This window comes from Palaemon carinicauda, chromosome 2, assembly GCF_036898095.1.
Source record: "Palaemon carinicauda isolate YSFRI2023 chromosome 2, ASM3689809v2, whole genome shotgun sequence".
Lineage (NCBI taxonomy): Eukaryota > Metazoa > Arthropoda > Malacostraca > Decapoda > Palaemonidae > Palaemon > Palaemon carinicauda.
In genome coordinates, this window is record NC_090726.1 from 42563455 (window position 1) to 42615954 (window position 52500).

The 52500-nt window shown below is 37.4% G+C and overlaps 1 protein-coding gene and 1 long non-coding RNA gene across 5 annotated transcripts; one reads left to right on the forward strand and one right to left on the reverse strand.

The window, feature by feature from the left end:
• Positions 1-12191: 12191 nt before the first annotated feature.
• LOC137624267 (uncharacterized) lies at positions 12192-13187 on the forward strand. Its single transcript, XR_011040704.1, has 2 exons — positions 12192-12838; positions 13035-13187. It is a non-coding gene; the product is annotated as an uncharacterized lncRNA (long non-coding RNA).
• Positions 13188-18433: 5246 nt separating this feature from the next.
• LOC137624249 (ceramide-1-phosphate transfer protein-like) lies at positions 18434-49337 on the reverse strand. Of its 4 annotated transcripts, none has more exons than XM_068354766.1 (6): positions 49244-49337; positions 43104-43378; positions 42204-42261; positions 28023-28176; positions 25430-25605; positions 18434-19438 (listed from the first exon to the last, which is right to left on the reverse strand). In XM_068354766.1, exons 2-6 carry the CDS (start codon positions 43352-43354, stop codon positions 19307-19309), a joined length of 771 nt encoding a protein of 256 aa, XP_068210867.1. In that variant the 5' UTR covers positions 43355-43378; positions 49244-49337; the 3' UTR covers positions 18434-19306. The 4 variants fall into 4 exon arrangements, with proteins under 4 accessions (XP_068210867.1, XP_068210886.1, XP_068210877.1 ...); XM_068354785.1 differs by lacking the exon at positions 49244-49337 and adding an exon at positions 49053-49168; XM_068354776.1 differs by lacking the exon at positions 49244-49337 and adding an exon at positions 48987-49135.
• Between the last annotated feature and the right edge of the window lie 3163 nt (positions 49338-52500).

The following is a 52500-nucleotide window of genomic DNA, read 5'->3' on the forward strand; positions in this document are numbered from 1 at the left end:
CTGTGAGTTGGGACCTCGTGTTTGTATATCCGATTGTCAGTGAGTTGGGACCTTGTGTTTGTATCTGAATGTTTGTTATTTTCGTACCATCTGTACTATGCAGAACAACATTCTCAATTGTGTTACACTGAGAACGCTTATTGGCTAGGAAGGTAGAATCATAAACAATGTTGACTGCAGAAAATGTTAAATTTTAATAAATATTGATCATTTTATGTCACAAACTATTCTTTTCAGATTAATTCCAAATTTTGAGTGAAGACTGGGTGCCTCGTTAGCTTTAGAATACTGTATCATTAGCTTTAGGATACCGTATTGTTAGCTTTAGGATACCGTATCATTAGATTTAGGATACCGTATCGTTAGTTTTAGGATACTGTATCATTCTAGGATACCGTATCATTAGATTTATAATACCGTATCATTAGATTTAGGATACCGTATCGTTAGCTTTAGGATACCGTATAGCTTTAGAATACCGTATCGTTAGCTTTAGGATACCGTATCATTAGATTTAGGATACCGTATCGTTAGCTTTAGGATACCGTATAGCTTTAGAATACCGTATCGTTAGCTTTAGGATACCGTATCATTAGATTTAGGATACCGTATCGTTAGCTTTAGGATACCGTATCGTTAGCTTGAAGAATACCGTATCGTTAGCTTTAGGATACCGTATCATTAGATTTACGATACTGTATCATTAGATTTAGGATACCGTATCGTTAGCTTTAGGATACCGTATCGTTAGATTTAGGATACCGTATCATTAGCTTTAGAATACCGTATCGTTAGCTTTAGTATACCGTATCGTTAGATTTAGGACACGGTATAGTTAGCTTTAGGACACGGTATCGTTAGCTTTAGAATACCGTATCGTTAGCGATAGTAAACCGTATCGTTAGCTTTAGAATACCGTATGGTTAGCTTTAGAATACCATATGGTTAGCTTTAGGATACAGTATCGTTAGCTATAGAATACCATATCGTTAGCTTTAGGATACCGTATCGTTAGCTTTAGGACACAGTATTGTTAGCTTTAGAATACCGTATCGTTAGCAATAGTATACCGTATCGTTAGCTTTAGAATACCCTATCGTTAGCTTTAGGACACAGTATCGTTAGCTTTAGAATACCGTATGGTTAGCGATAGAATACCGTATCGTTAGCTTTAGAATACCGTATCGTTAGCTTTAGAATACCGTATCATTAGCTTTAGAATACCGTATCGTTAGCGATAGAATACCGTATCGTTAGCTTTAGAATACTGTATCATTAGCTTTAGAATACCGTATCGTTAGCGATAGAATACCGTATCGATAGCTTTAGAATACTGTATCGTTAGCTTTAGGATACGTATCGTTAGCTTTAGGACACAGTATCGTTAGCTTTAGAATACCGTATCGTTAGCTTTAGAATACCATATCGTTAGCAATAGTATACCGTATCGTTAGCTTTAGAATACCGTATCGTTAGCTTTAGGACACAGTATCGTTAGCTTTAGAATACCGTATGGTTAGTGATAGAATACCGTATCGTTAGCTTTACAATACCGTATCGTTAGCTTTACAATACCGTATCATTAGCGATAGAATACCGTATCGTTAGCTTTAGAATACCGTATCGTTAGCTTTAGTATACCGCATTGTTAGCTTTAGAATACCGCATCGTTAGCTGTAGGATACCGTATCGTTAGCTTTAGAATACCGTATCGTTAGCTTTAGGTTACGTATCGTTAGCTTTAGAATACAGTATCGTTAGCTTTAGAATACCGTATCGTTAGCTTTACCGTATCGTTAGGTTTAGGATACCGTCCTTTACAGGTTAGATTTAATCAGTAAATAGAAACTTTTGAAATTGATGAATTTCTTTGCTTAGTACCACGGTTAATTGTCACAATTAAAAATAGTGGTTGTTTTAGTATTTTGATTTACCAAAATATGTTGGAAATTTTATTTGCTATGGAAAGGTCTTTAATTATAGCCTGTTTAAATTTTTGGTTCCTGCTGTTGCATTTTCTTGCTTTTCTCTTTCCACCCAACTTTCAGTTTCATCCAAACATGATCAAAATCTCAATATTTTGTAACAGAAAACTATCTTTTCTTCCTATGTTCCGATGTTCCCACTTGATAAAATTTTCAATCATTCTTTTACCTTTCCGGTTTTCCTCGTTCACCTTGATATTTCACGTGTTCGTGAATCATTTTAAAACGTCAAATTGCCCTGTCGTAATTTTAAAATATCTATTACTGGGTGATAGGAGGATAGATGTGAGAGAGGCAAGAGAGCGTGCTAGAAATAGGAATGAATGGCGAGCGATTGTGACGCAGTTCCGGTAGGCCCTGCTGCTTCCTCCGATGCCTTAGATGACCGCAGAGGTAGCAGCAGTAGGGGATTCAGCATTATGAAGCTTCATCTGTGGTGGATAATGTGGTTGGGTGGGCTGTGGCACCCTAGCAGTACCAGCTGAACTCGGTTGAGTCCCTTGTTAGGTTGGGAGGAACGTAGAGAGTAGAGGTCCCCTTTTTGTTTTTGTTTCATTTGTTGATGTCGGCTACCCCCCAAAATTGGGGGAAGTGCCTTGGTATATGTATGTATGATGTATTACTTTTTCACCTCTTACATTAGTAGTCGATTGTAAATTTTGCCTGGATTTTTCTAAGTGCATTTATGATTTGTCTTTGTGAATTGACATGTTTTTAGTTTTCATATATTGTGATTAGATGACATATAAATCTCAACTGCATAGCACTTGAAGATATAGCAGCTTGGTATTTTAATCTCTTAATCTGTACCAGATTGCTTTCTAAAGATATGAATGTATCTATTTGTATATTGAAATAGTCTGTAGATTTATTGTACCATTTGTACATACATAACAACTATTTACTCATAGGATAATTGGATTTCTAGTATTTCTCTATATATGATGTATATAATGTACAATTGGACACAGGAATTGCTGGTACACCTAGCTCTGAGGAAAGGCACCCTTACTTGCAGCGAGTATACCAAATAAATGGTGGGCAGGGCAATAGACAAGGACTCGCCGAGCAGTAAGGATCTAACAGAGTACACTTCTTCGGAGCGAGGTGTACCAACAATCCCTGTATCCAGCTGTACGTGTTTCTTTTCTCTTGTACCTCTCGGAATCTGGAACCATTCCAGACTCCAAGAACTCTGTCGAAGCCAAAGAGGCCTTTTGTACATAAAGTCTTTAGAACTAGATAGTTGATTGCCATCCGTATCGTTGGTATGAATATACTCATGGAATGTAGGATTTCTTTTAACACATAGGCAGTATCCATCCAGAACTCGTCAGAGTAATTAAGAGTATGAATACGCTCGTATATAGCGAGTGAGGCCGTTTTTCTTAATTTTGAATTCTGCAGGTGATGTAGATGGTATCAATACTACAGGCAACGTCATGCGACGTGACTTTACTCTCTGCTACGTATGTTCCATTTGCTGGACATAACAGTTGTTGCTAATATACTGTATATGTATGTACAGTATACAAGGGAACTCCAAATTCAAACTATTGTTCTTTAGTCTTGGGTAGTGCCATAGCCTCTGTACCATGGTCTTCCATTGTCTTGGGTTAGAGTTCTCTTACTTTAGGGTACACTCGGGTTCACTATTCTCTTATTTCTCTTCCTCTTGTTTTGTTGAAGTTTTTTATAGTTTATAAAGGAAATATTTATTCTAATGTTATTTCCGTTCTTAAGATATTTTATTTATCCTTGTTTCCGTTCCTCAGTGGGCTATTTTCCTTGTTAGGGCCCCTGGGCTTATAGCATTCTGCTTTTCCAATTAGGGTTGTAACATAGAAAGTAGTAATGATAATAATTTGCATGTGTATATAAAGTATATGCACATACGTACATATTTACTTATTTATGAATATATGTATCCTCTTTCTTTAGGCCCATATTTTTACAAACTTTATTGCTGCCAATCAGAAATCTGCTTGAGAAACAGTTTGTTTCTTATCACTTCTTTGATTTTTAAGCATCTCAGGTTATGGCTCCACTTCTCACGGATTTCTTGTCCATACTGTATTCACTTTTTTTTTAAATGCGGTTTTCAAGTTCATTTTGTCCTGTGAAGCCTTCATCATATTTCTGTCTAAATATCTAAAAAAAAAAAAAATCAGAAATAATTTGGTTTGAACATTTTCTTAATTTGTTTTTGTTGCATTTCAGTCTTCGTACCTTGAATAGATTTACAAAACACTTAAAATTGTATGCCCTAAACCAGTTTATATGTTTTTCAATCATATTTCTGTAGAAGTATATGATCATGCTCAGTTTGTGGCTAGTTTCTCACACATAATTATGTAAACATAATAATAGTAATAATGAAACATATTTAGATAATTATGATACTTTATTAGTGACCAAAGTGGCAGACCAAAGGAGCAATCTAGTTGAATCGTTGGAACTTCAAAAGTTCAAACTTGCAATGCTTTGCTGTTGAACAGGCTGACATAAGTCTCTTTTTATAGTTTATAATTGAAATATCTAATTCAATGTTGTTACTGTTCATAAAATATTTTAGTTTAATTGTTCGTTACTTCTCTTGTAGTTTATTCATTACCTTAGCTCAATGGGCTATATTTCTGTTGGAGCCCTTGGAGCATCCTGCTTTTTCAACTAGGGTTGTAGTTTAGTAAGTAATAATAATAATAATAATAATAATAATAATAATAATAATAATAATGACGCGTGTAATATTCATATATTAGTATAGTATTATGAAATAAAAAGAGTGTATATACGTCTCGTCCATTGTTTACGCTTGTAAGATAATCAAGACCAGAATCATCGAGGCTACCGTTTATGTTTTTTAAATCGGCTGATTAAGGCAAGCTTCCTAACGATTTTTCTTTCCCTTACTTGAACTATAATTGGCCACCATTTGAGAGGTGGCCAGTCACACTGTTGGCAAAGCATGTTAAAGATTTTTGGTGCATAAAGTCACCGCCGTTTTTGGTGCATATAGTAATACAGGAGTTGTAGCAATGAGTAAAGTCACCTTGCATGATTCTGCCTTTAGTGGAACCGTTGCCTTAAACGTGGGCATAATTGTAACCAATGGTTTCAAGATCTCATTTTTATGTAAATGCTAATATAAACTGATCTTATTGATCATACTAGTATAGTACACAGATGTATTTATATGAAGAAATAAAAACATTAAATTGGGTTTTCTTTTATATACTTTTTCTCTTACTTATCAAAATAAATGTTACTATATGTGAATCAATTACTGTATATTTCTTCAATGTATAAATATGAAAAAAAATGAATTGGAAAATATGGGGAAACTCTCGGCTCAGGCCACCCTCCGATAAATCAGAAAAAAAGGTATAAAACAAAGTTATATCATGAAGGGTTGATCTATGCAAGTCTAAAGGCCCGTCCACACGGAGGGCAAATGCAGGGCGGGCACTCTGATTTGCCCGTAATTCTTTGAAACTGTTACCAGATCAAACAGTCCAAGGCAGTCAGCAGGCACATGCAAGTGAATGTATGACATGGACCTGACACTGGGCAGAGTGCAGTCATAGTTGTGTTTGACAATATTCAGGTGCCTATTCAGTGCTTTAACAACGGCACTTTGATTGTTTGCCCGTCGTGTCCTTGTCTATGACGTCATCCATGCTCATGATCGTCCCCCATACAACAAAATTGGTAACAGTGTCTGCTGCCCATGCATTTGCCTCTCGTTTAGAAGGGCCTTGAAACATCATTGGGGCTGCAAACCCTGGCATGAACAAATAGGCCAAAGAAATGACAGCTACTAACAAAACACATCTCCAGAAGAATGGCCAAAAACTGCCTTTTAAGAAAGATACTAATTTCGCTCAAAGTTTAATGCAATGTTAAAGGTCTAGTTAGACATTATTTAAAAGTACTTATCAGTATTTTTCAACTTTGCATTACTAGATCTGTCTCGGAAAATAACTTAAGTCTTTGTAAATTAAATGTTTTCCAATCTGCCACCATCCTTTATCAAGAAATTTAACTACTTAAACATGCTATTTTGTATACGAAATTTTTTAAGGAATCATACTATAAGTTTCATTTATTTTAGATTTCCAGCCAGATTAATCTACCAAGGGATAATCCCAGTGCGAGCTGGAGACAGGCGTTGAAGCATGGTAACAAGGTAAGCGAGTGGCTTAGTACTGCCTTCTTGCCTAGCAGTAACTCGTAATTTTTTCCTTTTGGTAACAGTTACAGGTAATTTTTCCTTTGGTAACACTTACAAGTACTTTAAAGGGCGTTTGAATTGGTATCTAGGAAATATACAAATTTAAACTTTGCCTTTCATATCTATGAAAATACAAACGCTTGTCTTCTATGTACAAGATTCGTTCCTCGTTGGGAGGGTGACTGGCACTGTCCAAAAATTGAGGAACAAGTTAAGTTTTGAACCTCTGCTATGCTCCAATAGTCTGAGTCTACTACTGAAGACTGAAAGGACAGTAAAACACCCAACTAGAAATGTCGAGTCCTGATTGTGAAAATGAGTATGAGAGATGATCCCTGTAATTACAATTATGGCCTGGGGATAACTCGATAACCTAACATGGTGAAAGGGTTTGCGTATCGTCATTAACAGCAAAGCTGTACTAGTTAGAACCACTCATACTAGATTGGTTTGCTGTGAGCGATCACAGAATAAAGTCCCGTCATCACAAATCCGAAATGGCCAGCATGGTGATGAAAATGGCCAAACCCCATACATGAATAAGAACATGTCTGAGGCCTTTGTCCTGCTGTCGACTAGAAATGGCTAAATTTGTTGTTGTTAGGATGCAGAGCTTGGTGCCAGAAATTGATTCATAAAGTTGAACTATACCCAACAAAGTTCAGGGGGATCCTATCTTTCTCATTAGAGGCCTGAAAATAAAGGTTGATAAGCAATGTAGCCATCATCCGTGTAGGCAAGAACTGTGCTATGCATCTGTCCCCTCTCCCTTGTAAAAGATATGATGGAGACAACAGATTATGGCTCATTTTTTCTTTGTCTACGCATACACAATAGTCTGGCCTATTCTTTTCACATTCTCCTGTCCTCATCCACCTGACAACACAGATTACTAAACAATTCTTCTTTGATCAAGGGGTTAAGTACCGCACTGTAATTGTTCAGTGGCTACTTCCCTCTTGGTAAGGGTAGAGTAAGCAGCTCTTCTAGGAGAAGGAGACTCCAAAATCAAACCATTGTTCTTTAGTCTTGGATAGTGCTATAGTCCCTGTACCATGGTCTTCCGCTGACTTGGTGTGAGTTCTCTTGCTTGAAGGTTCAAAACTACATGGGAATGCTAAACAATTATTTGAACAATGACCGAGTTGAGGGGAGCGCAAGTCCAAGGACCTATAGCCATCTAACTGTAAAAATAAAAAAAGCATGTTTACCAGAACATCTTTACTCATTACCTTTAGCTGAAGTGCTACCTGAACTTTGTTTAGTGTAACTCCAAATCCTATGAGCAAAGGAGTGAGCAGAATTTGAACTCTTTTCTTTTGCAAAAATCTGATTATTTTGCTTAAAAAAAAAATGGATTTAGGAGAGGTACCAAGCTCACTTTCTATTTGAATGTTGTGTAATAGTTGAAGCGAGTGTTGTTGTAACCTGAGTGTGGCAGCAGGGAGAGAATATAGGGAGAAAGTTCCCATTGTTCCATGGTGAATTCCTCAAAGGTAATAGGGTGGAGATGCCGTGAAACTGAATGCTATTACCAATTGCACAAGAATTAGGAAGAGGTAATTGTTGAAAGGCAGAACAAAAGAAACCGTGACAGATTGTCTACTCTTTCTGTAGAGTAAATATAGCCTAGAGAACAAGACTAGAAAAAAATTTCTCATTTCTACCAGAATAAATGGAAAGAAGGTAGTCCACCCTCGCTTTTTGTGGGTTTATTCTTTGCAATTTCGCGACACAGAACCGTATAACATATTAAATGAAAAATCACATTCTCAGGTTGGCGAGAAGTACTCTCGCGGCGGAACGATTTCAAACAGCCTGCGCTCCTTTGCGCCACTTACCTTTCCGCACAGCACAACATCCCATCTCACGCTGACTCGGCCTTTCTTGCATTGTTTCTACGCGTGTACATCTCCCGCTTCGGTCCTTTCTGAGCAGAATCTCTTTTTCATGTAAAAAAGTGATGTATTTGTATACTCTACAGTGGTACATACTCCTGTAGAGTGTTTATATTTACTGGGTAATGTACTGTAGATGTGTTATTCTCTACAGTACTGCGCAAGAGATGACGCATCGGGAGTTGCGTCATGATTGAAGACTGCTGCGTACGATTAAGTATGAAAATGGTTTGTGGTCGTTGTACAAAATATGTACACTTAGTTAATCTTAAATGCAGTATCATTGCATATATATTGTACAGTAATGTATAGTATTGTTTATCAACTATACTGTACGTAAACTACATGTACATGTACTGTACTCTACAATATGTAAATGTAGGCTACGTGTGCTGTGAATTGTCAAACAGTGCGAGTCCTCCAAATGAAAACAGCAAACACTTATAGTTAAGCAGTACTATACTTATATTACAATAATATACACTGCTGTATCAGCGAGTGTTATATTAGATAGGAACAACGGTGTTTAGTTGTTAGAAGCGTCTCGATGACTACTGTAGTGTTACTGTATATACTGTACTATACTGCAGCCTTACCATGTCCAGGACTAGCGTACATATGTACAGTACACTTACAGAAATTACCTCAATTAATTACAAAATACTTGTATTGTGATGGAAACCAAGTAAAAACAATATTAGCCAGTACTTAATTTATTTTTTCTTTTTTTCTGGCTTACTTAATCGACTTGGGAGTTAACCCATATAAATGACTGAAGTTTGTACCTGCGTAGGAATAAACGAAGGAAATCCAGGTTTGTTTTTTCCGTAGAAACAAACATTTTTTTCGGTTTTGTTAATGTTGTATTCAATCTCTTGACTTATGGGCAATAAATCATGAGAGCCATAAGTAACTGTGTTAAATAGTTTCCTAATCTCTCACATGACAACACCCCTACAGGACTTTTTACATTAACAACAGCCACAACCCTAATATGGATTTAATCATCCAATTTGTTATTGGTTTCATCATTCAATATACACTGTCTATTACTTGATTGTTCTTAAGCCTCCGGAAATCGCTCATTTGCGACGTCGTCATAACTCAAAAATAGCTATTTTTCCGGAGAGCCATTTTAATCAATTAAAACACTCTCATATTAATGTATGTTATTAGGATTCTTAGCGCCTCTTGCGATCAATTTTTTAGCTACAATTATGACACTTTTTACCAAAAAAATCAGCATTTGAAGATGAATACAGTATGTCTATATGGATAACTCAAAAAAAATTTTTTTTGAGTTATGACGTTGCAAGCGAGCAAAATCTCATCCTTCTCAAAGAGCAACTGATGATGGTGCTATACTATTTGGCATGTATGTAGGACAGGTCTGCTGGTATTCGTAAATAATCTTGACTTCTCAAGCATAAGGGTCAACTCTACAGTATTCTAGAAACATTTTTCCACCTATGACCAGACTGTGGAATGATCCTCTTATCTGGCAATTGAATTGGTGGAACTTTTGAAATTCAAACTTGTTGCAAATGCCTTTGTTGAACAGTTTGGACATGTCTATTTTCATAGTTCATATATAATAACGATGTTATTGATGAGTTTTAAAATATATTTTACATTTTTTCATTCATTACTTCTCATATTTTAATCATTTACTTACTCACTGGGCTACCTCCCTTGTTTAAGTCTTTGAGCTATGTATAGCATCCTGCTTAGCCAACTATACCAGCCGCCCGTTGAGATACTACCACTAGAGACTTATGGGGTCCTTTGACTGGCCAGACAGTACTACATTGGATACTTCTCTCTGGTTACGGTTCTTTCCCTTTGCTTACACAGACACCGAATAGTCTGGCCTATTCTTTACACATTCTCCTCTGTCCTCATACACTTGACAACACTGAGATTACCAAACAATTCTTCTTCACCCAAGGGGTTAACTATTGCAATGTAATTGTTCAGTGGCTACTTTCCTCTTGGTAAGGGTAGAAGAGACACTTTAGCTATGGTAAGCAGCTCTAATAGGAGGACACTCCAAAATCAAACCATTGTTCTCTTATCTTGGGTTGTGCCATAGCCTCTGTACCATGGTCTTCCACTATCTTTGGTTAGAGTTCTCTTGGTTGAGGGTACACTCGGGCACACTTTTCTATCTATTTTCTCTTCCTCTTGTTTTGCTAAAGTTTTTATAGTTTATATAGGAAATATTTCTTAAAATATTTTATTTTTCCCTGTTTCCTTTCCTCACTGGGCTATTTTCCCTGTTGGGGCCCCTGGGCTTATAGCATCCTGCTTTTCCAACTAGGGTTGTAGCTTAGCATTTAATAATAATAATAATAATAATAGAGACTGACCTATATACATATGATTAGCACCCAAGCTAGGTTTAGAGAAGGCCAGGCAATCCTTAGCTCACAAGGATGGTGAGGTTAAAAAACTATTACACAAAACAAACGATTTTGAGCGGGATTCAACCTCCAGTCTGGCAAGCATCAGGCAGAGATGTTACCAATAAGCCATAATAATAATTATTACTCACACTACAAATTACACAAAAAAAGATAACACAAACACAAATACACACAACATTTTATATTTGCAGTCTACACATTACAAAAATTACTTAAAAATAGCAGTTTCAGTAAACATCTACTAATACAGCTTTCAAACTTAAAGCCTTTATGTGAACTTAGATTAAAATTGAGCTTAATAATGGAATTCCTATAAATTCACCACCATGCATACAAAACCTCGCCTTGGAAGAAGCATCGAGCCACTTGCACAAATTCAATTTCCCTTTGTAGGAACACCTTTCTGCAAAACTATGATAGTTATCAATATACTTCAAAACATTAAAATTTTCTTTTCTCCTTAGATTATTTATACATGAATTTCCTGACGAGGACCTTAAAATTATAAATTATATAAAAGAAAAAAAAAGGCCTACACGAAATGCAGTTTTCTTCCTAACATAGTATGGCATCCTGAACTTTCAAAAGCTCGAATTATACCCTGTTTCAAACGTGCAAATTTGGGGAGGTTCGTTACGCCACCACAAGGCACCAATTTTCTTTGTTTATAGCTAGAGTAGGTATGTGTGTAACTAACCTCATATATAGCCTCTTCAATTAGGAACAGCATGGCATTAGAAAGTGTGATAACTTGTAAATATATACTTTCCCATAAAGAAACTATTATAAATTTAACATTTCCCTCACTATTATACTTCAGGAATAACCAACAGCATTATCCTCTGTCCAGAGTAAGTACAGTATCAAAGACAAACAAGTGTCTAAAAAAAACATGCTGGTAAAAAATAGTAATCCACCAAAATAGCAATGAGAATATTCATAAGTGTAGGTTATGAAAAAGCTTTCATTAAAATGTTAACGATGGAAAATACCAAATCGTTCTTTTCAGAGCTCTTATGTAACAAAATTAAAATACTTATTAAAAGTATGTCATATTTTCAGAGCTGTATATGCAACAATTCTTTCCGTTGGACCCCCTTAACCAATTCGATAAATCCACTCTCCCTACCAACAAAAAATACCTATGAAATTAACAAGTACAGTTAGAGCAACATATTTACATTGGATTTAAATATACTAAAAAGATAAATTTTTTAATTTCCATAACCAGTATTATCAAAAAGAAAATAAATGAAAAGGGGCCTATACCTAAAGCCCTGTCCACACAATCGAGCATACTCAACATGCAACCAGTGATACCAGACAATATTAGGTAGTGAGAATGAGGGCTGATGACGTCAGAAGCCGGAAAACCACAGGCAGGGATCTGGCAACAAACAGTGAGGCCAGATCCCTGTCTGTGGTTTTCCCGCTTCTGACGTCATCAACTCTCATTCTCACTACCTATTGAAGCCTGGTATCACTGTTTGCCCGTCAAGCATGCTTGATTGTGTGGACAGGGCTTAAGACCTTCAAGAATCCAGTACAAAAATTTGTTTGAAAATTCTCCACAAAATAATGACTTTCTCACCATAACAGACCTAGCATTCAATGCATCAGGAACATATTTTTCACAACCTGTAAGTCTGTGAATAATTAACATTTTCTTTCTTGCAGTGGCATCATTCCCCTATCATGAAATAAAAACGAAGTTACCAAAGATAATCATGTTTTCAACCATAACTTTGACACTGGTAAATTTGAATCCAACACAAGTGAGAGGTTGATGATTCTCCTTCCAGACTAATCTTTTGAGTTCTTTTGATACAGAGAGAAATGAGACTTGTGTAAATTAGAACGAACAGTTTATATTTAACACGACCAGATGTAACAGAGCATAGCTGAAGAACAGGGTCCATTGGGAACTCGAGAAGAAAGCTCATTTCATATATACCGAAGGTCCTCAACTTAAAAAACATTTGGATACAAACAGAAATCCAACTGAAATACATTTCAAGTATCGCATTAAAAGTTCATAATGAAATACATTACTGTAATTAAAAAAATTTATAACTTGATACAGTAAACAAGACGACATTTGCAATATGAAACGAGACTTTGACGACTTTTTCAGCTGAAAATCGTACGCGTGCGAGTTAGGTGAAGCCTACCCTAAGCTGAAATGTAACAAAATTAGACTTAAAAACAGCTTCTTGAAACTTTTTAAGTTTGTAACTTTGAGGACTTTCTGTATCCCCAAAATGAGAAAATACAAAGTAAAAACAAAAGATGAGGGTTTAAAAGGTTAAAGTTGACTGGTTTCAGTTCCGGTTCCATCAGAATAGATGCTCACCAGAACGTCAGCCGGGCAAGCCCAACCCCCCACTGTGGTGCCCTACCACAGCAGCTTAAACTCACGGTCCTGGGCGGGGATCGATCTCTTGCCATGCGAAATGCTAGGCAAACACGTTACCACTGTACTAGCCAGGAGGTTTAACGTAGCATTTACATTAATCCCACGTTGAAAATCTTAGAACTCGACGATCCCTCTACACAAATTAATCCAAATACTTTAGAATTAAATAAAATTTAATGATTACAATTACATTAATAACACGAGATCCGCATGGCTACATAATATAAAATTAAAAATCATTACCAAAGCAATTTTATTGTTAAAATGCGCTATTTAATTATAGTAATACCTTCGGACTTTCTTCATAATACATGTTAGACTAAAAATGTCTTAATTAGTTGACCATATTACTCTTAATAAACAATTACATTGTACAATATATTTGATTCCTTTAAATAAGGGAATTTTTCACATTTACATTGTAATTTGAGCTAATTTGAATTCTAGTATATTTAAGGTAAAAAGATAGTCTATGTGACTAATTAAATATTTGAATACTATACTGTTTAACTGAGACAATTGAAATTCAATCTGATTAAATTAACATTTATTTGATAATCATGGAAGTTGTTAATATAACTTTTGATGCCAAACACTTAGAAAGGAACTTTTTATTCGTGTTGGTCCAGTGAATACTTAACAGCGAATGTACAGTACACGACTCGTGCTAAAATAACAACTTATCAATCATCACCTCCATTGTCGATTTACTGTACTTCAATGTTTGGTTACTTCTAGCGTACAGGAGGTCCCCAACGTACAAACGTTCAACTTACAAAAGTTCGACTACCAAACATTCAGATGCACAAATCTAACTGAAAGTGACAGATAAGATAATGAAATACTGTTATAAACCATTATTATATCATTTAACCCTTTTACCTCCAGGCTATTTGGAACTTTCCAACCCTTAACCCCCAGGGGTTAATTTTTTCCAAGCACATTTTGTAGCATATTTTTTTTTTAAATTGCTCTAACAGCCTTAATTTTTGTCATAGAGAGGTCAGGTTGGTCTCATTCTCTTGGAAAATGCCTGAAGTTTCTCAAAAAATTATCAAAAATATGCAAAAAAAAAAATTTAAATAGCATTTTTTTGCAAGGACGTACCGGTACGTCCATGGGGGTAAAGGGATGAGTTTTGTGAAACGTACCAGTACATCCTTTGGGGATAAAAGGGTTAATACAGTAAGAAAAACGACATTTGTGATAAACTGACATCTATTTCATATGAAACACAACTATTTGTTGACTTTTTTTAGCTGGAAATCATAAGCATTAAAGGTTTTTAAAGGTTTAAAGGTCGCTCATGAATGGCAGAGGCAAGGGACAGTGACATTGCCCTAGCAATCAGGACAATGCCCTAGAGATTGATCATATATTATATGATCAGCGCCCAAGCCTCCTCTCCACCCAAGATGGGACCAGGGAGGGCCAGGCAGTGGCTGCTGATGACTCAGCAGATAGACCTATAGGCTCCCCCAAACCCCCCAACCTTAGCTCACAAGGATGGTAAGGTTGCAGACACTAATGGCACTAACGAGTCTGAGCGGGACTCGAACCCCCGACTGAATCTAACAAAATTCGACTTGCAGCCAGTTTCTTGGACCCAGTTATGTTTGTAAGTTGAGAACCTTCTGTGTATAATTATTTGACATTTACTGCAGCTAATACTCCAACCTACAACTGCTATTCTGGTTAAGATACATTGTTCTCTGTAATAAAAATATATTGCATAGCTATTATCTCTGCTGATACAAAAGTAGTTTTACTGTAATACATGGACATGTTATTGTGACGGCAGCTTACTGCCACAAGGATTAAATGTTTCGACCTGAATGTTAGTTTATGACAGGATAATGCGATATATGCACTAACAGGACTTGTAATGAAATATGACAGGTAGTTTTTTTTTACGGTTTCAGTAATTTGCTCCAGATTCCTAGGTTAAATTGTTCACATTATACAGGAAAACGCCAGATTCCTACGGTAAATCGTTCACATTATACACGATACCAAGGGTAAACCATTCATATTATACAGGAAAAGACCAGATTCCTAGGGTGAATCGTTCACATTATACACGATTCCAAGGGTAAACCATTCATATTATACAGGAAAATGCCAGATTCCTATGGTAATTGTTCACATTATACTGTACAGTAAAACTCCAGATTTCTAGGGTAAATCATTCACATTATACAGGAAAACTCCAGATTCCTAAGGCATATCCATCATATTATACAGGAAAACTCCTCTATTACCTTACAAACACCATTGCCTCTATCTTTCAAAATTAATATTTTAAATATAACAAAGCAATTCTGACAAAGCGTGCATTTCCTATGTTGCCTGGTGCATGAAAATTAAAGATTATGCTCACTATAATGGGTTATCATCCCACGATCACTTACATTGCGATGCCGTGTCCACACAGTTGAGCAGTGCCTGCAGACACGAAGGCTTTCCCTGTGATAAGACACACTCGGCAGGCATAACCAGAAATTGCCTGTGTTCGCAGTTAACGGTGACATAAACAATGCCCCTTGTTTGGACTTGGGATGTGGAACAACGACACTGCCCCACACAAAAGCTGTCTTACGGCTCGCCAGTTTTCGGGCGAGTGAACCTAACGACAGTAGTCTAAAAGTTAAGAACATTTTGTCTTATTACCTCACATAGTGTTTTGCTGCTGATGAAGGACGATGTTTGTATATCAAATATGGGCAGCTCTGATATTTTATTGAACTCTAGAATACATTACCCAACATTGTTATTCAACAAACACGAATGCTTATGGAATGTTAGAAGTGATGCTTATTGGAATGGAGACTGACTGACATACTACAGCACCAAAAGAAACTGCTGATACGATTAGAAATAAGGTCAAAGTATCGTCAAGTATTTATAAAAATAAAATGAACAATTTCGGACACTAACACCGCAAGGAAAAAAAATACAGTAGGCATATGGAAAGTTCCAATTAGTCGGGAAGTGGGATACAATATCTACTGTATACCCCAAAGTTGTGGTGTTCAATAAACATATGCCCCTGGTAAAGGAAGGAACGTCCTAGTGGTAAGTGGTAACTGACGCACCAGTCTCTTTGTCCCTTCAGTTTTGCGTTACTGATCAGACTTTCTCCTTGTTTGCTTATTACTGCACCTTAGGATGTCTTCCCCTGGTTTACTTAGCAATTACTGCAAGGAGTCTGCGCAAGAATTGTTTCTTGAAGTTTATTATCTGTACTCACTTGGTGTATCGTGTCAACTTCCATCCTCATTAAACTGAGGAATATAAATTCAATTTCATCTTTTACTTCACGAAAGTGTCACGGAACTTCCAAATATGATACGTTGTTCCAGCCACTTCGCATTCCACTTATTTTTCTGAAGATTAATTTCGTCTTCATACCTGCACCAATTAGTTTGGTAAAGATCGTCCTCATACCTGCACCAATTAGTTTGGTGAAGAGTGTGATCATTGTTACAAGTACTACACTGGCCCAATAGGTCGCTTCCTCTACTCGCTGCCATCTGACTACCTAAAACCCCATAACACGCCTTCCCGACAACTCTGCTGTTTGGACAGTCTGCAGACAGAGCTCAACCATGTGGCAGTGGCATTAGAGTATGCACAGAAGAAAAGAATACTTTGCATGTAATACATTATTTTAAATTTAATCTTCATTTACTCTTCTTCTCCAGTGTGCCTCACTCACCTACATCTTATGCCAAACATAACACAAACGTAAACTTATAACCAAACATCTGACTCGACATTTATTTCAAAACTATGATTGGTTCGCATTCCCTATAATCACGAACTGAATCAAAAGGGATGTTTAACTATCCGTGGTTCAAGTGAATAGGACATACAGTACAGTATTCCAACACAATGTATAACAAATTCAATACAAAATCTTTGAAAATTAATGTCATAATTCTATGTTTTACTTTTCTAAGCATAGCTGTAAGGTTCAACATTCCATGAAGCCTGACATTTAAAAGTCCTCGATTAAATGTCCCCGATCATACATTTCACTGATGCTGTGAAATGATCTATAGAAATGACTTGCTTCATCTTTTCATGACTTGTGGCTGTTACGTCAGCTTCCTCGGTTCCAATTTAACATTTTCAAATCTCTCACATTATGAAATGAATACTTATTGTAATTGTGGGTTTTTAGCAAAGTTGCTTCTAAGATTTGCGAGAGCAATTCTCGGGTAGCTGACAGTTTCAAGTATTTGTGATAAGTTGTGCAATATTGACTGTAAGCATATTGCTGGTGACTGCTGTTTTTAAAGAAACTATTTTTACATACGATAGAAACGTGAATTTGCAATATTGCTACAAACCTTAAGCTATTAAAAAACAACAGCTTTATGTTCGATGGCATGTTTATTGTCCTCAATAGGCCTGTGTAACTTTTTATTACATAAGTTGCAGGACACAAACAGATGTACAGCCTGCAAAATGCCTACTTAAGATGAATTTTTACTTAGAGTAACTGCTATGTTTACGTTTAATTACTCTTGACATAAATCTGTTAGCTCTTAACTGGCAATGAAAGTACTGTAAATTATTTTAATTGAAAAATGCCTCTGATAGAACAGCTCTTAAGATGGTAGGCTACTTCCTGTATCTTTTACTGCATTTTGAAAATTAACCGGTTGCTGTATACACTTCCAACTGATTTACAGGTTTCTGTATACACTTCCAACTGATTTACAGGTGGCTGTATACACTTCCAACTGATTAAAAGGTTGCTGTATACACTTCCAACTGATTAAAAGGTTGCTGTATACACTTCCAACTGATTTACAGGTTGTTGTATACACTTCCAACTGATTTACAGGTGGATGCATGCACTTCCAACTGATTTGTTTTACCTTCATTTAAAATTAGAGCTAATCTATTAAATGAAATTACAGGACAGTTTTATAAATTTTTACCAGTGAACTTTACAGATGCAACACAAGCATAATTATATCAAGATGATAAAACTTCCCAGGCTATATGACCATTATACATTTTTATATTTTCACGTAGTACGTACTTCTGTTTCCATCTGATTTCTTTATAAAGCTATTTCTGGAAACGCACAGATGAGGCTAATGTACAAATGCCATTACACCGATATCATGATGCATATTTCTTAAAGTTCTGTACATATGTTGCAAATTCACGCAAGTCTCTTGTATCGTACGTTTAATACTATTAGATAAATGTATCTCCAAATAATCTCCAAATCTTTCTACACTTTCTCACCTCCATCCAAGAGCACCTGTCTATAACTTTCCTCTGTATAAACATATTACAATGAAATGAACAAAGAATCAACAAGGAACCTATGATTGCCTTAACCTAGTGTATTTTGCTTACAAGTACTGAACCTCCTCATATCAAAATACCGAAGAAAAGTAAGTCTCCTAAATGGCGATTGTCTATAAAATTTACTATCTTATTTTAGCGTAAATAGTATAGCATATAATTCAACCTTCATCTTAAACAATGAAAGTTGAAAGAAATGGTATACCGTATTAACCATTTCTCCTAGAGAAGAAATTTTTAATAATCATATAATTTAAAAACAAAATAACCTTAGATAAAGTCAATGGAATGGCATTTCAATCACAGTGAATATGGAATTGATCAATTACTACAAATTAAAGAACAATTGAATACATTCCATTTAAAAGTGGAAAATAGGAAATTTGAAAAAGAACAGAGATTCAGCAACTTGGAAATGACGGACACTGAACAGGTCAGACACGAACAGTGAGCCCATGCGGCAAATGGAAAAATGAAAATTCGAAAACAATATACTGTACTTGATATAGCTATTAAGATCCTAGCAGTCACAGTACTGGCAACTGGGTGCTGCTGCAATTTGCGTTGGAAGCTGAAAGCTTTATACACATATGGAAAGGTTTAATTGGTCAATGTTTTGATTGTAATGTTTTCCAGCTTGGCAAAAAGCTTCTTGTGTTTATCATCTTTGGGCTTGGGCTTAAACTATGGTACAGTATGTTATCTATTAAATATTATAAGTTCTTTATAAATGTCAATATATCTCTCCCCCATATTTAAGCCATATAGAAAAACTTAAGATAAAAAATTTGCAGTCTTGATATGTTCTGAGAAATTATATATATATCAATAGATCCAAATAGTATGTTACTGAACCTTACCGGGCTACAAAATTGATTAATTTTATTTTTGTCTGTTTCCAAAAAGAATGCTCCAAAACCCCCTCGAATAAAAAGCATTCACATACGCGTATCATCAATTACGGGAATAATTTTTAACCAAGTCTCTTGAAACGAGAAGTCATACTTGTTGATTCTTCAAGGAAGATCCAGAATTTCGTAGTCTTCGTATAATTTCTGAGTCAGGTTGTACACGGACGTCATTACTTCGATGGCTTTGGGCATCAAGACTTCATTCCTGGCACGAATAGCAGCGTCCCCACCCGTTATCTGGAGAGACATTTACGAAAATAATCAAAATCACAAATATTTATAAGACTTTTAGAACATTTAATCTATGAGGAAAAACTACAGATGTTAGTTTGTCATTCAGTCAAACGAAGGTACAAAACTTATTTGTAAAATGTAAAGTTTTAAGACTATAAAATTTAACTAAAAGGTGTTTTTATACAGGAAAATATGTTTTATTATAAATCAACTGACAGGGAAAAAAGAAATATTAATTCTAAAAGGTATTACAGAACAGAATCCACAAAAAGTAATGTGAAGTCACACATACAGGAGTAACATATATCAGAATGGTACTGATGAAGGAAAGAGAACTAATTAAATGAAAATGAAATTAGATATCAACATTGTGAATTCATAGTGACAACTGAAGTATAGTGTAATTGAATTATTGATACAATTAAGAAAGTACAGAAAAATTAATTGAAGACAGGTTACATAAGACCCTCAACTTACAAACATTCATAGATACAAACAAACCAAACTGTAATCGTAAATCTCAGATATTGTATCATAAGTTCATATACTGTAATATAAAAAATTGAAATTATTATCATTATTATTATTATTATTATTATTATTATTACTAGCTAAGCTACAACCCTCGATGGAAAAGCAAGATGATATAAGCCCAAGGTCTCCAACAGGGAAAAATAGCCCAGTGAGGAAAGGATATAGGGAAATAAAGGCTATAAGTAGTAATGAACAATTAAAATAAAGTATTTTAAAAACAGGACAATTACATGAAAACAGTTATTTCATATACAGTATAAACTATTAAAAGACTTATGTTAACCTGTTTAACAAAAACATTTTCTGCAAGTTTGAACTTATGAAGTTCTACTGATACAACTACCCGATAAGAAAGATCATTCCACAACTTGGTCACAGCTGGAATGAAACTTCTAGAATACTGTGTAGTATTGAGCGTCATGATGGAGAAGGCCTGACTATTAGAACTAGCTGCACGCCTAGTATTACAAACAGGATGGAACTGTACAGGAAGATCTGAATGTAAAGGATGATCAGAATTATGAAAAATCTTATATAACATGCTTTAATAAAACAATATTATGTAATCTAATACAGTAAGGAAAACTATATTTGCTGTAACCTAATATTTATTTCAGGGATAGTGCCATTGCCTCTGTACCATGGTCTTCCACTGTCTTGGGTTAGGATTCTCTTGCTTGAGGGTAAACTCAGGCCCGCTCTTTCTATCTTGTTTTGTTAAAGTTTTTATAGTTTGTTTATGATATTTATTTTAATGTTGTTACTGTACTTTTTTTTAAGATATTTCATTTTTCCTTGTTTCCTTTCCTCACTGGGCTATTTTCCCTGTTGGGGCCACTAGGCTTATAGAATTCTACTTTTCCTACTAGGGTTGTAGCGTAGCAAGAAATAATAATAAGAAACGGGACTATTTCTTGACTTTCACTCATGGAAATCGTAGGCATGCGAGTTAGGCAAAGCCCACCATATGCCAAAATTGACTAAACTTTGGCTTACATACAGCTTCTTCAAACCTATTAAGTTTATAAGTTGAGTTCTTTCTATGACTCACAACCAACAGCTAACAATTCCAGGTACACAAATAAACAATTACCACTTCATAGCATTGCTTTGTATGACAGAAAAGGAGTGTCGACAAACTACCAATCCCTCGATCAAAAATAGTTTAGAATTTATCCGTGACCCATCATTCAAAATGAAAGCATAAAATTTTTTAAAAGTCATTTCTACTCATGGTTATCCATTTCAAAAGATTTTGAAGATTGGGACAAATAAAAAGCTGGTTTTATTAATTCATAAAAACATACAATAATCAATGTAAGAAACTTAATAAGTGATAAAGCCATATCACTAACAAAATAAAATATTTATTTCCTATTTCAGTATCAACTTCAACCGCAATTTGAGCAAAAATATTTTCCTTTTCAAAGTAACATATTTAAAAAGTTTAAACAAAAGCTTTGCAAATAATTTTAAAGCAAGAAATACATACACTCTTTAAAATGTGCATGAAAAATGTTGCATCGCAAAATTACACATACATAAACGAGAATAGGAGAAATACTTTATTTTTCTGTCTTAGCGTGGTGAATTAGTTCCAAATACACCTGATGTTAGTATTTCCACATAGTTCAATTAAATTTTCCACACCACATTACAATATTACCTTTAAAAAATGCTGTTATGTAACCGAGTGAGAAAAGAACACTAGCAAAGAAGGAATTAAAAAGAAAGTTCAGTAAAGAAGTGAAGTATAATTTGCATGTTCTTATAATGGCCATTTAAATAATAGAAAAAAACCAGTCCCAAGGATTCGGTAAGGTAAGCCTTCCTGAAAAGCTTGTTATAAAAAACAATGGTTTGCATGCTACATGCAAGTACAGAGAAAATTCAAGTCGCCAATCCATTCATAACAAAAGTGCTGCTATTACATTCTCGAATGCATTTCATTACTAGTCTAGAAAGAGTGAGAAGTACAGTACGTTCCTTTCAAGTTGCATGTGTTATCTTACCTGTTTACTTCCTAGTATTACCTGCAAACGAGAAGGAAATCCAAAACTCCTTTAGATTATTCAACGACATAAAATAAGAGAGGATGGTACAGGTAGCCCTAATGAACATATCAATATGAAAGTCAACAACTACTGCAAATTTTCTTTACTAAATATAAGAATTATATTTGCATTTATCATCAATATGAATGTCAACAATTGAACAATTATTTTCAATTTGATTTGGGTAATTTACCTCTTCTATATATTTTCGAAGGGGCTAATTTACCTCTTCTATACATTTTCGAAGGGGCTAATTTACCCCTTCTTTGCATTTTCGAAGGGGCTAATTTACCTCTTCTAAAGGTTTTCGAAGAGGTTAATTTACCTCTTCTCTACATTTTCGAAGGGGCTAATTTACCTCTTCTTTACATTTTCAAAGGGACTAATTTACCTCTTCTATACGTTTTTGAAAGGGCTAATTTACCTCTTCTATACATTTTCGAAGGGGGCTAATTTACCTCTTCTTTACATTTTCGAAGGGACTAATTTACCTCTTCTATACGTTTTCGAAGAGGTTAATTTACCTCTTCTTTACATTTTCAAGGGGACTAATTTACCTCTTCTTTACATTTTCAAAGGGACTAATTTACCACTTCTTTACATTTTCAAAGGGACTAATTTACCTCTTCTTTACATTTTCAAAGGGACTAATTTACCTCTTCTTTACATTTTCAAAGGTGCTAATTTACATCTTCTATATGTTTTTGAAGGGATTAATTTACCTCTTCTATACATATTCGAAGGGGCTAATTTGCCTCTTCTATACATTTTCAAAGGACTACTTTTAGGCTGTATAAGAAATTTGTAATAAAAAATAAGAAAGGATAGTACAAGTAGCCCCCCAATGAGCTTCAAGCCACCATCTATCATCGTCTATATGAAAGTCACCCACTAAGCAATTTTCTTCACTTAATATAAGAATTATTTTTGCATTTGCCTATTTTTCTATAATTTTACAGGGACTACTCATTGGGCTATATAAAGAATGTGATAAATATGTTCACATTTACCTCTTTTTCTATACATTTTACAGGGACTACTCATTGGGCTATATAAAGTATTTGTGATAAGTATGTTCACATTTACGTCTTTTTATATACATTTTACAGGGACTACTCATTGGGCTATGTAAAGAATTTGTGATAAATATGTTCACATTTACGTCTTTTTATATACATTTTACAAGGTCTACTCATTAAGCTATATAAAGTATTTGTGATAAGTATGTTCACATTTACGTCTTTTTCTATACATTTTACAGGGACTACTCATTAAGCTATATAAAGAATTTGTGATAAATATGTTCACATTTACGTCTTTTTATATACATTTTACTGGGACTACTTATTGGGCTATATAAAGAATTTGTGATAAATATGTTCACATTTACGTCTTTTTCTATACATTTTACAGGGACTACTCATTGGGCTATATAAAGAATTTGTGATAAATATGTTCACATTTACGTCTTTTTCTATACATTTTACAGGGACTACTCATTGGGCTATATAAAGAATGTGATAAATATGTTCACATTTACGTCTTTTTATATACATTTTACAAGGTCTACTCATTAAGCTATATAAAGTATTTGTGATAAGTATGTTCACATTTACGTCTTTTTCTATACATTTTACAGGGACTACTCATTAAGCTATATAAAGAATTTGTGATAAATATGTTCACATTTACGTCTTTTTATATACATTTTACTGGGACTACTTATTGGGCTATATAAAGAATTTGTGATAAATATGTTCACATTTACGTCTTTTTCTATACATTTTACAGGGACTACTCATTGGGCTATATAAAGAATTTGTGATAAATATGTTCACATTTACGTCTTTTTCTATACATTTTACAGGGACTACTTATTGGGCTATATAAAGACTTTGTGATAAATATGTTCACATTTACGTCTTTTTATATACATTTTACAGGGACTACTCAAGCTATATAAAGAATTTGTCATAAATATGTTCACATTTACATCTTTTTATATACATTTTACAAGGTCTACTCGTTAAGCTATATACAGTATTCGTAATAAATGTTAAACTAGTTACTTGCAATGCAAATCTTCTTAGATAGTTGTTAGTAGCATTAATTACAATGCACGTTAAAGCATAACCTGAGCTAATGCAATTCATGATTACTACTGTACATCAGAAAGAACAGTTAAAGGAAGACCAGTTAAGTGTCGAACAACAAGAACCTTATATTCATACCAGGCATCCATGATGATGCAATGACTATCTCAAGCCAATCAAATGCTTTCCAAAATAATTGGGTTAATTCAAACTACAGATATATTAGTCTATAGCAAATTCTATCATCTATACTTAAGAAAAATGAAAATGCAACATGATGCACTTCAGCTACGTTAAGTAACTATAACTCAAGAGATCAGGCGCAGAAGATTACCCGTAACTAAGAGTCAATCGAAAGCTCTGTAAAGAGCAGGAAATTATGACGAAAATTCCAGACAAAGAAAAAAATTATCAAGATACTGTATAAGATCATAAATCTCTCACTACATAGAGAACCCATAGTTCGAATTTGCTTTGTTCAATCTTCAGATGCTTTATTAAGTTATAGGATTACTATTTGCTTTATAAGGTTTTTAGTTCACCTGAAAAGTAATCATTGAAGTCTTGTAGTTTTAACCCTTTTACCCACAATGGATATACTGGTATGTTTCACAAAACTCATCCCTTTACCCCCATGGATGTACTGATACGTCCTTGCAAAAAACTATTTACATTTTTTTTGCATATTTTTGATAACTTTTTGAGAAACTTCAGGCATTTTCCAAAAGAATGAGACCAACCTGACCTCTCTATGACAAAAATTAAGGCTGTTAGAGCAATTTAAAAAAATATATATTGCAAAATGTGCATGAAAAAAAAAAAATGCCTGGGGGTTAAGGGTTGGAAAGTTCCAAATAGCCTGGGGGTAAAAGGGTTAAATTTCTAAAATTTTGGGCCACTTCTATTCTATATATACTATACTGCATTGACCTTTGATAGCGAATCTTTTATTAACAAATATGCAGTAATACAAACAGCCCCATCATAAACTACAAATTTATAATGATGAAACCCAAATTTACGTACAAAGAGGCCTATCTCTATCTAAATCCAACAGCATTTTTAATGTAAAGTATCCTAACACCAAAACGATAATATAGTATAAAAAATGTCACTAACACAATAAAAAATTAAAGAAATAACTGAATAACTCTTATAAACTACTGTTGTTCCAAGCCAGAAATATGGGCATTCAAACGTGATTGATCGTAGCATGTAAAAGAATTCTTTGAAAATCACAAAAGCATAACAAGAACTGAATCACAAACGCATACATCAACTCATAACAAGCATAAAGATTCTATTAAACTTACCCTGTCTACAATGGTCTGCTTGGTTGGCATCATGAGCAATACGGCACCGACGGTTTTTGCAAGCACCCAACCGTGGAATTTCGCAAGGGTGCGACCGTAAACCTCGGAGGTCACGCTTCCCAAACCGCTATCATCGGGAGCTTTGTGTAACTCCGAAAGGAAGCCAATGATGAATTCTGAAACAAATTCAAAACTCAAAATTTTCACGTTGTCATATTTTGTGTTAGACTGCTTAACCCTTTTACCCTCAAAGGAGGTACTGGTATGTTTCACAAAAGCCATCCCTTTACCCCCATGGACGTACCGGTACGTCCTTGCAAAAAAAATGCCATAAAAACTTTTTTTTTTCATATTTTTTATAATTTTTGGAGAAAATTCAGGCATTTTCCAAGAGAATGAGACCAACCTGACCTCTCTATGACAAAAATTAAGGCTGTTAGAGCAATTTAAAAAAAATAAACTGCAAAATGTGCTGGGAAAAAAATAACCCCCTGGGGGTTAAGGGTTGGAAATTTCCAAATAGCCTGGGGGTAAAAGGGTTGAGAGAGATGTTTTATGGATATATATGTGGTCAGCATGTGTTTGCACTGCCTACTAAAATTCTATAGAATTTAGAGATTTTAAAATTTCATGTTTAATACATTGTTTATGCTCATGCTTTGCTGACAAAGATACTTTCAAATTGCAAACATTATTACAAAATAAAAATTTACTGCTCCCTTGACCCTTTTACCCCCAATGGACATACTGGTACCTTTCACAAAACTCATCCTTTTACCCCCGTGGACGTACCGGTACGTCCTTGCAAAAAACGGCTATTTACATTTTTTTTTTGCATATTTTTGATAACTTTATGAGAAACTTCAGCCATTTCCCAAAATAATGAGACCAACCTGACCTCTCTATGACGAAAATTAAGGCTGTTAGGGCAATTTAAAAAAAATATATTTCAAAATGTGCTTGAAAAAAAAAAAATGCCTGGGGGTTAAGGGTTGGAAAGTTCCAAATAGCCTGGGGGTAAAAGGGTTAACAACTGGGGTTAGGTACACAAGACCTGCAAACAATGAAAATCCATGAATAAGTATACCATATCTGCCCTTAACAACACTCCCACACCCCCTATTCCATTATAAACTTGAGTAAAAGCTATTTTTTTTTTATCTTTGGAAACAAAAGTGTGAAAAACATAACAAGCACACAAGATGTCAACACTATAGGGCTTACTCTGACAATGGTGTTGCTTATGTTTTACCTCAAGTTGGTTTGATGATACAATGACGTTTTCCTCATAATTTAACAACTGTTATATGGAAAATGAAAGAGAAAACATGGTTAAAGTTGAAAAATTATATTGACAGGCAAGAGTGAAGCTCCTTGCAGATGTACAACTTTGAGTACTATTGATGAAGTCGTCAAATTGGTGTGAGCATACCAGCATGGCTTAAGTAAACCCTATGTTATTACTTCAAGGAATTTGGGGCCTCGGACAACTGTAATTCAATCAGTAACTAGAGGAGCACTCAGTAGAGTGCAAACCTCCGCCGCGGCAGCTTATTTCTCAACCTTATGCTCGACCTTGACATGTATTAATTGGTGGGGATTTTCATACGCTCAAATAAATGTGACAAAGATGTCCAAACTTATGGCTAATTAGGCTACATGAAATGGACATTTTGTTTGACTATGACCTTGACCTTCCAAACTTTAATCATGTCTAGCTTTTTACATAATAGTTAATCCCAAGCAAGTTTCATTTCTCTACGATTAAATGGTCGCCAGGAAGCTGTTCACAAACAGACACAAACAGCGGCGAAAATATAACCTCCTTCCAACTTCGTTGGCATAGGTAATTATAATTTAACCCCAAGTTGCATAAATATTTTTAAAATCAAAAGATCCTTTTTACCTAGTTGTTTACAGATTTATTTTATTTAGCTAGCAAAACAATATACAGTGATGCCTCAGCATACGAAAGTAATCCGTTCAGGATACGGTTTTGTATGCTGATTTTTTCGTATCCTGAGTCGCGTTTTACATGTAAATAGCCTAATCCGTTCCAAGCCTTATGAAAAGACACCTTTTCTTTCATAAACACGCTAAACTGTAGTAATAAACATGCAATGCAGCCATTTCTATCATTCAATAATTAACCCAACCGTTAAAAACAGCCAAATCCATTCCAGAAACCACCATGAGATTATTCAATAATGTAGTTATAGCCTAGTTATCCCCTCCAAGCCCTAAGAAAACGGTCCGGTTTCTTTACTACTGTATAAAAGTTACGGTACTCTATGTAAAGCATTTGGATCAGTGAAGGTATATTGTTACCTGTACACCTAAATTAAGGGTTGATACCCTGAAAAAAAGGTACGGTTAATTAACAAAAAAGTTGAAACTTTTTAAAATTACTCTCAGCGACGAGTTGGGCTCTCGTAAGCTTTTCGTATCCTGAAAATTTTTCCGTATACTGGGACATAAAAATCTTCGTATCGCTTTTCGTACCCTGAATTTTTCGTAAGCAGAAACTTTCGTATCCAGAGGTATCACTGTACATAAACTCTTTTTCATATATGGGAAAATACCATCATAATACCTAGTGCTCTATGGAGACGCAGCAACGTTCTTGAACCAGACTGGCGGTCTTTGTTATTGATGAGGTTGTTTTCTTGCTCATATTCAATCATTGATTGGATTGAATAATAAAAGTCTCCGGCACCTCCCTTGCGGTAACACTGAAGAATTGTTATCTGTGGACAATACAAAGAAAATATCTCAGAAGCTAAAATACTGTATATTTATAGTCCTGATATACTTTTTTAAAACATACAATTATTCATGAGTATAAATTATAGGAGGATAGATGTGAGAGAGGCAAGAGAGCGTGCTAGAAATAGGAATGAATGGCGAGCGATTGTGACGCAGTTCTGGTAGGCCCTGCTGCTGCCTCCGATGCCTTAGATGACCGCGGAGGTAGCAGCAGTAGGGGATTCAGCATTATGAAGCTTCATCTGTGGTGGATAATGTGGGAGGTTGGGCTGTGGCACCCTAGCAGTACCAGCTGAACTCGGTCGAGTCCCTTGTTAGGCTGGAGGAACGTAGAGAGTAGAGGTCCCCTTTTTTGTTTTGTTTTATTTGTTGATGTTGGCTACCCCCAAAATTGGGGGAAGTACCTTGGTATATGTATGTATGTATAAATTATAAATGGAGTTAAATGGCAGGACAGGATTAAAAAATGAAATTATGAGAGATTACTCGAGTGCCATACGTGGATGAGATCGTGGTGAGGGGTAGATGGAGATGTTGGGTCTGTTCCTAGCACTCCCGGAGAGATTAGATCACCAAAATTTTAACTGGGCTCCACACAGCACTAAAAGAGTTGGAAGACCCAGGCCTACATAGCTGTGGACTATGAAGCGTGAAATAGGAGATGATGAATGGAGAAATATTGATTTAAAAGCTCAAAATAGAGACAACTGGCAAAATCTCATTGAGGCCCTTTGCGTCGAGGCGTAGGAGGAGATGATGATGATAGATTTTAATACAAATAATGCTTAATACAGAAATTACTGTTTATGAACCACTAACTGGAATGTTAACTAGCTATCTAAGGCATGATTACCTTCCATGTAATTAATGCTATACATCTTACCAGATATAAAACCAATGAAAAGACTACTCTATCAAGCAGACATCCAACAAGCCACCAAAGAAAAATAATAGTAACGTCAAACAAACAGTTCAATATATCTTTAACTACAACATTTAAAATGATTTGAATTTTGAAAATACAAAATTTATTTTTCAAAATAAACCCTTTTGTTAACATTTGTGTAATCTTAGTAATTCTTCAAACAATCTCAAGGTTAAGAAGATCAAAATTCCTCCACTGGCCAAGAATACTTTTGAGTAGTATTTAAGTAATAATGGAAGTAGACAAATAACTCCCAAGCTTGGTGGGTATGCACATTATGTGAACTGATGGGTACAACGCAACCAGAGAACTTACTGAAGCTTACGACCCGAGAGAGCATGCGGCTTACCTTGGTTTGCCCTCAGGGCACGTTTTCCTCCGCTAGACCTACCATTATAGAAAATGGGAGTAGGGTAAACTACACAAAACTCTGGTCGTTTGAGAGGAGGTTCCAGGTAACTCCTAAGAGTGTTTTGAGGTAAGTCTCTGTGTTGGAACATATTAACTTTTAACACATTCCCATCAGCATGCATTTCCTCGGATAATTATAAAAGCAGACACGGGTTGTCGTGGGTTATTTGAAACGTCCCTGCCTCGCGTTCTCCTGGATCGAGTTTCGAGTCCCCTTCAAGCTCAATAGTTTTTTGTAGCATCCGCAACCTCGCCATCCTCATAAGCTATGGGTGAGGTCTTTTGGGAGAGCCTACGGGTCTACCTGGTCCTAACTTGGGGGAAGAGGGGGCTTGGACACTGATCACGTGTATGTGGTCAGTCTCTAGGGCACTGTCCTGCTTGCTAGGGTAATATCACTGTCCCTTACCTCTGCCATTCATGACAGCTATTAAACCTTTAAAAAGTGTAGCAACAAACATTGCTAACTAGAAAACCTCAAATTTTATTAGTGATTGTTATTTTTCCTTTTTCCATTAAATAGCACAGTACAGCAGCACCTTAGCGTGAGCTGAAGACATATTCCTATTTAAAAAACAGGCTTGTATTTGCATAGGATCAAGTTGAAAGTAGTTTTTTATCGAATGTCTGTTTGCAAGTATTTTTAATAGAAATTTTGAATTAGCTGAGAAAGTATGTTATTTTCATTAGTAAAATAAATTTTTGAATATACTTACCCGATAATCATGTAGCTGTCAACTCCGTTGCCCGACAGAATTCTACGGAAGGGATACGCCAGCGATCGCTATACAAGAGGGGGGTGTACTCACAAGCGCCACCTGTGGCCAGGTACTGCAGTACTTCTTGTTGACACCACTTCAATTTTTCCTCGGTCCACTGGTTCTATGGGGAGGAAGGGTGGGTCAATTAAATCATGATTATCGGGTAAGTATATTCAAAAATTTATTTTACTAATGAAAATAACATTTTTCAATATTAAACTTACCCGATAATCATGTAGCTGATTCACACCCAGGGAGGTGGGTGAAAACCAGTGTACATGTATATCAAGAAGCTAAGTATCCCGTATTTCATATTATCAGTTATTCAAAATAACAATGAAATTACAAGTACCTGGTAAGGAAGTCGACTTGAGCCATTACTCTGCCTTAAATAAGTTCGTCTTCCTTACTGAGCGCAGCGTTCCTCTTAGGAGGCTGAACAACTCTAAGGTGCTGAAGTATCAAGGGCTGCAACCCATACTAAAGGACCTCATCACAACCTTTAACCTCGGCGCTTCTCAAGAAAGAATTGACCACCCGCCAAATCAACAAGGATGTGGAAGGCTTCTTAGCCGACCGTACAACCCATAAAAAGTATTCAAGAGAAAGGTTAAAAGGTTATGGGATTATGGGAATGTAGTGGCTGAGCCCTCGCCTACTACTGCATTCGTTGCTACGAATGGTCCCAGGGTGTAGCAGTACTCGTAAAGAGACTGGACATCTTTGAGATAGAATGATGCGAACACTGACTTGCTTCTCCAATAGGTTGCATCCATAACACTCTGCAGAGAATGGCTCTGTTTGAAGGCCACTGAAGTAGCCACAGCTCCCACTTCATGTGTCCTTACCTTCAGCAAAGCAAGGTCTTCTTCCTTCAGATGAGAATGTGCTTCCCTAATCAGAAGCCTGAATAGTAAGAAACTGAGTTCTTAGAACTTGGAAAAGAAGGTTTCTTGATAGCACACCATAAGGCTTCTGATTGTCCTCGTAAAGGTTAAGACCTTTTTAGATAGTACCTAAGAGCTCTAACTGGGCAAAGTACTCTCTCCAGTTCATTCCCCACCAAGTTGGACAGGCTTGGGATCTCGAACGACTTAGGCCAAGGACGTGAAGGAAGCTCGTTTAGCAAAAACCGAGCTGCAAGGAACATGTAGCCGTTTCAGATGTGAAAACAATGATCCTGCTGAAGGCGTGGATCTCACTTACTCTTTTAGCTGTTGTCAAGCACACGAGGAAAAGAGTTTTTAATGTGAGGTCCTAAAAAGAGGCTGATTGGAGAAGTTCAAATCTTGATGACATAAGGAACCTTAGGACCACGTCTAGATTCCAGCCTGGAGTGGACAACCGACGTTCCTTTGAGGTCTCAAAAGACCTAGGGAGGTCCTGTAGATCTTTGTTGGTGGAAAGATCCAAGCCTCTGTGGCGGAAAACCGCTGCCAACATACTTCTGTAACCCTTGATCGTAGGAGCTGAAAGGGATCTTACTTTCCTTAGATATAACAGGAAGTCAGCAATCTGGGTTACAGTGGTACTGGTTGAGGAAACTGCATTGGACTTGTACCAGCTACGGAAGACTTCCCCTTGAGACTGATAGATTCTGAGAGTGGATGTTCTCCTTGCTTTGGCAATCGCTCTGGCTGCCTCCTTAGAAAAGCCCCTAGCTCTTGAGAGTCTTTCGAAAGTCTGAAGGCAGTCAGACGAAGAGCGTGGAGGTTTGGGTGTACCTTCTTTACGTGAGGTAGACGTAGAAGGTTCACTCCTAGAGGAAGAGTCCTGGGAATGTCGACCAGCCATTGCAGTACCTCTAAGAACCATTCTCTCGCGGGCCAGAGCGGAGCCAACCAACGTCAGCCGTGTCCCTTTGCGAGAGGAGAACTTCTGAAGTACCCTGTTGACAATCTTGAACGGCGGGAATGCATACAGGTCGAGATGGAACCAATCCAGCAGAAAAGCATCCACGTGAACTGCTGCTGAGTCTGGAATCGGAGAACAATACAACAGGAGTCTCTAGGTTATCGAGGTAGCGAACAGATCTATGGTTGGCTGACCCCACAGGGCCCAAAGTCTGCTGCAAACATTCTTGTGAAGGGTCCACTCTGTGGGGATGACCTGACCCTTCCGGCTGAGGTGATCTGCCATGACATTCATACCGCCCTGAATGAACCTCGTTACCAGCGTGAGCTTTCGATCTTTAGACCAGATGAGGAGGTCCCTTGCGATCTAGAACAACTTCACGAAAGAGTCCCTCCCTGCTTGAAGATGTAAGCCAGGGCTGTGGTGTTGTCAGAGTCCACCTCCACCACTTTGTTAAGCTGGAGGGACTTGAAGTTTATCAAGGCCAGAAGAACCGCCAACAACTCCTTGCAATTGATGTGAAGTGTCCTTTGCTCCTGATTCCATGTTCCCGAGCATTCCTGTCCGTCCAAAGTCGCACCCCAGCCCGTGTCTGATGCGTCCGAGAGGAGACGGCGGTCGGGTTTCTGAACAGCCAAAGGTAGACTTCCTTGAGAAGAAAGCTGTTCTTACACCACGCGAGAGAAGACCTCCTCTCTTCGGAAACAGGAACTGAGACCGTCTCTAGCGTCATGTCCTTTATCCAGTGAGCAGCTAGATGATACTGAAGGGGGGGAGGTGGAGTCTCCCTAACACGATGAACAGGGCCAGCGATGAAAGTGTCCCTGTTAGACTCATCCACTACCTGACTGAGCATCGGTTCCTTCTCAGCATGCTCTGGATGCATTCTAGGGCTTGGAAGATCCTTGGGGCCGACGGAAAAGCCCGAAAAGCTCGACTCTGAAGATCCATACCCAGGGAGACAATGGTCTGGGATGGGACGAGCTGAGACTCCTCAAAATTGACCAGGAGGCCCAGTTCCTTGGTCAGATCCATAGTCCATCTGAGAATCTCCAGACAGCGACGACTTGTGGGAGCTCTTAAAAGCCAGTCGTCTGACGGAGCCGGACACAAGATCATGGTACTGCTGCACAGTCTGTGAACTGTCAACCATGGGGAAGCGAGGAAGTACAGTGACAACCCGAAGCTGTCTAGACTGTCTGGGTCGTACAGACAACTCCTTATCGGGTTGCTGAGGTTGCCGCACTGCGTCACAACAAGTCACTTCTGCTGGTTGTTGAACGTCTTCCCAGTGACACACTGACTCCGTAAACAAAAAATCCTCTAACAAGGACTAAGCTTGGACTGCATGTCTTGCAACACAGCTCAAGGTCTATGGGAGCAGGTGTGGTAACAGACGGGGTTAGCGACTGAAGTGGAACCATTACCTTCCCTGGAAGCATGTTATGCTTAAATAAAAGTCCATAGGAGGCTACGCAGCTAAAGGCTCCTCTCCAAATGACAGAGTCCTCAAGGGAATATCAGAAGGAGGGAGAAAAGCACTTTCTCATCTACAGGGACCATATCCGAGAAAAGCTAAGTTCTCTCAGTGAGGGTTTCACTGGTGCAAAAGCAGCAGACTAGAAGGCCACGTTATGAAACTGCTTGACAGTCTAGTGAGTTGGCAACAACCAAAGATGTGTGACTGAGAAGCATGCGGTAAGGTATGCAGAGCATGTTGTATGCAGAGCATGCTGTATGCAGAGCATGCTGTATGTAGAGCATGCTGTAAGGTAAGCAGAGCGTGTTGCATGGAGTGTAACATTTCTCAGAAATTCCATGACCAGTGCTAGAGTGAGTAATATCGTATTACTGTCCATTGAAAGTGCACGTGCCGAGGGAATTGATTTAGACTGTTTTGTTGATGAATTTGATAGCCGGCATGATAATCGTAGAATTAAGCTGCACTAAATGTACTATAATCTACTTCACCTCAGGAAAGGGAAACTCGCCCTGTTGGCAACACTGCATTACTTCATGCATGCTTGCATGGGGTTTTAATATCAACATAATATTTACCTTACATTCATAACTCATGATTCATTTTTGTTTTGAAGATATTTTTGCCATATTTTGCGATTTTGTTAAAATATATTGCAAGGAATACATATATATTTTTATATTAAGTAATACAAATAACCTCCATTATCATAATGTTTGTGTAGGCATACATGTATATGATTACAAATGCAAGTTATGAAAGTAATGAGGTGTTATTATTGTCATTTGTTATTTCCAAGTTGAATGGGAAGAGGCTCAAGTTGAGGAGAAAGTGGCAGATGCATGCGTTGAGGTGGCTGACTCATAGCATGAGGTTGCTGCCTCAAGAGTTGCGCTTGCTGTAAGGGTTGCGGATGCGCAGTAGCAGGTTCCTGAGGAACGAGTTGAGGTTCCTGAGGTGTGAGCTGCGAGAGTTGAGGTAGCGGCTGCGCAGAACGCAGTTCTTGTCTCGCTTTGAGGAGGGTTGAGGTCGCTGCAGCGAGTGCTGAGGTGGCTGCCTCATTGATGGAAGAGGTTGTCGTACCTCAAGAGATTGTTGCCTCGCTGGTGGAACCGCAAGCGGAAGCGGAGGAAGTAAGGCATAAGATTCCTGCTCCCATTGCTGAGGTTGCCTTAAGGAAGGCGGAGGTTGCTGCACACCGCTGGTAACTGGCAACTCAGTACGCGGTAAGGTATCCTGAGGAACCTCAACATCGTACGCCTGGCAGACTGGACTGCGGTGAGGCGGAGCGATCGCAGGAGGAGGTGTAACCTTCTCAGCCTGACACTCACGCATTAAGACCGCAAGCTGTGACTGCATGGACTGCAGCAAAGTCATCTTGGGGTCGGCAGACGCTAAGGTCTGCTGAGGCAAAGCCTTAACAGAAGATGAGGTCTGTTGCGGCATCACCTTACCTCTCTTAGGAGGTGTGCAGTCACCTGATGACTGCGGAGAGTCAGAGCTAACCCAATGACTGCATCCGGGTTGTTGAACTCTAGAGGTCTGGACTTTACGTTTAAGAGGTCTTGAGACCTGAGTCCAGCGTTTTCTCCCCGAAATTTCTTCTGCAGACGAGTAAAATAAGGGCTCAATCGTCTGCGGGTGGGAGTGACGGTCTCTGTAAGACACGCCCGCAACCACCGAGGATACTTCTGTGCGCCGATCAAGGCCTGCCGAACCCTTTTGCCCTTCGACATTGCTTCTCCCCTGGGCTTGGGAGCTTGCAAGAGGTCCCGGACTGGGAGGACGACTGGCACGCACAGAAGTACCCTCACGCACAACACTGACACACTTTGCGCTAATCACTTATCACTTTTGAATTTCTGTTTGCACTTATTTCACTGAACTCGAAACTTTAAGTGGTTTGTTCCTGAAACACGCAATTCTATCCTTCCTTAAAAGTTAGTAATTGCGAAAACAGAATTACAATGTAACAGAAAAATCTAATGAAAGATAAATAATTCAGTGGCTGGAAAGAGACTAAACACTAGATCAAATAAACTACGTTTAAATTCTCTCACCGCATAAAGCTTGAGAACAAGAATAAACTCTAGAAACGTTTACCTTCTTCCCCTAAAGAGACTAGGGAGAAGAGCAAAAACGATAACAACGTTACTCGCTTGAACGAAACGTTTATCCAGCTCTCTCTCCCTCCGTCTCTATCTCTCTCTCTCTCTCTCTTGACTTAGAACCTGAGAGAAGAGCCCAATCATATATACTCGTTAAAACATATTATTGTTAAAGGAAAAAAACTGAAAGATTTCCCAAATAAAAAGTTCCTTTATTAGAATTAAAACCATTAAGCTAAGAAAGAATGAACAAAACGCTATAAACGGTTTACTCTTACTGCAACGTGACACCGTGAAAATTCTCTCTCTATCGTAACGATAGAGCGCAAGTTGAACGTTCTGAACGTCAACAACTGCAGAGACAAAACAAAACGTTAGTTCAACTTTGAAACAGTACGAGACTATCAAAGAAATTCTTTCAAAAACATTAAAATAGCATAATATGTTAACAGGTAAAACCGAAATGACGGGCTCAATGTTAATTAACTTCGGTACAAGAAAAGACCGCCTACTATTAGGAAAGGTCGAATATAAACAAATATAAAAATTAATTTTAATAAATTTATAAAAAAGGAAGTTAATCGAAGAGGCCTATAAAAGGCGGAGAGATATAAAATAAATCTATAACTTTTGTTAAGCAAAATTAAGAAAGAGAGTCTATACTCTCTTAGACACCAACACTTCCGTCTAAGGGAAGGGTCGGCCATTTAAAGGTGAAAGAGAGTTCATACTCTCTTCGTCACCATAAATAATCAAATTAATTCCAAAAGCTAGCTAAGCTGATAATAAAACTTCCTGAATAGCGAAAGCTGAAATCTTAGAGCAATACTTCACCAAAAACCGTGAACAAGACTCCAAAATTATAAGCGTATCCATGAACGTCTTGCCGGAAGCACGACAGAGGAAAAATTGAAGTGGTGTCAACAAGAAGTACTGCAGTACCTGGCCACAGGTGGCGCTTGTGAGTACACCCCCCTCTTGTATAGCGATCGCTGGCGTATCCCTTCCGTAGAATTCTGTCGGGCAACGGAGTTGACAGCTACATGATTATCGGGTAAGTTTAATATTGAAAAATGAATTTTTTCAATATTCAGTTTTTGTTCTGTACAAATAAGAAGATATGTAACAAAGTCAACTGCCTCAGACAAGGTTCTTCTATTTTACAAGCCTTAACTTGACTTACAGTACTACAGATGTATGCATGTGTTGGAGAGGATCGAGTTCCAATACTAATACTGTAGTTAAAAGGGGGAAGCTTAAGTAGGCTTCCAAAGCTCAGGAGTAAGTTAGAGGCAACTAACCTAATGTAGAGATATTAATCTCTGGCACCGTCGTTCAATTAGTTCGTTATGCATGTTGCATTAGATTTTTCATAATTCTGACCATCTTGTACATTCAGATCTTCCCGGACAGTACCATCCTGCTCATAATTCTATGTATGCAGTTAATTCTAATAGTCAGGCCTTCTTCATCATGAGACTCAATACTACACAGTACTCTAAAAGTTTTATTCCAGCTGTGACCAAGTTGTGGAATGATCTTCCTAATAAGGTAGTTGAATCGGTGTAAATTCAAAAGTTCAAACTAGCAGCAAATGTTTTTATGTTGAAGAGGCTGACATAAGCCTTTTTATGGTTTATGTATGAAAGATCTGTTTTAATGTTGCTACTGTTTTTAAAATATTTTATTTTAATTCATTACTACTTATAAAAGTTAATCATTTCCTTTCCTCACTGGGTAATTTTACCCTGTTGGAGCCCTTGGGTTTATAGCATCCTGCTCTTCCAACTTGGGTTGTAGCTTGGCTAGTAATAATAATAATAATAATAAAAGAAGGTAGACACTGTGCCTAGTTCAGAGGCATTAAACATCAGTTGTCATTCTGTTATTTTGCATGTCAATCAGGTGAACATGGGAGGCAAAGAGCATGGCCCGCACTTTGAGAATCACATCTTTGCTATCAGCTTCATGACTTGATCCTTTGACCGAAGGTGTTGTGCCTTTTACTTTATATCTTAGGAGAGCTTCATCAAAATGGAGTTGCCCGATTTAATCATCACCGCCAGTTGGATTGGGAAAATCTGCACTACAATTTCAGTAAGATGCAATGAACAGTCACTGCCCTTCAATTCCAAGACAGATGTGGAACTCTTGTGACCCATTAAGTCATCTTGAAGCCCTAAGGTCCAAGTCTTGGTGTTATAAGCAGGCTCCAAAGCTAGGAAATTGCATATAAATATCCCTATCATAGGAGAAACCAGAGTTCAAGTGGGTATACCCATGTTACACAGACCATAAGCAAGATATGATAAGAGTAGTCACATGGAAGATCAGTGACAAGCCACTACGTATCTCAAAGCTATGTCGCTCTGACAGGAAGCAGAGACTTGGAGTTATGTCGCTCTTATAGAAAGCAAGAGACTCAAAGCTATGTCACTTATAGGAAGCAGAGACTCAAAGCTATGTCACTTATAGGAAGCAGACTCAAAGCTATGTCGCTTTTATAGGAAGCAGAGACTCAAAGCTATGTCGCTCTTATAGGAAGCAGAGACTCAAAGCTATGTCGCTCTTATAGGAAGCAGAGACTCAAAGCTATGTCGCTCTTATAGGAAGCAGAGACTCAAAGCTATGTCGCTCTTATAGGAAGCAGAGACTCAAAGCTATGTCGCTCTTATAGGAAGCAGAGACTCAAAGCTATGTCGCTCTTATAGGAAGCAGAGACTCAAAGCTATGTCGCTCTTATAGGAAGCAGAGACTCAAAGCTATGTCGCTCTTATAGGAAGCAGAGACTCAAAGCTATGTCGCTCTTATAGGAAGCAGAGACTCAAAGCTATGTCGCTCTTATAGGAAGCAGAGACTCAAAGCTATGTCGCTCTTATAGGAAGCAGAGACTCAAAGCTATGTCGCTCTTATAGGAAGCAGAGACTCAAAGCTATGTCGCTCTTATAGGAAGCAGAGACTCAAAGCTATGTCGCTCTTATAGGAAGCAGAGACTCAAAGCTATGTCGCTCTTATAGGAAGCAGAGACTCAAAGCTATGTCGCTCTTATAGGAAGCAGAGACTCAAAGCTATGTCGCTCTTATAGGAAGCAGAGACTCAAAGCTATGTCGCTCTTATAGGAAGCAGAGACTCAAAGCTATGTCGCTCTTATAGGAAGCAGAGACTCAAAGCTATGTCGCTCTTATAGGAAGCAGAGACTCAAAGCTATGTCGCTCTTATAGGAAGCAGAGACTCAAAGCTATGTCGCTCTTATAGGAAGCAGAGACTCAAAGCTATGTCGCTCTTATAGGAAGCAGAGACTCAAAGCTATGTCGCTCTTATAGGAAGCAGAGACTCAAAGCTATGTCGCTCTTATAGGAAGCAGAGACTCAAAGCTATGTCGCTCTTATAGGAAGCAGAGACTCAAAGCTATGTCGCTCTTATAGGAAGCAGAGACTCAAAGCTATGTCGCTCTTATAGGAAGCAGAGACTCAAAGCTATGTCACTTATAGGAAGCAGACTCAAAAGCTATGTCGCTCTTATAGGAAGCAGAGACTCAAAGCTATGTCACTCTTATAGGAAGCAGAGACTCAAAGCTATGTCACTAGGAAGCAGAGACTCAAAGCTATGTCACTCTTATAGGAAGCAGAGACTCAAAGCTATGTCACTAGGAAGCAGAGACTCAAAGCTATGTCACTCTTATAGGAAGCAGAGACTCAAAGCTATGTCACTCTTATAGGAAGCAGAGACTCAAAGCTATGTCGCTCTTATAGGAAGCAGAGACTCAAAGCTATGTCGCTCTTATAGGAAGCAGAGACTCAAAGCTATGTCACTCTTATAGGAAGCAGAGACTCAAAGCTATGTCACTTATAGGAAGCAGACTCAAAAGCTATGTCGCTCTTATAGGAAGCAGAGACTCAAAGCTATGTCACTCTTATAGGAAGCAGAGACTCAAAGCTATGTCACTTATAGGAAGCAGACTCAAAAGCTATGTCGCTCTTATAGGAAGCAGAGACTCAAAGCTATGTCACTCTTATAGGAAGCAGAGACTCAAAGCTATGTCGCTCTTATAAGAAGCAGAGACTCAAAGCTATGTCACTCTTATAGGAAGCAGAGACTCAAAGCTATGTCACTAGGAAGCAGAGACTCAAAGCTATGTCACTCTTATAGGAAGCAGAGACTCAAAGCTATGTCACTAGGAAGCAGAGACTCAAAGCTATGTCACTCTTATAGGAAGCAGAGACTCAAAGCTATGTCACTAGGAAGCAGAGACTCAAAGCTATGTCACTCTTATAGGAAGCAGAGACTCAAAGCTATGTCACTCTTATAGGAAGCAGAGACTCAAAGCTATGTCGCTCTTATAGGAAGCAGAGACTCAAAGCTATGTCGCTCTTATAGGAAGCAGAGACTCAAAGCTATGTCACTCTTATAGGAAGCAGAGACTCAAAGCTATGTCACTTATAGGAAGCAGACTCAAAAGCTATGTCGCTCTTATAGGAAGCAGAGACTCAAAGCTATGTCACTCTTATAGGAAGCAGAGACTCAAAGCTATGTCACTCTTATAGGAAGCAGAGACTCAAAGCTATGTCGCTCTTATAGGAAGCAGAGACTCAAACCTATGTTGCTCTTATAGGAAGCAGAGACTCAAAGCTATGTCACTCTTATAGGAAGCAGAGACTCAAAGCTATGTCACTTATAGGAAGCAGACTCAAAAGCTATGTCGCTCTTATAGGAAGCAGAGACTCAAAGCTATGTCACTCTTATAGGAAGCAGAGACTCAAAGCTATGTCGCTCTTATAAGAAGCAGAGACTCAAAGCTATGTCACTCTTATAGGAAGCAGAGACTCAAAGCTATGTCACTAGGAAGCAGAGACTCAAAGCTATGTCACTCTTATAGGAAGCAGAGACTCAAAGCTATGTCACTCTTATAGGAAGCAGAGACTCAAAGCTATGTCACTCTTATAGGAAGCAGAGACTCAAAGCTATGTCACTCTTATAGGAAGCAGAGACTCAAAGCTATGTCACTCTTATAAGAAGCAGAGACTCAAAGCTATGTCACTCTTATAGGAAGCAGAGACTCAAAGCTATGTCACTTATAGGAAGCAGACTCAAAACTATGTCGCTCTTATAGGAAGCAGAGACTCAAAACTATGTCGCTCTTATAGGAAGCAGAGACTCAAAGCTATGTCACTCTTATAGGAAGCAGAGACTCAAAGCTATGTCACTTATAGGAAGCAGACTCAAAAGCTATGTCGCTCTTATAGGAAGCAAAGACTCAAAGCTATGTCGGTCTTATAGGAAGCAGACTTAAAGCTATGTCGGTCTTATAGGAAGCAGAGACTCAAAGCTATGTCGCTCTTATAGGAAGCAGAGACTCAAAGCTATGTCGCTCTTATAGGAAGCAGAGACTCAAAGCTATGTCGCTCTTATAGGAAGCAGAGACTCAAAGCTATGTCGCTCTTATAGGAAGCAGAGACTCAAAGCTATGTCGCTCTTATAGGAAGCAGAGACTCAAAGCTATGTCGCTCTTATAGGAAGCAGAGACTCAAAGCTATGTCACTCTTATAGGAAGCAGAGACTCAAAGCTATGTCGCTCTTATAGGAAGCAGAGACTCAAAGCTATGTCACTCTTATAGGAAGCAGAGACTCAAAGCTATGTCGCTCTTATAGGAAGCAGAGACTCAAAGCTATGTCACTCTTATAGGAAGCAGAGACTCAAAGCTATGTCGCTCTTATAGGAAGCAGAGACTCAAAGCTATGTCACTCTTATAGGAAGCAGAGACTCAAAGCTATGTCGCTCTTATAGGAAGCAGAGACTCAAAGCTATGTCACTCTTATAGGAAGCAGAGACTCAAAGCTATGTCGCTCTTATAGGAAGCAGAGACTCAAAGCTGTCGCTTTTATAGGAAGCAAAGACTCAAACCTATGTCGCTCTTATAGGAAGCAGAGACTCAAAGCTATGTCGCTCTTATAGGAAGCAGAGACTCAAAGCTATGTCGCTCTTATAGGAAGCAGAGACTCAAAGCTATGTCGCTCTTATAGGAAGCAGAGACTCAAAGCTATGTCGCTCTTATAGGAAGCAGAGACTCAAAGCTATGTCACTCTTATAGGAAGCAGAGACTCAAAGCTATGTCACTCTTATAGGAAGCAGAGACTCAAAGCTATGTCGCTCTTATAGGAAGCAGAGACTCAAAGCTATGTCGCTCTTATAGGAAGCAGAGACTCAAAGCTATGTCACTTATAGGAAGCAGAGATTCATAGCTATGTCACCCTTATAGCAAGCAGAGACTCAAAGCTATGTCGCTCTTATAGAAAGCACAGACGTGGCCAAACCAAGCAAGAAAATCTGGCCGGGAGAACCCTTCTTATATTCTGGGGTGTATCTTAGGAGCTGTTGACTACATGGCATTACACAAATGTTAAATGGTGGGGCTGTGTTAAAGAAAACGCTTTAATGTAACAAAGAAAATTAAGTTTAAAAACAATTTACCTTTTTTTGAACATCGTGAGCTACAAAATTGAACACAGAACCCAGGATTTGAAAGAACCTGTGAAAAAAGGAAACAATAAATACTATTTCACTACAGTATGTGTCTTAGGCTACAAGTAACACAATCCTTTACTTTACAAAAACAAAACAAGAGTAAATGTTTACAATACATTGATGGAGATTTTGATAAAAGCAAAGGAAGTACAATTCACATCTCTATGTAAAGAATGTTAATTTTTACCAACAATAATTAGACAAAATTAAACATAACTGTAGTACATTACCTATAAAATGCCCTTGCTGTTGACTGAGAGCTGCTAAATTTACTCACATTTTGTACTTTCAATTTCCTTTACACAAAAAATCTAAACCTCGCTCCACATAAGAATTAAGTGACTCTCTCAGGCTTAAGTTTTATCTATAGTTCCTGTTTTTATATTTGTCATAATGTATATACTATACTATACATAGTGATTGTAAATTTAATGGCAAATATTATGGAAAACATGGCATACATTTTACTATGTTTTCTCAAAACAATAATGAATAAATTTCCCATCTGCAAATTAAGCGATACAATAAATACGTTTGTTATGTTTTCTCGTTCTTGTACAAATTAGTTTTCTACTCACTGAGAATTTTAGTTATACATTACTCTACTGCACTCTATATTACGTACAGTAGTACTGTACAGCATTTTGAGGTGAAGTTTCTCCTGATCAATACTATATACAGTACTGTTAGACAATTTTAAGAAAATCCCCTTGAAACTAACATGTCCCCTGAAATACATTAGAAAAAATAAAAGTGACTATTGCATTTTTTTTTAATGAAGGCAATCTCCCCTACCCCAGTTTCTGAACACTGTACAGTACACACACAGTGATGTATAATACTCACTTATTGATCTCCGAATAAGCTCTGAGATATCCGTCCATGTGGAGCTGGCCGTCATCCTTCTTGCACTGAGTAAAACTATCTACCACCAATTGCAGGTCAAAAATAAGGTCGTCTGTGTTGATGTCTGCCATTGCTTGTTGATCTCCCGTCACGCAGTTGTTGGCAGCCGTCGCGCCCTCCATGCGACCTGGACTCAACGAGCTAGTTTCCGACAATTGATCACTTTCGTTGAGTGGTAGGCTCCCTGACATGGTTGAATTCCAAACAGCAGAACCCTGAGAATAATTAAAATTCTGAGTATATCAATGCCCTTATTAGGTTGATGCTTAAAATTAAATACTGTATTATTATTATTACAACTCTAGTTGGAAAAGCAGAATGATATAAGCCAAAGGGTTTCAATAAGGAAAAATTGCCTAGTGAGGAAAGGAAATTCTGAAAATACCAATGCGCTTACTGTATTAGATTAGTGCTTAAAATCAAATATATGTATTATTATTACTACAACCCTAATTGGAAAAACAGGATGCTATAAGCCCAAGGGTTCCAATAAGGAAATATAGCCTGGTGAGGAAAGGAAATAATTTACAATATGAGAAGTAATGAACCAGACATTTCTTATATAAACTATAAAGACATGTCAGACTGTTTAACGTAAAAACGTTTTCCGCAAGTTTGATCAAGGTATATTGCTTCCCATGTATTATTGTAGCTTTCATAAATTCCCACATCTTTTTTTTCCATGCGAGTGTCCAATTAAACTTTTGGACAAGTTTATGTGAGCCTATTAAACCTTTTACCCCCACCATAAGGTTAAATTTCGAGCACATTTTTCTATGTATTTTTTTTCAAATTGCTCTAACAGGCTTAATTTTTGTCCTAGAGAGGTCAGGTTGGTCTCATTCTTTTGGAAAATGCCTGAAGTTTCTCAAAATTATCAAAAATATGTAAAAACATGTAATTAACAGTGTTTTGCAAGAACGTACCAGTAAGTCCTTTGGGGGTGAAAGGACTAACATAACTAATCTGAGGGGCATACAATAGAGAGCATGTCTTCGCCACATCAAGCACTCTTATTTTGTTCTTAACCCCACTGCGTAATTGTACTTCGATGTATTTTCTTAACCCTTTTACCCCCAGGCTATTTGGAACTTTCCAACCCTTAACTCCCAGGGGTTATTTTTTTTTCAAGCACATTTTGCAGTATATTTTTTTTAAATTGCTCTAACAGACTTAATTTTCGTCATAGAGAGGTAAGGTTGGTCTCATTCTCTTGGAAAATGCCTGAAGTTTCTCAAAAAATTATCAAAAATATGTAAAAAAAAAAAAAATAGCAGTTTTTTGCAAGGATGTACCGGTACGTCCATGGGGGTAAAGGGATGAGTTTTGTGAAATGTACCAGTACGTCCTTTGGGGGTAAAAGGGTTAACAATCTAATGGATTTGCCCTTGGGTCATACCCCACATGTCCACCAAGTTTTGTTGAAATTGGTTCAGTAGTTTTTGTGTAATATTCACAAACAAAAAATAAACTAATAAAATATTTGCCATTTACTTAACAGTGCTGTTATCTTTAAAGCACTGCTACGTGCTTGTACTTTGATGTACTTTATCTAAAATGTTACAGATTCATCCTTGGGTCATACCAAACGAGACTACCAAGTTTGGTCAAAATCAGTACAGTAGTTTTTGTGCAAGGTTACTCACAAACAAACACATGGTTGAATTCCTTAGCAAAGATTTTGGCAAATGCAACTAATCTGGTCAGAATACTTTATAATTATAAAACTTACGTGTAAAATAAAAAAAACATCAAATTGGTACAAACCTGATAAACTCTATAAATTAAATATCCCAACACACTATACAGAAGCATTTTTCTCAATGTCATTTTCAGTAACGTTTACACCATAAGAACAGAGTAGTCATGTCTGGACGAGTTACTACTACAGTTATCACACACCGCACAGCAGATGAAAAATCCCCTTGGGGACTGTCCATAATGAATATAAATTCCCATACATAAAAGTTCTTTATGTCCAGTAAAAAAGAATATTACTTTTCTTGAGAAAATAAAGATAAAGATTAGCTTCGTAAATCATCAATGGTAAATTAATGAGGTACTGTATTTAACCATTTTACCCCCAGGCTATTTGGAAATTTCCAACCCTTAACCCCCAGGGGGTTATTTTTTTCCCAGCATATTTTTTCTAAATTGCTCTAACAGCCTTAATTTTCGTCATAGAAAGGTCAGGTTGGTCTCAACTCTCTTGGAAAATGCCTGAAGTTTCTCAAAAAAAAATTATCAAAAATATGAAAAAAAAAATGTAAATAGCAGTTTTTTGCAAGGACGTACCAGTACGTCCATGGGGATAAGGGGATGAGTTTTGTGAAACGTACCAGTACGTCCATGGGGATAAAGGGATGAGTTTTCTGAAACATACCAGTACGTCCTTTGGGGGTAAAAGGGTTAATAATAATGAAAACAATAAACACTAAAGATTACTCAATCACGAACAGTTTAATGTATCACACTTTTTTTTCTAAAGATAATACTGTACTGATCATGTTAGAATCCTTTTATACTGTCTGTGTATACATGACAACCAAAACCATCGAAGCCCTGACATGTATTAAATCCGATTCGAATTACAATGAAATTCATTATCAAATGGGTACTGAAAATTAACAAAGATAATTTGAAGGACAACTTTTGATCCTACTTAAGTAGTTCAGGAAAACATTACAAATTTTTAAAGTGATTTGTTTTTTTCCTAACTATGCAAACCTGAGTCATTTACATACGAGAACGACAACAGCGAAACTGGGAATACGGCAATTAAAAACGTATAACGAAATGTTCACAACCGACAAGGTAGTTACCTATTGGTAGCAGGGAGGTGACAGGGGTGGCGCTCGCTAAAACCATCAGCGAGACATGCTCAACTGATTGCAGACTAGCGGAAGCCCCATGGGGAAGTACTAGGTATGCAGCATGCTCAAAAGGTTGAGAGAGCATGTGAGGCACAGGTGGGTGAGCTTGATGAGCAAGCAGATGACGCGCTGTGGTTTCAATCCAGCCAGAAAAGTGCGATGGTGATCGAACCTGGCGAGTGCACACACTCTGTAAGTATCGTGAGACTACAGTGGCACGTTGGGCAAGCCACTGGTTCATCATAAGATCAAGGAAGCAATCGTCTGAGAGCTTCAGAGAGCAAGGGTGTGCAGGCAACAAGTCGTGCTGCTGCTTCTATGCTACCTGGGGAGATGGACTCCTAGGTAGGAATGACCTCTCGCACTTACGAGGGTGTCTGGCGAAAGTCCCTGAAGAGTCAACGGGCTCAGAAGGGTAAGGACAGGCAAGCCTGTCTTCGTGCGTGTACTCACTTCAAGGGGTGAGAGCGCCGAGGGATCGCTACACCCACAGATCCTCAGATAGGAGAGGATCTGCTGCTGAGAACGAAGGTTCATGGGGCAAGAGACCGAGCAGGAGGGACTCCCTCCTGTCAGCTCTAAGGGGGAAAGTACCAAAGGCAAACCCGGCGGCAGGAACAGAAACGCTGTCCTGCTGAGCCCCATGAACCAACACCTTCAGTAACCTATCCTTCGAAGGGAAATCCTCAAGTCCCAAGAGACACAAAACATCTTGGGATGAGGACTTCCCAAGGGAGGAAGGTTTCAGTGCTTCACTAGGGAAGATGGGAAAAGCTTCCTGATCCAAGGGTTAAAATATCACCGTTCTTGCTTGATCTACCCCCAGTATTGTACATTTTACGTCATATGCATAATATTGTGACTTTTACATACTATACAAATAACAGATTATGTGCACAATCCCTCATGTTCATATAGCCTCATACGTTAGATAGTAGTGCCTATTTAATATTGTGAAAGATACATGATACATATGTTACTGTTACTAACATACTTTATGTACATGAGATCATGCACATAACATGCTACACGAATAATATTGTGCATATATTATAAGCAAAGCGTAAATACTTCCCCAAAAAATAGTGTCAGGCCGAGCAACATTTTGACAAATCTCTTGCACAATTGTAGGTTAACAATCGACATAAATTTCTAATTTTATTTTATTTTAGAATGCCTGGCTCTTCTGGCAAGAAATACAATAGGCTCTTTCAACTTCATATCTTAATTGCCAAAAATATAAAACAGCAAATCGTTTATAAATAAGTCAATATTATCGTACAAGGTTATAATGACAAAGAACGACAGTAATTGCTGATGGTACTGATTATCTTGTGGCTACAAAGACTTTTGGGGATGTATGTATGATTACAGCTAACTCAGAATACGGTAGTGTAAGGGGGGTCGCAGGGGGGCATTAGTCCCCCCGTTAGGTGAGTAGGTAAGGACATGGTTTGTAGGTTAGGGTGGAAAATTGAGGTTAGTTGATGTCCATTTTTAATCCACAAGGGAGGAACTGGCCGCTGATATGCAATGACTACGACTTTCAATTAAAATCAGCATTTGTGGCAATATTTATTACTTAGAAAACTTAAAATGAATAGTGTTAATCAGTGGATGTTATTCATGAATATGTTCCTATGCTTATAAGAGGGGTCCTACAGTGCGCCAAAGCTTCACGTGTGAAGTCGGATTAGATAAGCAGACCACAAATTAAACTAACCTACATGTAGGTTAACTAACACCATGAGACTTAGTTATTTTATTAATGGTGGGAGATCAATTAGTCAAACTTGACTTGGAACATATGTATAATTTTGGGTTGCCGGACCTGCCCATATAGAAAACAAGAATTCTGCCCATATAGAAAACAAGAATCCTGCCCATCCGTGTTCGTCATCACGTGTATGTTGGTTAATGAACTAATGCTAGTAGTTACTGTATTCACTTATTGGTCTTAGCTCCGCCATAGCTCGCTATGCTCGTAATTAAGCATAATTTTATTGCTCTTCTGTACTGGCAAGCAGCATGTGTTGCGCTATTCACATTAGCTGTGTAGGCGAGAATATTAGCAGACAAAAAATCAGTGACCCAACTACCTAAAAACTACTGCTGGCTCGAAATAAATTGGAAAGTAATAAAATAATATATGAAAGAACAGAACTATGTAATTAGAAATAAAATAGCTATAAAATTACCTAAATAAAAATTCAAACTTCATTTATTAAACCTGTGCTTCTTGAAAATGTTAGAATTTTATGGTGAGCGAAGAATAAGAATCATAAAGGAAGCTATCTCTTGTGCATTTAAGCTCTTACTTGTACGAAATGAAGAACAACACACACAGAAAACCAATTACCTAAGGACGTAGGCTATTATTTGCTTGATAAAGCGGAGCCCAGAAACAACATACAACGCAAACGAGCGATCGTGTAAGAATGCACTAATTGTCGTGCACATAGCCAACGCGTTTATAAAATTCACGGAACATATATTGATACCCATCATCTAAAATTCCTATCAGCAACCTTAACTACAAACAAGGAAAATTTTCATCACTGCCTAACAAATAAATAAGAAACATGTTGTCTGAGCGATACAATTAAAAATAAATACAATATATATCCACTGATCCAGACATAACAGTGAAACGTGAATTCCCTCGAGTTGAGCCTTCGACGATGTACCTGATCACGTCCCCTCATTGGTGTGGAACAGGTTACACCGTCACAGGATACAATTAAAAACAAATACCAAAGATATCCACTGATCCCGACATTATCAACATAAATCAACACAAAGTACACAGGATGACCTAATCAACCGGTATTAAAGGCTGGGTTGGGTTACAACAGCCCAGCCCTTAAACACTGGCCCCTAACATGCACAACAACAGACTCCAAAACTCAGATCTATAGGAGAGAACAAACCAAACTATCGACACACAAACCTAGATCACATCACAGTAGTTTAAAGGTTCTGTCGAGTCACCAAATAAATCACCAAATTGACCCACTCTGTTATCCGCGGTCGCGGAATGGACTGGCTAAATTATCCACTTCCTCGGCTGCCCTTATTTGAGAGTAACCGAAGCTATAACTCGTTCAGAACTGATGGGTATTCTGTTCTGTAGATGCCCGGAGCCCTTCAGTTGCATGAATAAGATGAAATCGTGTAAAATATAGTAAAATTCGACTTCAAACTTACTCAACGAAGTCAGGGTGTGTTGTGAAGAGGACTGAAGTTTACAAGACGTCAAGATCATAGAGAATTGAAAGTAGTAAGAAAACATATGGCTGAGAAAATATCTTAACATTGTTAATTAATACTCATTAAATGCTAAAAATATATTTATTAAATCTATAAATGTATATTTCATTTATAATTTAAATCATATTCATTAATTTACAGCAATTTATATAAATTTACATAAAGATATATCCACGTTTAACTCTACATGATTTGGGCACGTAAACAAAAGTCAGAAACAAACAAATAAGTATAAATGGTTGTTTATACGTTCATACAGGATCAATTTATATCCAACTTAATTTAAAGAAGATAACACAATTAATATAAAGTAAAAAAACACAGATTTTATACCTAGATTATATTCAATTAGAGTCAATATGTTTCCAAGTACCCAGTTGTTTATATAACAGGTGCGTTTTTGCTGCAAGCTATCATTTGCCAATTATGTAACTAGAGAATCAGCATGGCTTACTGACACATAATCTGGGGGATCAGTTGAAAGTAACAGGTAAATGTGATCGGCATAAGATGACTTGTTACTTTCATATCAGCACTGTTCAATGACTAGCGAGTTTTAAGGGTGAATATATTTTAAGTCAAATTTATTACGATAAAAATAAAATAGAGTCGTCATTTCTTCTATGACGAGCGAGTTTTAAGGGAAAATATATTTTGGGTCTTGAATTTATTACGATAAAGATAGTCAGCAGTTCTATGACGAGAGAGTTTTAAGGGGAAATATATTTAGGGTCGAATTTATTACGATAAAAAATGGAATCAGCAGAGTTTTTTTCTGTGACAAGAGAGCTTTAAGGGAAAATATATTTCGAGTCAAATTTATTACGATAAAAATAAAATAGAGTCAGCAGTTCTATGACGAAGGAGTTTTAAGGGGAAATATATTTTGAGTGAAATTTATTACAATAAAAATAAAATAGAGTCAGCAGTTCTTCCATGGCGAGCAAGTTTAAGGGGAAATATATTTTGGGTCAAATATATTACGATTAAAAATGGAATCAGCAGAGTTTTTTTGTGATAGGAGAGCTTTAAGGGAAAATATATTTTGGGTCTTGAATTTATTACGATAAAGATAAAATACCTGTAGAGTCAGCAGTTCTTCTATGACGAGCGAGTTTTAAGGAGAAATATATTTTGGATCTTGAATTTATTACGATAAAGATAAAATAGAGTCAGTAGTTCTATGATGAGTGAGTTTTAAGGGCAAAATATATTTTGGTCTCTCAAATTCATTACGAAAAAAAATGGAATAAGCAGTGTTTTTCTGTGACAAGAGAGCTTTAAGGGAAAATATATTCTGGGACTCAAATTTATTACGATAATAATAAAATAGAATAAGTAGTGTTGATTCTATGACGAGCAAGTTTTAAGGAGAAATATATTTTGGGTTTCAAATTTATTACGATAAAAATGTAAGCAGCATTGTGCATTCTATGATGAGCAAGTTTTAAGGTAAAATATGTTAGATCTCAAATTTATTACGATAAGAATTAAATAGAATTAAGAAAATTTCCAAAGTTTTAGATATTAATATTACACTCACAGAATATATATGAAATAAAATAATTAGTTCTATCCCAAAAGTTAATAATAGCTAAAAACCAAGAAGCTAATATCGCATGTCAACTGAGACCATCTTAATCTTTCCACTGATTTCTGTAATCCAATAATTTCCAGTTACATAATCTCCTTTGTCTTTCTGTTCCCGTTCCTAGCCATCACTAACCCGAGCGAAGGTACCCTGACAATTGCACGAGTCGTGACATTTTGTGGCATGAACTGGAAGATAAAAAAAAAAAAAAAAAAAAAAAATACCTCAGAATCACAGCTGACCTGTCCACATTGACACGAACTGGCACGACGAGTTCACGCATAGTTTGCGCACTTCCCGCATCTTCCCGACGAGTTCACGAACAGTTCGCGCATAGTTCACGACCCGGTCACGAAATATTGTCGTGACCAAACTTTTGAACATTTCAAAATTCTTGTCATGACATGCCACGATGTCACGACGGGTTTACGAACACTTCATGCCAGTTCATGACGAGTTCACGCCAGTTCACGACTCGAGTAGTGACAATGCGTGCCACAAATTCGTGCAAGTGTCAGCCTGGCTTAGCTCCATTTCCTAAATCGATTTAAACTAGGTTGCTTTTCGTAATGCTAAAATTTGATACTATACTATATTTCCCGAATACTTTATCTCACCCTTTCAACATTTATGGTGGCCGATGTGGTAATGTCCCTGACTGGTGAACGCCAGACTGGGGTTCGAGTCCCGCTCGAACTCGTTAGTTCATTTGGTCACTGCAACCTCACCATCCTTGTAAGCTAAGGATGGGGGTGTTTGTGGGAGCCTATAGGTCTATCTGCTGAGATATCAGTAGCCATTGCTTGGCCCTCCTTGGTCCTAGCATGGGTGGAGAGGGGGCTTTGGTGCTGATCATAGGTATGGGCAGTCTCTAGGGCATTGTCCTGCTCGATAGGACAATGTCACTGTCTCTTGCCCCTGTCATTCACGAGCGGCCTTTAAACATCTTTTCCTGTTTTCTATATCGTCCTCATCATGAATAATAATAGACAACTCTATTGTAAATCCCTTTCTGAGTGGGGAGACCTTAACGTGGTGAAAGGGTTTGTGTATCGCCCTGATTAACAAAGCTGTACTAGTCAGGGTCATCAATACTTGACTGGTTTGCTGTGAGCGATCAGACTAAAATCTCCCACCGTCACCAATCTGCAGTGGCCAGTGGTGATGAAAACTGACCAAACCCCCATACATGAATTGACATGTCTGAGACCTTTGTCCTACAGTGGACTAGAAATGGCTGCATTCATTGTTGTTGTTGTAAATAGTTTATTAGTGTGATTGTGTTTTTATCATTATGCCTTCTATTGGAGCCCTTGGGCTTATAGCATCTTGCTTTTCCAACTAGGGTTGTACATTGGCTAGTAATAATAATAATAATAATAATAATAATATCATAATTGTTTAAAAAGAGATTTATTCTGCATATATTTCAGCTTCTCTTCCCCTGCTACTGCATGTCGTGTAACTTCTGATTTTGAGTATCTTCTAGAATATGACTTCTAATTTCAAAATTTTGACACTCATTTAAAAATTACGGCTTTCTTCTAATTGCATCCAATTTGCTAGCAATGCTTCTAATGAGTTTTAAATTCAGAATTATACC

Coding starts and splice junctions, on each gene's coding strand:
- LOC137624249 (XM_068354766.1), bottom strand. CDS start 43,354: ATGTCAGGGAGCCTACCACTCAACGAAAGTGATCAATTGTCGGAAACT. Junction 42,262..43,103: donor GCTTATTCGGAGATCAATAA/GTGAGTATTATA, acceptor CTTTTTTCACAG/GTTCTTTCAAATCCTGGGTT. Junction 28,177..42,203: donor CTCACGATGTTCAAAAAAAG/GTAAATTGTTTT, acceptor TATTGTCCACAG/ATAACAATTCTTCAGTGTTA.